The sequence below is a fragment of the Erythrolamprus reginae genome, chromosome 1 (genome assembly GCF_031021105.1).
Source record: "Erythrolamprus reginae isolate rEryReg1 chromosome 1, rEryReg1.hap1, whole genome shotgun sequence".
Taxonomy (NCBI): Eukaryota; Metazoa; Chordata; class Lepidosauria; order Squamata; family Dipsadidae; genus Erythrolamprus; species Erythrolamprus reginae.
In genome coordinates, this window is record NC_091950.1 from 384,538,041 (window position 1) to 384,610,129 (window position 72,089).

Below are 72,089 nucleotides of genomic sequence, written 5' to 3' on the forward strand. Positions count from 1 at the left end.
CCCCTGCCTGAGCAGGAATCCTAAAGCCCCCCAGCCAAATGGCAGTCCAATCTCCTCTTGAAAGTGTCCAGAGTTGCGGAGTTCACAACCTCCGCAGGTAGGTTGTTCCACTGGTTGATCGCTCTGACCGTCAGGAAGTTCTTCCTTACTTCTAGGTTGAATCTCTCCTTGGTCAGCTTCCAGATATTGTTCCTCGTCCGGCCCTCTGGTGCTCTGGAGAATAGAGTGGCTCCATCCTCTCTGTGGCAACCCCTCATATACCTGTATACAGCTATCATGCCCCCTCTGCCTTTGATATTATTGCAACACACTCTACATGGGGCTACCCCTGAAGAGTGTTGGGAGATCACAATTGCTCCAGAATGCAGCCGCATGAGTGGTTGTGGGTGCATCTAGGTACACTCACATTACACCAATCCTCTGCAAGCTGCACTGGCTCCCTATTGGTCTCTGGGCTCAAGGTGTTGGTTATAACTTGTAACTGGACAATCATTATTTTCATTTGTTTTATCCAAAATGGTTAAACAGCCTTACTGGTTGATTATGGGTTAGTGAGGGGATCACTTGGGCTGTGAGCTCAGTTGGTATCCCATGATCTTCCTCTGAGAGCAATTAATGAGAATGTTCTACAGATGACACCTTGAAGATTCAATGGCAGTCAGAGCAAAAAGAACTGAGCTTAAGAAGAAAAAATAGTCTGACCTGGTAACAGACAGTTTTCTATGTTCCTGTTTTAGAACATTTTCCAATTCCTCCTGCTTCAAATATGATTAACATGTCAACTTCTTTCAAACCAATTATTACACATCATCCACTGGATTTTACCTGTCAACCACCTTTGCTCTTCTTTAATTCTTTGCCTAGTTTTTATTCAACAATGTTACTGTATTTGGTTAGAGGGAAGCCCCCCCACCTATTGCCACCTCTCACCTTAGCGCTGTATGAGTGAAAAGAACATCCTAATATTAATATTTTCTCAACAAGGTGATAATGGACTGATTTTAGAATGAAGTCCAAATTGGCTGGAGAGATGAATAGATTTCCATTAGCAGAGGACAAGTAGATTCACTTTGACCCTCTAGCAAGGCCTTCAACCTGCATTTGGTAGGTGGGGGAAACTAACAATCTACTTTCTAGTACATACTTTGATGCTATGGAGATTTTTGAAGGCAACTTGTTTTAGCATTATAAATACACAACCAGTAATTAGCTATTGGGCTCCTTTTAAGATTCAGCTCAGTTATGGTAAAATTGCATTTTCTCCACAGATCCAAAGTATAATATGATGGGCTGGAGAAAGGTGATCCCATATTTTCAGTATTTCTTTGAAATCTTCAACTGGTGGACACATAGTGGCTGAATTTGCTTAGCAGTAATAATACCAAGCAAGAGCAACAGCAGTACTCTAATTATTTTATGATTCTGAGTCCCACTTTTTACACTTGCCATAAGTTTTTCAATATAGTATGCCTCTAGAGAATTTTTGGAAATTTAAGTAGCATCTTTCAGTTTATCAAAACCTTAAACAAATATGCTGTGAGACCAGAATACTAGGAACCAACAGTGATTTGATAGTACTATAGCATGGTGAAAAGCTTGGTGCTTTTCAGTATTAGTAGAAACTAATGTTGCAAGTACCATCAGTAATGGTTCTTAATTTAGTCCATTAAATATAGGATTTGAGTTAACCATTACATTAGTTGGTATTTATTTCAAATGAAACAGAAATAATGGTTGAACAATACTGCAATGAAAGGATTCGAACAAAGACCATCAAATGTCTTTGAGGAGTTATTTACAATAACTAACAAAGTGGCCTTGTGCTCCTTGATTTCTCAGTGGCTTTCAATACTGTTTGTCCATGGTTTCCTTTTGGATAAATTCTGAAGGTTGGGAGCTGGTGGCATGGTTTTACGATGATTTTCCTTCTTTGCGGAGCTGGTTCCAGTTGAAGTCACTCCCTTGGACTCTTTTATGGATTGCTACAGAACTCTACTCTCTCTTCCCTCTATTCAACATCTACATGAAAGCACTGGGTGAGGTTATTCACAGGGTTGGGATGTTGTATTGTCAATATACTGGTGATAAACGATTGTGTCTGTGGATGTTAGGCCGGTCAATTGAATCTACTGAAGTTCTGTTCCATTGACTGGAGGCTATGCAGGACAGCATGAGGAAAACTTACTCTCACTCATTCCTACTAAGAATAAGTGCCTGTGGATATGCGGGCCACCTGGAGGTGTGAAATACTCTTACCTTTAACCAATGTACCCTCTAAGGTGGGCGGCCGTGCGGCTGTGCACCCCCCCCCCACGCACCCTTTTCCAAGGCCGCACAAGGAACCGTGGCCGCCCCCACCCCCCCAACACCTCCACCCCCCTTGTGCCCCTGGATTCTCGCCGCTGCCCCCTGCCCAATCCACCCCTCTTTCTCCTCCTCTGCTTCCCGCCTTAGGGCATGGCTCCTCCTTAGGACACGGTGGTGGCGGCTGTGGCTTCTCGGCCTCCTGATCTGTCTGCTAGCTGCTCCGAAGACTTGGGGAATGCAGAGAGCGCTTTCATCCTGGCTGTCAGCAAAGGGGCTGCAGGAGAGGTGGGGCAGGCGTTCTTCTCACAGTGGTTAGTTTGAATGTTGGTTACTTTGAATGTCAGGTGCACGCGAGCATGTGCTCCCCATCCCCCTGCCAGCCCACCTGGAACATTCAAACTAAGAAAAACCTTCACCAGCCTCCGCAGAGAAGAAAGGAAGAGAGAGATAGAGAGAACAAGAGAGAGAGAGAAAGCAACAGACAGAGCAAGATAGAGGGAAAATGAGAAAGAGAGAGAAAGAAAGAAGGGGGAGAAAGAGAGATAGCAAGAGAGAGAACAAGAGAGAGAAACTGTGTGAGAGAGAGAAAGAAAGCAAGAGAGAGAGAGAAAGAAAATGAGAGAAAGAGTGAGAGAGAGAGAAAGCAAGAGAGAGAAAGAGAAAGAAAACCAGAGAGAGAAAGAGAACAAGAGAGAGAGAGAGAGCAACAGACAGAGCAAGATAGAAAGTGAGAAAAAGAGAGAGAGAGCAAGAGGGGGGAGAGAGAGAAGAGAGGAAGAAAGAGAGAGAGCAAGACAGAGAGAGAGAGGAGAGTGGAAGGAAGAGAGTGAGAGAAAGTGAGAGAGAGGAAGAAAGCAAGAGAGAGAAGAGTGGAAGGAAGAGAGAGAGAAATGATAGAAAAAAGGGAGAAAAAAAGAGAAATGATTGAGGCAGAGAATGACAGGAAAGAGAGAGAAACAGAGAGAGAAGTGACTCTTGATTTAAAGCATATGGTAAAAACACTTAAATAATAACAGAGAGAAAAAACCCAGCACTCACCTGTTTTTATTAATAGTTATGTTTTTGGTTTTGCTGGTTGTTTTAGTTTTAACAGTAATAGATTTTGGTTTTGTTTTATTATTAATTTCTTTTAATAAAAAAGAAGGGATTTATTTATTTATTCATTCATTCATACATACATACATACATACAAACAAACATACATACATACATACATACATACATACATACTTCTTTGCCGCCCAGTCCCAAGGGAACTGCTGCTCAGACACTATACTTTTCTGCCCACACCGAAAAAAAATTAGAGGGAACATTGCCTTTAACCTTGGATGGGGTTGCACTTTCCTGTTCAATAATGCTGTGCAATCTGGAATTGGAGGGGGTGTTCCTAGATTCACTACTCAATGAGTAGCTGTGGCCAGGAAGGTCTTTGCAGAATTCCATCTCGTTTAGCAACTGTGCCTTTTCCCTGGATCAGAAGCCCTCCAGACAGTCTCTCATGCCCTAATCATCTCATAATCTGACTACTACAATATAGTCTACCTGCTGGGAACATCAACTGGAATACACAACATGTGTGGTTATGGACATGACTTGAAATAACTATGAATCACCTCTGCTTTGCAAGCTCCACTGGTTACCAGTATGGTTCCAGGTGCAATTGAAGATGACCTACAAGGCTGTACATTGCATTGTAACTGATTATTTGAGGGACCACTTATCTTTCATGTGTCTGCAAGGCCGCCGATAGGCCGGTACTACTGGGAGTGGCATCAGGGGCCCGGCCAAATTGAAAAATGATGGGGGGCAGTTTTGCCGGCCGGCCTCCTGGCGCCTGCAGTAATTTGTGCCCAGTGAGCAGCTCCTCGCACATGCACAGTACTGGCCCTCTCTTGCCGGCTGCCTGCCTCACCAACAAAAAAGACGCACCCTCTGGCCCTCACGAGGCAGGACACGAAGCCCCGACGGAGCCTTTGGCAGCCCGGTCCTCCCGGTCCCAGAATAAAGCGTGCAGCGAGGGTAGGAGCCCCTTCAGGGTGGCGGCAACAGGGCGTTGGGGAACGAGGCTTGGGTGGCCGGGCGCTCGCCTCATCCGGGCCCGGACCGGCATGAGTAGTTTGCTTTTGCACCCAAATTCCTTTTACAAGCCAATCATCCCAGTCGCTCTAAAAAAAAAAAGCCGTTTGCAAACGTTAGTTGCACTTGTGTTAAATTTTGTTTCTTTCCTAAGCAGCTTTCTGTGTAAAAAAAATCCATTTGGGAACGAGGCTTGGGGGGCCGGGCACTCGCCTCATCCGGGCCGGCACATGAATATTGAGCGTCGGAGGCTGCTCACTCACCATATGCCGGGCTACTCCTGCTTGGGGGGGGTTTCTTTTCTCTCCATTATTAGCAATTAGCTTTCTCCCTTCCCCAAGTCAGCGGCAAGTATCCAAGAGACTCGGAGGCGCAGGAATTGGGGGGCTGTCTTGGAGGGAGGGGTGCGCCGTGTGCACAAGGACGTGCGCCAAGCATGCTGAATAGCTCCGGGAGCACAAAAGAAAAGCCCGGGGCCAGGCGTGGCTTTTTCAGAAGTGCCTCCAAACCGCATCAGCTGGGAAGCAGCAGCCGCCCTTGGAGTCCATGGGATGGGGGGAGGGAGAGGAGACAGGGGGAGGAGAGCAATAAAAGATGCAGTGCCCGTTTGGCCTCTCGACTTTTAACTTTTAAACTTCAGCTGCTAGAAAGTCTTCCCGATTGCAGGGGATGAAACCCCGCAGTGATTTCAAGGGATTGAGGGGTGTTGTGTTGGAGCGTCGCGAATGTCTGGCTCCCTGCAACTCCCAGATGATTTCAATGCGGGGATTTTGTTGTGTCTTTTTTTTTTTAGAGAAAGAAAGAGTGAGAGAAAGATAGAGGAAGAGAATGAGAGAAGGAGGAGGGAGAAAGACAAAAAGGGAAAGATATAGAGAGGGGGAGGAAGAGAGAGAAAGATAAACCTAAAGAGGAAGAGGGGGAGAGGGAAAGAAAGAGAGGGGGAGAGAATGAGAGGGGGGAGAGAGAAAGTAGAGAAAGATGGAGGAGAGAAGGGAGAGAGAGAAAGAAAAAGAGGGAGAGTGGGAGAGAAAGAGAGAAGGAGAGTGGGAGAGAGAAAGATAGAGGGAAGGAGAGAAGGAAGAGAGAGAAAGATAAGGAAAAAAGGAGAGAAGAGAAAGAGAGAGAAAGAAAGAAAGAGAGAGAGAGATGAGAGAGGAAGGAAGAGAGTGAGAGAGAGGAAGAAAGCAAGATAGAGAAAGAGAGAGAGAAAGGAAGAAAGAATGAAAGAAAGAGAGATGAGAGAGGAAGGAAGAGAGTGAGAGATAGGAAGAAAGCAAGATAGAGAAAGAGAGAGAGAAAGAAAGAAAGAAAGAGATGAGAGAGGAAGGAAGAGAGTGAGAGAGAGGAAGAAAGCAAGATAGAGAAAGAGAGAGAGAGAAAGAAAGAAAGAAAGAGATAAGAGAGGAAGGAAGAGAGTGAGAGGAAGAAAGAGAGAGGAGTGGAAGGAAGAGAGAGAAATGATAGAAAAAGGGGGAGAAAAAAAGAGAAATGAGAAAATAATTGAGGCAGAGAATGACAGGAAAGAGAGAGAAACAGAGAGAGAAATGACTCTTGATTTAAAGCATATGGTAAAAGCACTTAAATAATAACAGAGAAAAAAACCCAGCCCTCACTTGTTTTTATTAATAGTTTTGCTGGTTGTTTTAGTTTTAATAGTAATGGATTTTGGTTTTTTTAAATTGTTAATTTATTTTAATAAAAAAGAAGGGATTTATTTATTTGTTTGTTTGTTTGTTTGTTTATGTATGTATTTATGTATTTATGTATTTATGTATGTGTGTGTGTGTGTAGGTATGTATGTATTTATTTATTTATTTATTTATTTATTTACTTATTTATGTATTTATTTATTTATTTATTTATATGCCGCCCAGTCCCAAGTTTTTCCTTATTTCCAGATTGTATTTCTTCTTGTTGAGGTTCCGCCCATTGCTTCTTGTACTACCTTCAGGTGGCATGGAGAATAAATAGATGCCATCTGCTCTGTGGCAGCCCTTTAAGGATTGGGAAACTACTATTCTATTCCCCCTCAGTTTTCTATTTGTTGAACTAAACATACTCGTTCTCTTAGCCCTTGTTCATAGGATTTAGCCTCTAGGCCAGGGGTGTCAAACTCAATTTCATTGAGGGCCACATCAGAGCTGTGTTTGACCTCAGAGGGCCGGGGGAGGGCTTGCCCAAGGTGTGTGGCCATGGTGGCATGGCATGGGATTTGGGGGGCAGTAGTTTTAAAATGGCGGGGGGGGCAGACACTTAGGCTGTATGGGGCCCCAAAATTCCTAATGGCGGCCCTGTGTGTCTGTTCTGGGTTAAAGTACTCCAGGTCTTTTCAGTTGAATAATATAACCCTATAGAGATCCAGGAAGGCTACCTTTTATGTGTCACACCACCTGGCTTTTGGAAGATGTCCCCTAAAAGTTGTATGGTTCCAACACTGATAGTATTCCAGAAATACGCAGTGGAGGAGAGAGAGAGAGAGAGAGGTGTGTGTCAGTATGTATATGTTAAAAATATGGTCTTTTACCATTTTAGTGACTGACAGACCCACAGAAAATATTAAGCATGCCCCAGAAAGTTGTTCAGTTACCTTAAATAACAAGATACGTGTATAATTCTTACCTTCATAATCAGTCTTTTAGCGTTCACAGTTTTGATCAAAATTAATACCATTTTTATACTATTTAAAATAGTGCTTCATTTTTTAGAACAATGCTCTCCTTTTATAAGATTTTCCAAAGAAGGTGTCATACTTCCCCCACTCAAAATGGTGGGATAAAGAAAAAGGAAAAGGGAAAAAAAATCTTCCAAAATAAAGGTAGTTAAGAGGAAGAAAGTTGAACTACTCGAATAAATTAACTTGCTATCTATTTTTAAAAAATTTTTGCACATGCTCAAAACTCCCACATCCTTTTCTATCTGAAGTGCTTATATAAAAATTTGACAGCTCTTATAATTTTAAATTGCCTGGCACTGCATATGCCCAGAACTTTGATCACTTCCAAATTCAAGAGCTTATAAAAATTTGAGGCACTCCAATAATTCCAAATTGGAGTGCACTGTGTAGAATAATTCAAAATTATTGGACAGCTCCATTTTCTAAAAGAGAAAATTCTCTTCCATGTGCAAGTGAGTCAAGTTGCATTCTCATACAGCCATTTCAAACATACAACATGCAGCTAAAATTTTAACAGGGAAAAATAATGACAATATTTTTTAAAATTGGAAAAGTAAAATGGCTCTGGTTATGTGCCTTCATCTGGTCTATCATGAAGAATCTTTATTCGATTTGCCTTGATAGATTACAATATTCTGCTTCCAGAATATGTCCAGCCAAAAGAATAGCAGAAATTTGAATCAGCAAAACCTACTTGGACCAGATTACCTCCGGAACCGCCTGCTACAGCACGAATCCCAGGTGTAGTATACTTGCCTAGCAATACAGACCCAGTGAGGTGATTGGTGGTGCAAGGAGGCGGGAGAAACTGGAGCCTCCTATTGGCCAGCTATTGTGGGGGCCGGGTATATAAATATCCTGTCAGTTACCTGTTGTGTTGTTCTTGTATTCTGTGTTCCGACTAATAAACTGCACTTGTTATCTACTCCGACTCCTTCATAACAATTTGGCGACGAGGATTTCTTTTTTCTGTCCTTACCTAAGGACAGATTAATCGTGAGTAACATGTCTACTCAACTCACGTTCGCCCCATTTGACCCCCAAGCCGAAACTTGGGATTCCTACGTGGCAAGGTTTGACTGTTTTCTTATTTCGAACGGGTACACTGAAATTGGGGGCGACAGGAAGAGGGCATATTTTTTAAGCTTTTGCGGCACGGAAATGTTCGAGACTGCTCGGGCTATTTTTGCCCCAACCCTCATCCACGACGTGCCTTGGGATGTTTTTCTTACTACCCTCCAAGATCATTACGCCCCCGCCCCCTCCCGTTGCGCCCGCCGGTACAAATTTTTCCACCGGAACCAACTTGAGGGCGAGTCTGTGAACGATTTTGTAGCTGCTCTCCAGCGTGCCGCCCTTTACTGCGAATTTATTGATTTAGAGGACTACCTGCTAGACCGTTTGGTCTTTGGCGTGAGGGACGGGCGCCTGAAGCGCCGCCTTCTCGCCATCCAAGGTCTGTCTTTCAAAGTCGCCCTCGCTGAGGCGAGGGCTTTCGAAATGTCCTCACAGTCCCTGGCCGCTATGGATGTGGTGGTTAACGCTACTACCGCGGCCCCAGCTAAACAGCTCGCTCAATTACCGCAGGACTTGGAATCGGCTTTGACTCAAGAGGAGGAGGTTTGCCGCCTGTCGTCATCTAGGCCCCGTGACGCTCCTCCTGGCCGGCCCCGCCCGCCGCCCTCTCCATGTCGAGGCTGTGGCGGCGATCATTTCCGGGTCGCCTGTCCCTTTGCGGAAGTGACGTGTCGTCGTTGTGGAGGCCGTGGGCATATCGCCCGAGCTTGCCGGATTCGCCGCCCTTACTCCGCTTCGGCCAATTCCGCCAAGGATCAGTTCCCTTCAGGATCCAGGGCGCCTCCAAGGGACCAAACGTATAGACGGTATGATTGTAATGTCGTTTACTCCTCAGCTTCTTCGTCCTGCCGCAACCGTCCGTCGGGAGCTCCGAGTGAGATTGCCGCTACAGGCCCGTCGGGGGAGAAGATCTGTATGTCCGTCGTTGTGGGTCGGACCCCGTGTTCTTTCCAGGTGGACACGGGCTCGGCCCATTCATTGGTGCCATGGTCAACCATCAAGAGATGTTGTCCTCGCCTGGCAAAACGGTCCCTCTCTGCTTGCCCTGTAAATCTTCGGGATTACCAGGGATCCCAGATTCCGGTTGTTGGACAGGGCTCATTTCTTGTTCATTTCAAGGAATTTTCGGGTCGACTGCCGCTTATTATTGTGGATGGACCTTACTCTAACTTGCTGGGCCTGGACTGGTTTGGACCTTTGGGGTTGTCGGTCGCTGGTGTTAATCAGGTGTCCAGGGGGAAGGCGTTCTCTGAGTTAGCATCTCTTTTTCCAGATGTGTTTGATGATAATTTGGGGTGTTATAAGGGGTCCCCTATTTCTTTTGGCCTGGATCCATTGGTTCCCCCGGTCAGAATTAAGCCACGTAGGGTCCCCCTTGCATTACGCCCCAAGGTGGACGCCGAGCTAGACCGCCTCGTAGCCCAGGGCGTTCTCGAGCCAATTGACCAAGCCACCTGGGAGACCCCTATTGTGGTGGCTGTAAAAGCGGGGGGCGGAATACGGATTTGCGGTGACTATAAGTGTACCATCAATAGAGCATTGGGCCACCACTCTTACCCGGTGCCCGTGGTGCAACATCTGTTGCACTCTTTGGGGGAGGGTACGATTTTCGCTAAACTTGATCTCTCCCAGGCCTATCTACAACTCCCTGTGGACCCCTTAGCTGCTGACGCACAGGCAATTTCCACTCATAGGGGGGTATTCCGATGCAAACGATTGCAGTTCGGAGTGTCCACGGCCCCGGGAATTTTTCAAGCACTTATGGAGCGGTTGCTTTATGGCATCCCTGGCACGGTGCCATACTTCGATGATGTTTTGGTCTCCGCCCAGTCCGAGTCCGAACTTTTGACACGGGTCAAAATGGTCCTCTCGAAATTCCATGAAGCCGGTCTTAAACTCAAGGCGCACAAATGTAAGTTCGGTGTGCCGCAGGTGGAATTTTTGGGATTCATTATAGACAGGAAGGGAATCCATCCCACTCCCGAGAAGACCAGGGCTATTTGGGAGGCCCCTACCCCACAGTCCAAAGCGGAGCTCCAGGCCTTCCTAGGGTTAGTGAACTTCTACACGGTATTTATCCCCCATAAAGCATCTTTGGCCGAGCCCTTACATAGGCTGCTAGACAAGAATTGGAAATGGGAGTGGGCCCCCCGGGAGGCTGATGCTTTTAAGGCTGTAAAAGAAGTCCTCACGTCCAACACGGTTCTAGCGCAGTATTCCCCATACTTACCTTTATTATTAACCTGTGACGCGTCCCCTTACGGGGTCGGGGCCGTGCTCAGCCATAAGCTGGCTAACGGCTCCGAGGTACCATTGGCTTTCTTCTCAAGGACACTAGCCAAAGCCGAGAGGAATTTCGGTCATATCGATAGGGAAGCCCTGGCCATAATCGCCGGAGTTCGGCGCTTTCATGACTACTTGTACGGCCGACCGTTTGACATCATAACGGATCACCAGCCACTACTCGGCCTCTTGTCAGGCGACCGCCAGAGCCCCCTCATTTTGTCGCCTAGGATGTCCCGTTGGATCGTGTTCTTGGCCAACTACTCCTATCACCTGCGGTACCGGCCCGGTCGCAATATTGCCCATGCGGACGCCCTGAGCCGTTGTCCCTCGCCACAATTGCTGGAAGACCCAGCCCCAGCATCATCCGTGTTAGCCATCACGGATCAGCCCTTATCTTTGTCAGCTTCCGTCATTGCCGCTGAGTCCCTTCGGGATCCTTTGTTGTCCACTGTCCTACAGTGGGTTTTAAGGGGGTGGCCCCCAACTGCCCCCTCTGTTGAGTCTACCCCATTTTTTCGTTGTAGGGCTGAACTCACGGTCATCCAAGGGTGTCTGTTGCGGGGTTGCCGGGTGTGCATTCCCCCATGTTTGAAAGAAAGAGTACTTTCCCTGTTGCATAAAGGACATCCTGGAGTAGTGAGAATGAAGGCCTTGGCCAGGGGTTATGTTTGGTGGCCTGGCCTCGATCGGGACGTGGAGCAAAAGGTATCCCAGTGTTGGCCCTGTCAAGAACAGAGACCTTCCCCGGCCCGGGAAGCCCCGTTAGTTTGGGAACCGCCTGCAGGCCCCTGGGGAAGGGTTCATGTCGACCTAGCGGGACCCTTTATGGGCCAGATGTTCCTTGTCACTGTAGATGCGTACTCTCGCTGGCTAGAAGTCAACATATTGCATTCAACAACTTCCCAGGCAGTTATCCACGCTCTTAACACTTTGTTTGCGACTCACGGCTTCCCGGACTTGGTGGTCTCCGACAACGGCCCTCAATTTACTTCGGCCCAATTTGAGGGGTTCTTGGCTAGGGGGGGAATCCGTCACGCCCTCGTAGCTCCTTGGCACCCCGCCTCCAACGGGCAAGCTGAGCGCATGGTGCGCACCACGAAGGAGGCCCTGAAGAAGATGACCCGGGGCACTTGGCAAGAAAAGCTTGCAGAGTTCCTTTTCGCCCAACATACCACCCCAACTGCTCCTACAAACAAGTCACCAGCCGAGATGCTTATGGGGCGTAAGTTAAGAATCGCCTTGGATAGGTTAAACCCCACTTACTCTAGGGAGCCCCCGTGGCCAGCTCCGGGGAGGTCACTCGGCATTAATGCACCCGTTTTTGCTCGGTCTTACAGTGGTGAGGCCCCCTGGGTGGCAGGTAAGGTCACGAGAATCAAGGGACCCAGGTCTTACGAGGTAGAACTCCCCGATGGGAGAGTGTGGCATCGCCATATTGATCAATTAAGGAATCGCTCAGGTACACCTCCCACCAATGGCCCTACCTGTGACCTGGGGCAGAATATAGGGGAGGAGAACGTCCCCGTGCTTCCTCATGCTAGTGAACCGGCCCCCTCAGAGGAGTCCGTACAACAAGATTTCTTGAGCCCCGGTATCCGAAACGAGGGCCCGGAGGGCGGGCATCCCTCAGCTGAAGTTCCACTACCCCGCCGCTCGGGGCGGGTGAGGCGTACCCCCAGTTACTTACAAGATTACGTGGTCTCCAACATAAGGGGGAAGGGGTGTAGTATACTTGCCTAGCAATACAGACCCAGTGAGGTGATTGGTGGTGCAAGGAGGCGGGAGAAACTGGAGCCTCCTATTGGCCAGCTATTGTGGGGGCCGGGTATATAAATATCCTGTCAGTTACCTGTTGTGTTGTTCTTGTATTCTGTGTTCCGACTAATAAACTGCACTTGTTATCTACTCCGACTCCTTCATAACACCAGCGACCGATAAGGTCCCACGTGTTGGCCTTCTCCGGGTCCCGTCGACTAAACAATGTCGTTTGGCGGGCCCCAGAGGAAGAGCCTTCTTTGTGGGGGGCTCGGCCCTCTGGAACCAATTCCCCCTGGAGATTAGAACTGCCCCCCACCCTCCCTGTCTTTTGTAAACTACTCAAGACTCATTTATACCGCCAGGCATGGGGGAGTTGAGATAGCTCTTCCCCCTAGGCCATTACAAGTTATGCATGGTATGTTTGTGTGTATGTTTGGTTTTATAATAGGAGTTTTTAGTTGTTTTTTATTATTGGATTGTACATGTTGTGTTTATTATTGTTGTTAGCTGCCCCGAGTCTGCGGAGAGGGGCAGCATACAAATCCAATAAATTTATTATTATTATTATTATTATTATTATTATTATTATTATTATTATTATTACTTATTACTTATTACTTATTAATGTAAAATATGGGCAAAATGTCACACCATTCAAAATCTTAAAATTTGTGTGTCTCTTTGTATATTTATTTGATTTTGAAGCTCCTTGACACTCATATTCTCTCTCTCTCTCTCTCTCTCTCTCTCTCTCTCTCCCTCCCTCCCTCCCTCCCTCTCTCTCTCTCTCCCTCCCTCTCTCCCTCTCTTCCTCACCCTCCTTCTGGGGGATGTCATTCGTTTTTTAAAAAATATGTACATGCACTATGAAAATCATTTGCAACAGTAGAAAAGCTAATTAAATACAAAAATATTTTACTATGTGAAATATCGTATGAAAAATATTTCTAAGTGAAGTAGGAAAAATAGGAATTCCAAACAGATTCATAAGTTGATCCAAAAATGAATGAATAAGAAAGTGATCAAAATGTAAACAGACAGACTTAGCAACCTTTAGGAGGCTCCCAGTCTCAGCAAGCAGCATGCCTTCATGCTGTTGTCCCACAATTAAGAAATCCAAAACAAAATAATATAAAATCTGGATAATACAAACAAATCTGGAAAGATAAAACAGAGCAAGAATATATACATTAGTAAGACATTATCAGATGTTGGTTTGTTTCCCAAATAAGTAATTTTTTCCCTAGAGAAGCTCTTGTTTTACTGTCATTTTCTCAAAATCAATGTATATATTTAATGAACTTTGTATTTATGCTTTATACATAAAGAAAATACACTTGGGTTTTTCTTTGGAGACAACGACTAGCTGACTATCCAACAGGTCAGCTGGGATATGACCAGGGGTGGGCTAATGCCCAGATTGGGGGGAACACAGTGGGATACCAAAAATGTAGCTACAGCCCCGAGCACCCAATTTTCGCTGAAAAATGTTGAAAGAAAATGCAGGGCATCTTGCATAAGATGGTAGTAAAAATTTTGGTAGCCCTTCACTGGATGTGACAGAGATTGTTGTGCAAGGTCTCAGAAGTCTACTTGCAAAATAATTCATTGTGGGCTGCTGTTACATCTCTAGTCAGTAACAAATGTCTGATGGCTTCATAAGGTAGCTTGAACAAAACTACCAGTTCAAATGGAAGTAGATAAACCTTGAAACACTCGGTGTTGCCTGGATTTGAATTCAAAAATATATTGCATTCATATATGGAGAGAGACATTAGATTTTCATGATTAATACTTCCCAATCTCCTCTGTAAGGACTGAAAAACCTGAATTTTCAGCTTGATATACACTGCCTCCAATTGGAGTGACATCTTACTTCCAGGTTCTTTCTCCTCCATCCACAGATTTAAAATGAAATCGTAGAGCTGAATTAAAGTTTTAGAAAAATAAATTGAGCATTAAATGAACACCACTCACTTTTAACATTTGGCAAGATCCAAACGGTATTGCAAAACAGAACAGTAAAACTATTTTTAAAAGATTCTGTATACCTTTTCCTTACTTAGATTTTGGGCACTTTGAAATTTCTAGATCCTGAATGAATGAAAGATGCCATATTTGAAAAAGCTAACTCTTTGCCCATGTTTTGATACATACTATGCATAGTTTCAGAAAGATATAGAGCCAACTATATACAAAATGCAACATTATTTTAGACAGAAATTATTGGCACCATGGGATTCAAAACAGACAACCAAATGGATGTAAGAGCATTTTCCATGCAATTTTGATAATATCTCTCTAATGCAAAAAAAAAAAAAAGTGGACTAGGGAATATTTTGCTCATTTTATTCTCACAGTCAAACATAATCTTTCATTCACTCTAAAAAAATCAGTGTACTTTTCTTTATGTATAAAAGAAGCATTGTTTTTTAGGTACACTATAGTCACTTCTACTAACTTTCTACTACAGTATTAATAAACTTATTGCCATTGATGTTATCACTATCACTGCATTTTAGAGGCTGTTAGTTCAACTTCTAACATACAATTATTGCTGATTCTCATGCTACTTCATTACTTATGATGCTTTGCTACTACTATTTTTTAAATTATTTGTTTAAAAATAATTTTTATGTTGTGATCAAAGCTAGCCACTTTGTGACTATTGGAGAAGTTTGTCCTATAAAGCATGCTATCTCCTGATGTTTTCTGGAGCACAAAAACATGTGTTTTTTGCATGAAAATGGATGGGTGACTGGGTGGTTGGATTCATGGATGAACAGATGGACAGATGGATGGATTTCTACTGGGATTCCTCAGAATTGGTGAGTGCACCAACTGGAAAATATATTATTATGAAAAACATGCATAACTGTTATCCCTGGAATATCATAAACATCTTGATTGCCTGCTATTTGTGTTTTTTATACTTATCTAAGGGAACCAAAATGCCAAATGATCATCTCACTCTGGTACCTCAAACAACAGGACCACAACCCTTTGCTGCCAGGAAGAAATGAGAGGAGCAACTTACTCAGGCTGATAACCACCACACCATTGTGAAATGTTTGCTGCCTTTACTTCAGCTACTTTTCTAATGTACCAGATTTAAATATATAGCAGCCTATTGCTATACAGCTGAGGTGGCGCAGCAGGTAGTGTGCAGTACTGCAGGCCACTAAAGCTGACTGTAGAGCTGCAGGTCAGCGGTTCAAATCTCATCACCGGCTCAAGGTTGACTCAGCCTTCCATCCTTCTGAGGTGGGTAAAATGAAGAGCCAAATTGTGGGGGCAATATGCTGACTCTATTAAAAAGTGCTATTGCTAACATGTTGTAAGCCACCCTGAGTTTAAGGAGAAGGGCAGCATAAAACATTGAATGAATGAATGAATGAATGAACGAACAAACAAACAAACAAACAAACAAACAACAAACAAACAAACAAACAAACAAACAAACAAATACTGTATACTATGAAAAAAGTATCCTGTTATTTATTCCTTAATGTGGTCAAATGAAAACGTTATTGCTTTTGAACAGAATTAATAAAAGCACACTCAAAGTCCCAAAGTATTAATAAGTGACCATTTTCAAAAGCAACAATGATGAGTCTAGCAAAAACGTGGGTTGTGATGTATAGAACAAAGTAGAAAAGCTTAACATAAAGAAAGGGGGGAATCTGGAAGCATTTATTACCTGGTGTGCAAGATTTCCAACCTGCTCCCCTTTTCTCAGTACAGTGGTTACAGCTTCACACTGGCCATAAATGGCCTTCAGAGAAATGAGAAGCTAAACACTATTACAAATTTCATGGATCTTCTAAGCCAGGGTTGTTAAACTCACAGCCCATGGGGCAGATGTGTCATGCACTGGCTATGCCTACTCCCCATTTAGTGAAGGGAAAAAACTCATGTTATATCATCTAATGATATGAGCATCATGAGTTTGACACCCAAGTTCTATGCTGTTCCACAGAGCGGTTCCAACTATAAGTAAAGCAACCTTTTTGCTGTTTGGAGTTGCACTTCTACCTTGCTTTTTAATGGCTAAGGCATAATGTGATAACATTATAACATTACTGATTGTTGGATATTTTTTTCCTTTTGATCTTTCTGGGAAAGTCAAATTGTCAAAGACTTTATTTGCCTCAAAAAGTACCTGAAAAATCATGCTGCTTTACTTTGAGAATTGCTGCTAAATTTGGTGCCTTGATCTTGGGTGATCCTGTAGCAGATACAGAAGATCAGAGATTCATATGTGAAACGTTCAAGTAACCTTCTTTTGTAGAGAGTGTATGCTATTGAATTCATGCAACATGTTGGGAAACTATGATAGAAATAATCTATTGCCTTCAAGCCTTGCTTATTGACTTTCCAATACTACATAGTTTAGAGGACTACTTCTACATAAACTGTGCAATACATTGTATAGGACCATGCTTTGAAAATGCCTTAAAGACTCCAAGTGGTTTAAAATACGAGAGCCCAAATTTTGGTTCAGATGATCTTTTGGAAATATATCAAACTGCTTCTTAAAGAGCTTCATTGGTTGTTGATTGGTTCGGAAGCAAAATATTTAGCTGTAGTTCAAATGTCAAATGCAGAATGGATCACACATCAGTTCAGAGAGCAGAAATGAAACAAAGAACAGTGTTCCAAGAAGCATAATGTCAGAGGCTCTCTAAAAGCAAAGAGAAGAAGGTGGGCAATTAGAAAGCTGAAATCAATTTTGTTCTACTGCTGGCTTGCTTTCAAGTTTGGGTTATTATGCGCCAGCCTCCAAATATCCATCCAACACCACTTATTGCTTTTTATCATGTGTTAATAGGAAGGGTGATCCTCAGAGATAGAACCATCACTCTAGCTAGACTTATTAATAACAGGAAGAGTCATACTCCAGTTAAGTTTTAAATACTAATTTTATTTTTATTTACTTTTTTAACAGATTTGAATGGCTATCTATCTTATGCATGTCAAATGTGAGTGGCTATCAAAACCATAATTAAAGCATAATAAAATAGTAATACCAATATACCGAAATAAACATTAATACTACAAATCCGAAGAATGAAGGTGACCCAACCTTCATTCTTCAACCAATTCACAATTGTAGCCATAGACCTCCAGCCTCATCTTATCTCAGCATCTCAAGAAAAGGTCAGATTTTTGAGGGCTTTCTAGAAGACTAGGAGGGTGAGGACTTGCTAGGGGAAGCTGCCCCACAAATCTGGCTACTATGAAAAAGGCACACTGTGGCAAGTTTTATTATTATTATTTATTAGATTTGTATGCCGCCCTTCTCTGAAAACTCGGGGCGACTCACAGAGTAAATATAAAAACACAGCGTACAGTACAAATCTAATTCATTAAAAAAAACATATAGCTAAAAACCCTATGTATTACTCAATCAAACAGGAAGAGATCTGGAGTATATTCATTCTATCCAACCTGATGGAACAGATAAATATCCTCAGAAAGAGGGGTCCCACTAAGAACCTGTCCCTGAATCATACAAGGCTTTAAAGATGGTAATCAGCTTTTTGAATTGTATCTGGAGACAAACTGGAACCCAGTGCAGTTAATACATCAATAATATAATATGAGCAAACTGAGAGGTGCCCAAAACTGTGTACTGTATGTTGCTGGACCAGCTGTAATTTCCAGACTGTCTTCAGAGGTGACCCCATCTAGAATGTATTGCAGCAATTTGGTTAGGAAGTAACCAATATTTAGGTGACTGCAAGCAAAACATCCTAGATCAGTGATGATGATTTTTTTTCCTCGGGTGCCAAAAGTATTATTTTTTATTTATTGTTAGAGTTGGAAGGGACCATGCGGGTCATCAAGTCCAACCCCCTGCCTAAGCAGGAACCCTATAGCATCCTAGCCAAATGGCAGTCCAATTTCCTCTTGAAAATGTCCCGGGTATTGGAGTTCACAACGTCTGTTCGTAGGTTGTTCCACTGGTTGATCGTTCTGACCATCAGGAAGTTCTTCCTTATTTCCAGGTTGAATCTCTCCTTGGTCAGCTTCCAGCCATTGATCCTCGTCTGGCCATCCAGTGAATAAAGTGATCCCCTCCTATCTGTGGCAACCCCTTGTATACCTGTAGGCTGTTATCATGTCCGCTCTGGCCCTCCTTTTCTCTAGGCTATCCATGCCCAGTTCCCGCAGTGTCTCTTCGTAAACCCATCCATAATACAATGCCCCCCACATGCACGCACAGCAAACACACACCCCTCACATGTGCCCAGGCGTCATTGAAGCCTCCGGACTTCCGGTAGGCCCATTGAGTCCTCTTTTTTTGCCATTCACAGGCTCTGGAGGCTTTCTGAAAGCCTGGGGAAGTCAAAAACAGCCTCTACCACCTTCTAGAACCCTGAAAATCAACTGGCCAGTGCACATGTGCACACTGGAGCTGGACATAGGACAATACCTCTTGTGCCTTCAGATATGGCTATATGTGCCATCTGTGGCACCCATGCCATAGGTTCGCCATCATGGTCCTAGATCAACGATGGGCACAACAGACACACAGTCTTTGGAGAGGGGCAGCATACAAATCTAATGAATAATAAAATGATAATAACAAGATAAATCTCTATAAAATTGACTGGAGGAAGGAGGAAAATCAGGGTGAAACCGTGGCTCCCACTCCCAACCTCCAAGTCATTCCAGAAAGATACCTTGGTCAGCTAGCGACTAGTTTGAACAGCAGACTAAGCAGAACTTGTAATCCTCCCAGCAATGAGATATGTACTGTTTATTTAAATTAATAATTTCTAACTTTATATCCATGTATTTGAATTGTGTATATATATTATGCAATCTAGGCCACCTGTTGCCTTCCTTCTCCCATCAACACCACTGCTACAGAGGTGTTTAGGGGATCAACTCTATCTAACAGAATTTCCAGGTAAGAACATCAGTGCAAAGATGTTTATCATTAGGCAAACAACATATAATGTTTATATATCTAGGTTTGGTATACCAATTTGAGCAATCATAATTTCTTTCAAACAAGTTCTATAGTGATTCAGTGAAGACTTCATTTCCATTTACTGCAGAATTACCAAATTGACACAAACAGTTTCCACTTTATGATATGCATGATTGATGGTTTTATTATTGTGCCAGCATTCTATGTATTGTTTAATAGACAGCTTTTGATACTCAGGTTTAATCCAGAATCATTAATGCATAAATAGTTGTCTTATACCATTAGGCTATTGGTCCATTTAGCTCTGTACTCTCTATTCTAGCAATGAGGCACCCATATCCTTCAAAGTGTTTCTCTACAGTTTTTCATGGATCCCTGCCTGCCCCAATTCGCATCCATTGTCAATTCACTATCTGCTTTCCCATTTTGCAGGTTAACCTTGCATGAATTTGAATGCTGACTCCAAAGAAAATGGACAGATTTCCCTGTGGTATAAGTTTTGTGACCTGTAGACTGGGTCTTGGACTTCTTGGGTGGTAAAGACTTTTAGGGAACTGACAAGGTGTTAGGTCAGGATGAACACATCCTTGTGAGGGGTATATTGCCACCCACCTTTAAGGGGATGATGGTGTATCCTTTAATAAATTCACTGTAAAGAAAATCCCTATAAAATGCTTTACAGGAGGCAAAGACCACTGGCAAGACTTGTAAAAATATTACGTAATCTGTCCTCCAAGTGCTGGAAATGCAGTTAGACCCCAGGTACTTACTGTCATATGTGATGGACTTGTATGAAAGCAAGAATATATTGGAAGAAAATACACATCTGGATGGAAAAGTTAATTAAACAAAGTATAGATTTGAAACCAGAAGTATTTTTGTTGGGCATAATGCCAGAGGGTTATGATAATTATTAATCAATCTCCAATCTTCCCTTCCATGAGAAGGTAGCAGTGTTGCACATACATGTTATTTTAAGATTAACAACATTTTAAGAAGCATTCAGTGGATTAATGATGCTGGACATGGTCTCTGCTCCAGTAGTTTACGTTGTAGCACTGTATGGTGGGGTGAGTTCTCCGATTCTTTCCACCCAACAGTTTCTCGCTTCAGATTCTGTCCACCTAATAGTTTGAAAGCATGTTCTATGTGAGTAAATAAATCAAATACCACTTTGGTAGGGAGACAAGTTGGTGCTTTGTGCAGGCAGTCTGATTCCTGCTGACTCTGAACATTTCCAGTTGTGGCACCCATTTACGAAATGGCTCCAGGAATGAAGGGAGCCTAGGATGACATTGTAGGAAGAGCTCATCTCTCTTTCTGGTGCAATGCCAGCTCACCTTCCTGTGGCACACCTTGGGAAGCACACAGGCATGTCCTACCATAGAGCTGATAAATTGGCAGACAAACTACTATTCTACAATAGCATTGTGGTCTCCTAGCTAATGTAACAAAGTCAGATTTAAACTTAATATTAACCGCTCCAAACTTGACTGTAAACAATATGATTTCAGTAACCGAGTTGTCGAAGCGTGGAACTCATTACCGGACTCCATAGTGTCATCCCCAAACCCCCAACACTTTACCCTTAGATTATCCATAGTTGACCTATCCAGATTATCCATAGTTGACCTATCCAGATTCCTAAAAGGTCAGTAAGGGCTGAGTACAAGTGCACTAGAGTGCCTTCCGTCCTTTGTCCTATTGCTCTCCTATATCTCCTATACCTTTCTTCTATTCCTATATCTCTTCTTCTATTCTTTCATTGATACGTTTTATTTCTATATCTTCTCTTCTATTCTTTCTTAGATATATTTTACTATGAGTATATCCTCTATAACCTTCATCATGTATTCTACTATGTGTATACCCACTAAAACCTTCATTGTGTATTGGACAAAATCAATCAATCAATCAATCAATGAATAAATAAATATATGCTATCAACAATAACAACAACAACAACAACAACAACAACATGTTTTTCTTTTCTTCTATGCTATTTTTAATTCAACTTTTAGATTATGTAATGTGTGTTCAGAACTATTAATCATTGGAGAGATAAATAAGCTCATTAAAATAATAAACAAACAAACAAATCTGTTTTTTCAATGGCTGCCTCACTGCCACACCCAGAAAGTCTATCACCTGGCTCCATCTATCTACTGCTTGGATAATAATTTCAAGCATAGGATAAGCAAGTTGTTAAAGCTAAGAAGAGAGATGATTAAAATATACTTTGCTTAGGGAAGAAAAAAATCTACCACAGTTTTAGTCACATGGCAAGGGAGATGTCACCATTTAATAAACTGACAAAATCTATCTATCACCTATGCATGAACACCAAACGGTTATAGAAAGGTTAACAGGAATTGATGGCATCCAGGCATTCATTTTGCACTGAATCTGAGTCTTTGGTGATTGAAATAGACAAAGATGAATAGGGTTATCTTGTTGAAGAGGCTTTGTTAATTACTGGCACTTGTCATTTCTCCGTAGCTTTATCTAAGTCATGGAAGGCTAACTAGCTCTTTTTCCCCAGTGAACATTGTTTCTTCGGTGAATACAGCACTGGGGTGGCATCTTTTATTTTATTTATTTATTATACTAGATTTTTTTTTCCTTTTTCCTTCCAGAAATGCATCTCATTAAGAACAAGTTCATAAATGAATGACTCCTAATATTTTTCTCTGTTATTTAAAGCATTATTAACACCAATCCTTTAATCAAAAAGAGTTCCAAAGCAGCACGTGTAAGTTAGATTTTAAAAAAAATGTCCAAGACACAAAAAAGAAAACAGTAAAGGATAATCAGTGATTGAGGCACCTTCCTGAATGTTCCTGGTTTGTTAAGTGATATCTCTAACTTACAGGTGACCTTAACCTTTTAATAAAAATATAGTGTTGTAGATTAAAAAAAGAAAGTAGAATCAGAAACCAAGATGACTTCAAGTTGTAGATTAAAACAGTCTTATGAGTAAACTCCCTAACAACTCCTCACATAGATTTGATTCCTGGCCTAACGACCACAATGTGGCAAGGTCCCACATCTCACTGCTTTTCAATTATCTATCCTGACAATTCATGAATGCCCAAACTTCTCACCTCCCCAGCATCATGCATTCCAATGGAAGTAGTACACTCAACTGGATACCCACTATCTGTTAAACAAAACACACCAACACCCACTGCTCTTTGTTTACTAGTTGGAACAAATTCTCCGGGAGGAGGATTACCAGGTATCTGAATAGGCAAGACATGGGGAATTGAAAAAGAAGCTAGGGCAAGGAGGACACACCAACATTTAACTTTCTTGGCATCTACAAATAAAATTACAGCAAAAATAAAAAAATCTCCACAAAGTTAGACATATTTCTATAAGAAATTACTTTGTCTAGCACCAGAAAGACTGCTTTTTAATCAAAATAGTTTTCCAACTAATCTTTATTTTCAAGAACACACCTAGAGATAATATAGAATCATTGAGAATGCACTTTTCAAATTTCACCCTGGAAAGATATGATGAACCATATAATCTCTAGATTACAGTGATCATATATTTTGAAGGGGATGAATTGAAGCCAATTGCTGGAGTCAGGAAATAAATCAAATAATGTAAATCTAAGCTTTTGAGAGTGTCCATGGACAGGGAAAAGGAAGAAGCCTACATTTTATAAGGTCACAATATATAAAAATCTGAATGGCCATGTTACCAAAATAGTTCTGAAACCCTCTTTAAGATACTCTAAAAGCCAGACAATATTTGATCTTAAAGTTAGGAAGACAAAAAGGACAATTCTTCCTTTTGTCAAATATCTGATAATCTTATTCCTGAGGTTACAAACTCATGAAGAACGTTTCTTTGGACTTAAGTTGCTCTACCATTTTCCTTTACCTTCTTTCATCGTGTTATGATCTTGGTTCCCAAATCCAGGAAGGTTGCAAATTCTAGAGTAGCTCTTATAACTATATATTGCATCATTTTCTATTTGAAGTGGATCCATGCTGAAATATTTTCAGGCATACTGAAGGCATTTTTCTATACAAATGGCTTGCCTATGATCAAGTTTGCTTAAAATAACTCAGTTTATGCCTCTGTATAGATGCCACAATTTCAGGTCACTTACACCTACCACCCACATATGCTGTCAAACACTTCACAATCCTTTCCCATTCCAGAGGCTACCTATTTTCTACAAGGATTTCAAGACATTCAACATTTCCTTAAGGGTCAGCTGGCTCAGTGTGAGGGTGAAAAGGAAGTGCAAACAAGAGATTAACAAAGAAATTCAACTGAAGAAAGGGAAGAAGAAAAGGAGAGAGGAATGGTCAAGAAAAATATTGCCTGCTAACTGACAGCAACTGCTGTAGACTTGTTCTGAGTGCAGTTGATGATGTCTCCCATGAGATCTTAGTAGAAAAAAAACACAAAATGGAATCTGAACTACATTATCATTAAAATTAATACTGAATTGATTGAGTAATAGCACACAGTGAGAATCTGTGGCTTCACATTAAGGTGGAAGAAGTATCAAGTGGCACACCCAGGGTTGTGTTCTAGGTACTATTATGGTCAACATATTTATAACATGTTTCAGAACACAAGACAGGCAACAAATGGTTTAAATTTCAAGGAAGAAGATTTAGGCTGGGCATTAATGGCAAGAGCTGTTTAACAGTAGAACAGATTTGCTTGGAGAGTGATGAAGTCATCTTTTGCTGAAGGGATTTAAGCAGAGGCAGAATGGCCTCTGTGAAGGATGCTGTTACAGTGGGTTCCTATAATGGATGAAGGATTGGATCTACAAGGAAGGCAAAATTTGCATCATCATATTATGGTTACTATGACCCAAGTTTTATTGTCTTTTGCTGCTCTCCCAAGTACCCTGTTTTGGGGAATTGAACAGTTCATCCACTGCAGATGTTTGCACTCAGACAATTCAGAGAAAAGAATAAACATGAAGTTATAGTGGACAAAGCAAAGCCAAGAAACATCAAGCTTCTTTATTCCCCAGTGTCCTTGTACTCTCGCATGGGAAATAAAAAGTAAATAGCTCTTTTATTAGGGTATACTTATAGCAATTTTAATTACACTAAAATATTTCTTGTAAAATAGCAGAAATTCAAGGGTGGCAACTAATTGCCAGAAGCAAAAAGGAAGATTTCAACAGATCTTTTTGAATATATCCAATACGGGAGATACATTTTATGCAGACAGGCTATATTAGCACTGTACAAGAAGATGATCTTTAATGTACTTATCTTAGCAATATGGGTAATAGGAACTTTCAGGAACACTTTACTTTAAGTGTCCTCTGAGAAATGCTAATTTGCAATGAAACACCTATGGAGCTTCATATGACACCAACATGAATACCTGATGAATTCATTTTGATCAATTCTATTATGGCATACACGATGGGAATTTGCAGTGATCGTTCTCTTAAAATATTATTAATTTTCCTATTAATACTACATATGGTAGGAGAAAGCTTAGCAGCAGTTAACAAAACTGGGCTAAGTGATCTTCCTCATTACAATGTGAACTAGTTCAGCACTTGTAGAAGTTTATTTGATGTTTGACTGATTAACTACAGACTTGACACAAACATAGGAAGTGGAGAACACCAGCATGAGAAATTATTACTGTATGGCTTTTATACCACCTGATCTCTCATGGTTTCTTTGAAGAGGATAGACTATGTACTTTCTCGGATTATATAACATGCTGGGACATAAATCAAGCACATAGAGTCACTACCCTTCAAGGTTCTGATTCCCACAAATTAATGGGCCCTCACATTTATGGGGGGAAACAGTCAAAAGAGTCAAGATGGATGCTGCAGCTGCAGAAAATCCTACTCTACAAAAATAAAAATTAGAATGAAAACAGTATAATCAATCTCTGAGAACACTGAATTTGTATATGAAATGTACATCCTGGATCTAGCAGAAGTGCATGTAAATGCATTAACCCAAGTTCTCCATTTCTTGTGCCCTTCTCTTATCAACAAATATTGGTGAATTTGTTTGAATTATTCTTGCTCTACAGTAAATCCTGCCAAAGACACCACAAGATTAAAGCTACTTGGGCAGAAAGACCTTAGGAGATTTTTATCAAAACAAAGACCTTCCATTTCTCAACAGCAGACATCTAATATTAATAATTTTAATAATAATAATTTATTAGATTTGTATGCCGCCCCTCTCCGTGGACTCGGAGCGGCTCACAACAAATAATCCAATATAACAAATCTAATATTAAAATCATCACGTCTAAAACCCCACATTAAAACCATACAACACAATCATTCCATGCATTAACTATATATACCTGGGGGTATCTTAGTTCCCCCATGCCTGGTGAAATAGGTGGGGCTTTAGCAACTTACGAAAGGCAAGGAGCATGGGGGCAGTTGTAATCTATGGGGGAAGTTGATTCCAAAGGGCCGGAGCCACCACAAAGGGCCCCTGGGGCCCACCAGCCAACATTGTTTAGTTGACGAGACGCGGAGGAGGCCAACTCTATGGGACCTAATCAGTCGCTGGGATTCATGCGGCAGAAGACAGTTCCAGAGGTAATCTGGTCCGATGCCATGTAGGGCTTTATAGGTCATTACCAACACTTTGAATTGTGACCAGAAATTAATCAGCAGCCAATGTAGGCTGCAGAGTGTTGGAGAGATGTGGGCAAATCTAGGTAGCCCTACTATAGCTCTCGCGGCTGCATTCTGCACGATCTGAAGTTTCCGAACACTCTTCAGAGATAGCCCGATGTAGAGAGTGTTACAGTAGTCGAACCTCGAGGTGATGAGGGCATGAGCAACTATGAGCAATGACTCCCTGTCCAGATAGTGTTGCAACTGCTGCACCAGGTGAACCTGTGCAAATGCCCTTCTCGCCACAGCTGAAAGATGATGTTCCAATGTTAACTGTGGATCGAGGAGGATGCCCAAGTTGCGGACCCTCTCTGAGGGGGTCAATAATGCCCCCCCAGGTTGATGGACGGACAGATGGAATTGTCCTTGGGAGGCAAAACCCACAGCCACTCCATCTTGTCAGGGTTGAGTTTGAACCTGTTGACACCCATCCAGACCCTAATAGCCTCCAGGCACCAGCACATCACTTCCACTGCTTCCTGACTGGACATGGGGTGGAGATATACAACTAGATATTATCAGCGTATTGATGATACCTCACCTCATGCCCTTGGATGATCTCACCCAGCAGTTTCATGTAGATATTGAATAGCAGGGGGGAGAGGACCGACCCCTGAGGCACCCCACAAGGGAGAGACCTAGAGGTTGACCTCTGAAACCCCCCCCCCCACTAACACCAACTGCGACTGACTGGAGAGGTAGGAGGAGAACCACTGCAGAACAGTGCCTCCCACTCCCAGCCCCTCCAGCCGGCACAGAAGGATACCATGGTCAATGGTATCAAAAACCGCTAAGAGGTCAAGAGGCACCAGGACAGAGTACAAGCCCCTGTCCCAGGCCCATCGGATATCATCCATCAGCATGACAAAAGCAGTTTCTGTGCTGTAACTGGGCCTGAATCCCAACTGTTGAGGGCCTAGATAATCAGATTCTTCCAAGGACCGCTGGAGGTGGAGAGACAACACCTTCTCGACAACCTTCCCCATGAGGGGAAGGTTGGAGACTGGATGATAGTTATTAAGTATGGCTGGGTCCAGAGGAGGGGGCGCACAAGTGCCTCCTTGTAGGGAGCCAGGAAGGACCCCCTCCCCAAAGAAGCATTGACAATCTCCTGGACCCAGCTCCGTGTCACATCTCTGCTGGCCAACCAAGAGGGACACGGATCCAGTAAACAGGTGGCCGAACTCAGAGCTCCAATGGCCTTGTCCACTTCATCAGGTGTCACCAAGTCAAACTCCTCCTAGACCAGGTGGACAAGGATGGGCCCCAGTCACCTCGACTGACTCATTGTCAGCCAACTCTGCTATCCAATCAGAGTCAAAATCCATCCAGATCTGAGTGATTTTATCAGCAAAAAATGTGTTAAAATCCTCAGAACTACTCTGCAAGGGCTCCCTAACTCCCCCCTGGTTAAGAAGGGAGCAAGTCACCTTCAACATGCCTTCCAGTGTCTCCATTGGTATTGGAGGATATCTCCAGATACACAACCTCCACAAGGTTTTCATACCACCAGATTACAGCCCTCCAGTCTCTTTGATGTTTCTCTCAGCCTCCTACCTCACTACAATGGCCGATCAGTCCTCTAGACCCTCCAACACCAAGCGCGCCCACCATGAAGCTACTCAGCGTCCTGGGTCCATCCGGTTGGTTGGAGTTTTGGGCGTCGATCTTTTTTCACCTTTCAATCTTCTTTCACCCCTTTCCTTCCTTCAGACCTGTGCAATTTGGCTCGCTCAGCTCATTCGCTCTCAGCCCGTCTTAACTTGTCTGCTCGGCTGGGTTTCCCGTTTCTTCTTCTTTCTGTCAGCGTGAGTCAGCGCTAAATGGCAGCCGCCATTTTCCGCACTTCAGCTGATTACATATCGAGCACTCAAGCAGCTAGCACAGTTCGATCCGCTTGCAATCAGTGTGTCGGCCTTTAAGGTAGATACAGCCAGTAAAAAGGAGTCACTGGAAATCTTGAAAAATACTTTTATGTAATAGAATCCTGAAAGGTTGTCAATGCCCCATCTACTTTAACTTATACCTATCAAGGCAGAATTGTTCCTTACACTTTTTAATTTCTCTAGATTGAAATATTTTCTTTATAATGTCTCCATAGTCATCTGACATTCTACCATAGGGCATAGTCAAATAACTCATATTTTAAGTCATCCTACAGAAGCAACTAATTAATTTAAGCAGCCTTACTCAAACAAGTCATGAGAGAATCATATTGTTGCAAATTCTGGTTCTTTACTTTCCAGTCAGTCATAGCATTCACCGATTATGCACAATAGATGCACCAATTATGCACATCTTACTCATATGTGATGCCATTACAATCCTTCTTCATGCAAGAGAGTTTTGGGCACATACATCATACATTCATCCACAGCACACCAATGTGCAGCCACGGAAGAGTTGGATTAGGGTTCCCAGTACTTGCAATAAGTAAAGTTGTACAGCATGGACATGTTGCTGTTAAAGCTAAACTACAGGCAGAAAACATAGAGCCAATATCATTTGTTTTACTGAGCATGTTAACTTGTGAGACAGGAATATGCTCTTTTATACCTGTTGTGGTTAGCTCTGGCCCAGCTCCTGCCCCAAGGACTGTTGATGTGGGAGAGACATCCACATGCTGCAGGCCTGTTTTGCCCCTGGTGGAATCTGCTGATGAAGCTCCTCTGACCAAGAAGACATGAGTGACAGGGAGGAGGAGAGTGTGGCAGACAGCTCAGAAGGAGATCAATTATCTAGCTCCTCCTTGGATTCAGAACAAGAGTTAATGATACAGCCACGCATGCGGAGAGCAATGGATAGGCAACAACAACTGAGAGATTATTATCAAAGAAAATGAGGCCACCTGTGGTTGGGTGGGGCTATGGTAATTAGTGAGTGTGGGTTTGGCCATTGTGGAGAATTATCTGATCATTGTGTTTTGTTACTGCTTTACTGACTTTGACCTTTTGTGTGCTGATTTTTCCCCGCTTTGAAACTAAACCAGAGCAAAGTGTGTTTCACTTTGTGAAAGAAGAAGGACTGTGAATTGCCTCATAGCTGCAAGCTAAGTATCACAGAACTGATAAGGGACTTGTACAAATTACCAGTTTGTTTGGAGACGAGTGCTCTTTGCTATACCAAAGGAGGGCTTAGTTTAAGTGACTATTCATTATAAAGAACATTGTTTTGAATTTTCAAACGTGTGTGTGTCTGAAATTTGTACCTGTGAATTTTGGGGAGAAGTCTACCAGAGAGCCCGACAGAACACATATATTTATTTTATTGGCACTTCCAACAAAATTGGTGTTGAAACGTTAAAAAAATGTTGTGCAGCAACAACTAATCAACACGATAAACATTTGAACAATGCACGAGACTTGCAGTTAGCCATACAGTTGCTTTATTTATATGATACAGGGTGCATTGAAGGGTTAACAAGCACAGATTGGTATGGGGCCCCTATGCTTGTGGGGCCGATGGGCAAGTGCCAGTCAGGCCCATGTATTAAGACAGCCCTACACAGAGGAAGCAATGAGAGTTGCTAATAACTTTTTCTTTTCTTTTTTTAAGTGCAAGAGATTTTGAATGCCATGCCTTTTCCATTTTTTGGTAGGAGGGCATGAAATGAGTGGTCTAGGTGAAAAATTTGGGATGCTACAAATCACAGAGGTTTCCACTGATGAAATGTGCATTCCTTTGCAATGGCTACTGTTGCCTTCAGCTGTCCTTCCAAACATCTAGCCTTGATATTTTGAATTGTTTGGAACAAGAAAAAAAGCTTCTATTTTAAATCTTCTAGCTTTTAGCCTTTTAAATACTGTGACTCCAAATTAATTCACTTTTGGCTAATGTCTGGGAGTAAAATTAGATGAATTCCCAACCCTTAAATTGACAAACCATCACTAATGCAAAATTACTCTTTCACATGACCCAAACTGGTACTTTTATTTTGTCTGTAGTACTCCCTCCCTCCTTCCTTCCTTCCTTCCTTCCTTCCTTCCTTCCTTCCTTCCTTCCTTCCTTCCTCCCTCCCTCCCTCCCTCCCTCCCTTCCCATAAACTAATATGTAGATCTTGCATATATAATGCAGCCCCCCCCTGTCACTGGTAAATGTAGAGTGGACTACGCACTTGTAATTGGGAAGTAAGTAAATCTTATGGCACAGAGAGTGTGAAGAGGAGATTTGCTTAGTTACTGAGTTAAAATGAATAATTCCCCACTAATTTATATGCCAATGGAACCGGCCTTTTGGCAAGGCCACAATTAATGTGAATGCCAAGTGGGATTGCAGCTTTGTTTCATCTAGGGAGACACTCAGTCGAACAGAACTGCCCCCCCCCCAGCTGAAAATGCGTATGCCTGTTTTTCAACTTCCAAGGAGTCGTTGGCACTTCTGGGCCGCCATTCACTCTATCATTATGATGCATTATACTGTGTAATGATGTAATACGCTGGAAGGCTGAGAGCGAAAGCTTCTTGCCAAAAATAATAACACCGAAAGCGCACAATTATTTTCATCTGTGAAAGCCTCTTGCGCTATCATCTCATACCACTGTGGCCCAAAGAGAAAGCTGCTATAATGGCAAGGCTCTTTATGTTTGTGAAGATCAAGAGGAGGAGGAAGAGCAGGATGCCAGCTAGCAAGTCAAACTGAGCTACAACTTTCTTAGAAAGATAGAGAGAGAGAGAGAGAGAGAGAGAGAGAGAGAGACAGACAGACAGACAGACAGACAGACAGACAGACAGACAGACAGACAGACAGACAATCTTCTTTTAACACAACAAACTGGAATGTTTTGCCATTGCAAACATTATTGTGAAACACCGACAACAATGAAGTCTGCAAACAAATATTGTAGCATGGTGTTTTTCTCTTCCTCTCCTCCTCTTCCATAGACCATGTTCTTCCACAGGCCCTAAATGTCTAATGTTATCTAGAGTACCACCTAATCACAAAAAGGATCTTAATGAGGAAGAACAAGGTGGAAAATCCAACCTGGATTTTATGTAAATCTAAAGGAGGGTGTACTTTCACAGAGAGAGGTTTCCCAGTTGGGGAGTGATTTTAGACCCACAGTTGCACATTGACACAATTGCAAATACTTTATGAGCTATGACATGTCTTATGTATAGCTAGTGATGGGCGAACCCAACGGTGTTCGGGTTCGGTGAGTTCGGACGAACTTCACGCAAAGTTCGGCCGAACCCGAAACTGAATGGTCTGTGGCATCAAAGCTCCGCCCCTGGACTCCAATCATTTTTATTTTATTTTTACAGATTTTTTATTTTTATTTTTACAAAAAAGGGTGCCTCAGCAGCGGCGCAAGCAAGCAGAGGTCCTTTCACGTAAAAATAAAAAAAATATTTTTACATGAAAAGACCTCCCTTTGCTTGCGGTGCCGCAAGCAAAAGGAGCTGGGGAATCCCACAAAGAGATTCCGGGGGCAGCGCTTTGACATCACATATATCGGCAGGTTGCTAAGCACATCAAGGTGATCACTTCCTGGATTCCGGGGGCGGCACTAGAATAATGGAGGGAGGATGGAATCCAGGAAGTGATCACCTTGGCATGCTTAGCAACCTGCCGGTATATGTGACATCAAAGCTCCGCCCCCAGAATCCCATCGTTTTTTATTTTTATGGATTTTTTTTTATGTGAAAGGATGCCACAGCGGCACCGCAAGCAAAGGGAGGTCCTTTCACGTAAAAATAAAAGCTTTGACATCACATATACCGGCAGTTTGCTAAGCATGCCAAGATGATCACTTCCTGGATTCCATCCTCCCTCCATTATTCTAGTGCCGTCCCCGGAATCCAGGAAGTGATCACCTTGTTGTGCTTAGCAACCTGCTGGTATACGTTACATCAAAAGTCCACCCCCAGAATCCCTTTGTGGGATTCCCCAACTCCTTTTGTGCCTCCCTCCCAGCCTCCCGACCGGCCGACAGCTCCCCGGTCACTTTTCTTGCCTTCCTTCGCTGCCACCAGCACCCAGCTCCTCCGCCTCTTCTCAGCAGATGACAGCCGGGCGGTGGCACTTCGCGGTGCTCGGCACGAAGGCCGAACCGGAACACGAATTTTTTTAAAAAAAAACGGGTTTGGGTTCGGCATGCCGAACACCACAAAATTTGGTACGCACCCGAATTGTGCAGGTTCGGTTCACCCAAAACTATGTATAGCCTATTTCAGTTGGTACACTTTATCTAGGGCTATCCTTGAAAACTTTGGTGCAAAAAGGGGCAGGCACAGTTATCATGGCTGTACTAACAGAATTGCACTGACTCATAGTTGTTTACCTGACATAAATTAAAGATGCTGGTATTGACCATGGAAGCCTTAAATAACCTGCAGCCTTTGTCAGCTGACTTTCCATGTTCTACTAGGGTTCCATTAGAAGTCAGGATTTAAAAAAAACCATTTTTATAATATTTGGCATGTCACACAATACTAACGTTCACTGTAGAGGAAATTTGGGGGCATGGTAGTCCTACAGTTTAGCTACTAGCCTGCCATTTTACTTTGCCTGTAAAATATGGATTGTGCAGGTTAAAAATGAAATCTATTGTAAAGTGTTTGCATTTTTGCCATTTTTAATTAGGGTTTCCCTGAGACCTGAATATTATTTTAAAGATTCCTTCCAAAGACTAGCTTGCGAAGTACTTATCTGGAAGACAGACTTGCCGAATTATTTCAATCAGCAGGAAAAGTCATTTTGAAGATGCTTTCATAGTTTGATTATCAAGTATGAGGAATGGGAGTTTTTCTCTGACTGATTCCTACACTAGGAGATACATTGGGCTGCACTTTGTTCTGTCTAGGAATTAAAAACCAGGCATCTAGTATTCAAAATGAGCACAATTGTGTGAGTAAAGATAGGTCGGTGGTAGGTTGCTGCCGGTTGAGACAGGTTCTTCAGAGCTGTTAGCGGAAATTCACTACCGCTTGCCGAACCGGCAATTATAACCAGTGGTCCATGGTCCTGAACTGGTCCTCCAGTCACTGCAGATTTTTTCTTTTTTAATATTTTTATTACTTTTCCACTTTTAAAAAAGAAAACATAATAGTAAGTACAGAAGAAAACAAAAAAAAGTAAATTAATAGTAGTATATATAGATATTAGCATTATATTAGCATTAAAGTCACTATATTTATATTATATTAATTATACACCAGACTATAATTTATCTCTTTTTCCAATTAACAAATTAATTTCATATAGATTTCAATGATTTAGAATCCAGGCTATGTTGCCCTCCCCCCCAAAAAAATAAATTGTAAAGTCTAGATTTTATTTATTTTATTTATTTATTACATTTGTATGCCGCCCCTCTCTGAAGACAAATATTTATTACATACTTTACTTTTGTTTATTACATACTTTAATATTTTTAAAAGTAAATAAATAGAAAGTAAAAATGATAAACAAACTGCAGATTTTTAAAAACACCCTCTGCTCATGCTCAAAGGCTTCTGCACAGTTTCATTTCCGAGAAGGAATGCACACAAAACATACACTTGCGTCACGATTCAAACATTTTGATCTTCCTGTAGATTCTTCTCATTGCATGCATGCACAGAGCTGCCAAAAGGCAAGAGTGGTTTCAGAACAGAAGGTCTACTCGGGAGTAAGGCTTAGGGCTAATTGGTCACTCCCATAGCCTATTGAAGTGCTGAAAATGAAGGATGAAATTGCAGGAAGCAACTTCGTATATTTCGAGTCCTTGTCTTTGAATTTGATGCTCTGTGTTGCTCCTGTTTGAAATTGTCAAGTTTGCTTGCCAAGTGTTCCTGGGCCATTTGGCAACAAACATCAAGATTTGTGTGGGTTATCTGCAGTTATCTGAAAGACTCTCCATCAGACCTGTGTTCTTTTGCTTGAATTTTTGCAGACTGTTAAAGAGACTAATTAACAGCCATTGCACAGAAAAGATTTGTTTATCTTTTATTTTGAACTTAGGAGGACTGCTTAAGTAAGACAATTAGCAGCTGTTAAAAAGAAGTTTGTAAGGATGCTGTTTGTGCTGTGGTCTGTTATCAGAAGGCTGGGTCAGAACATTTACAACTCCTGATGAATTCCTCCTTTCCAAAGTCATTTCATTTTGCAATGACCTGCTTTGCATTTTACCAACTCCAGAATAACAGAAGAATGTGAGGGCCATCTAATGTATGCTGCCTTGCATTAAGAAAACATTGCTTCCTTCAGAGATTATTTGATTCACCAATCTAGTCTATAGGCTGGGATTTCCTAGTACCCCCCCCACCCCACCATCCCATTATTAACACTTTAACACCATCCCATTATTAACACTTTAGGTTTTTCCATATTGGCCAACAAAAAAAATATATATAATTAAATTATTAAACTGCAAAGGGAAATGTCTCTGTCTGTAAGCAATTTGTAGTTGAAATCAGTGTTTGGCAACTTTAAGATAGGTGGCATTTAGTTCAGGGGTTAAATGGTCCCAGTTCAGGCATGCTTGCCAGTGGTCACAAAATTGGTAGCAATGGTAGCGCTAGGCTTTGCCCACCTGCCCAGACACCGCCATTTGGATTGTTTATACTCTCTGTGCATGCACAGAGGGCAAAATAACCCAAATAGCAGCATCTGGGTGGGTGGACAAAGCCTTACACTGCCATCGCTAACGTATCTCTGACCACCAGCAGACATGCCCAAACTGGAGCATTTCATCCTTGGTTCAGTTCCCAGAATTCTGATTGGGGGATTCTAGAAGTTGAAATCCACATTTCTTAGTAGTTGCCAGATTTGAGAAACACTGTTTTAAATGAATAATGAAGAATCTGAATGTAACAGAGAGAGATAACTAAGAGCCGGGGTGGCGCAGCAGGTAGAGTGCTGTACTGCAGGCCACTAAAGCTGACTGTAGATCTGTAGGTCAGTGGTTCAGATCTCATCACCAGCTCAAGGTTGACTCAGCCTTCCATCCTTCCGAGGTGGGTAAAATGAGGACCTGGATTGTGGGGGTAATATGCTGGCTCTGTTAAAAAGTGCTATTGCTAACATGTTGTAAACCACCCCGAGTCTAAGGAGAAGGGAGGCATAAAAATCAAATAAATAAACAAAAGTTGACGCAGTTATGTGCATTAAAAATGAAAAAAAAACTTCAGAAGGGAGAATGGTTTCCTTCACCTCTCATATAATATTGAAACGTACACTCATATAATCAGGCAGATTGAATGGAGAATCTAACCACTTTTTTTCTTAACCTAAAGTTTTTTTAACTTATGAAAATCTTCTTGGTTAAGAAGAACATTTGAAATTCATAGGAGGAAGAGGCTTCTGAGCAGTTATGTGCTAAACTAAACGAATCCTTCATGTTCCATATGCATCAATACAAGTAGCTATGACTGTACTAAACTGCCATATTTGTGTCTCATTTATCAGCGTAAGGTTGGCTACTGTGGGAAAGAAGGAGTTCAACCTGAGCTATACAGACCAAACAAGCCTTAACAACTTATTTTGCTAGACTGGAAATTGTAAATTGGCCAGAAAAGTCTTAGTTTTGCTGAACATGGCTTATTAAGCTGATATAAATAGGTTTTAAAAACAGGTTAAGATTTTGAGGGTTATTGTTTCCTTTGTAATTTGCCTTTTTGTTTGCGCAGTTGGGAAAGCCACATACTAGGTTGCCTGAACAGAAGCAGTCCTACCATTTGCTGGTTCAAAGATTATAAACAGACCTGTAGTAATAAAAGGTTGAACCCTTTGACTTTATGGAGAGTTAAATCTTGCCAAAAGGCTCAAAGTTGAGACCTAAGGGGGAATATTTAAAATGCTTCCAGCTCTATTTTTATCCAAATTGATTATGATTACTTTACCAAACCTAATACTCTAGTTTATTTACTTATTCATATATTCTTAATTTGCTTCCATGTTAGGGAAGATTGATTTTTCAGTAAAGCTGTAAGTGATTTTTATAAATTTTAGTTTGCTGTCAGTGTTCAAGACTATATTCAATTGAACTACATTGATGCATTCAGAAAGTAATGGGATGAAAAGACCTCTGCATGTGCTCTTGGATCTCTACTTAGATTTGTTTCTTTCTTTCCAATAGCATCTGAGGATCCTATGCTCACCTCCTCAGCAGCCTCCCCTTCGGTCGTGGATTTGCAGGTACCGGTCTACTTTTGGTCATCTTTGTCCTCATGGGCTTCGGGAACTTCTGTTGCCCAATCGGTCTCACTTTGGGTCTGATGGATAGACCCAGAGTTGTGGTCTGTTGTGATAGTTGTGGTCTTCCACACATCTGCAGTAGATGCGTTGGAAACCTCTGCTGCTTTTGTCGCCTCCACAACATCTTGGAAGGTTGCTCCCTTGTTTATCAGGAACTTCTTTTGCAGGTCATGATCCCACATTCCCAGGATGGTCCAGTCTTTGATCATGTCCTCTGGGTCTTTAAATTTGCACTTTATTGCTTTCTCTCTCAGACTGGCAATGGAATCATTGATTGATTTGCACTCTCTCTGCCGCCGGTGGTAGAATTCATTCCTACTCAACACTGCCATGCGCAGAAGCAAAAAATAGGCAAAAACAGATGAAATCTCACTCTCGCAAGCGTCATCGTGTAAGATTTGGCTTGCTGTGCATGCGCAGAAACCAAATCTCATGCGGGAGCATATCGGAGCATGCAGCTACACAAGCATAAGGGATTTTCTTTCTTTCTTTCTTTATTTATTTATTCATTCATTCATTCATTCATTCATTCATTCATTTATTTATTTATTTATTTATTAGATTTGTTTGCCACCCCTCTCCGTAGACTCGGGGCGGCTAACAACAATAATAAAAACAGCATATAACAAATCTAATATTTTAAATAACTAAAAACCCTTATTAAAAACCAAACATACACACAAACATACCATACATAAATTGTATAGGCCTAGGGGGAAGGAACATCTCAATTCCCCCATGCCTGACGACAGAGGTGGGTTTTAAGGAGCTTACGAAAGGCGAGGAGGGTGGGGGCAATTCTGATCTCTGGGGCCTCAGCAAGAGACTCTGCCGAGCTGTGGATGAGTGAATCTGGTAAAACCCCAAGCACCCTCTGAAAGCCCTCTGGGTCCATCAGGCGTCTGGGGTAGAACCACCTAGTCGATTCCACCTCCCTGTGGGGAAGGATTGGAGCCAGGAAGTCAAGCCGCAATAGAAAATGGTCTGACCATGACAAAGGCAACACTTCTAAGCCCCTTAGTCTCAGACCACTACTCTATTGCTCAGAGAGGAATACTATGTTGGGTGCGTGCCCCCCCTCGTGAGTCAGACCCTGTACTACTTGAGTCAGGTCCATGGCTGTCATGGTGGCCATGAACTCCTGTACTAGCCCAGAGGTTTCACCGAGCGATGGTAGGTTAAAGTCCCCCAAGACAATAAGTCTGGGGAACCCCACCGCCAGCCCGGCTACCTCCTCGAGCAGCACAGGCAAGGCTGTTGACACGCAGCTGGGAGGCAGGTACATGAGTAAAAAGCCCACCTGAACCCCTAAGTCCAACTTCACCAGGAGGGACTCACAACCCGCAATCTCTGGAGCAAGGCAAAGGCTCTCCCTGGCTATAATAGCCACTCCTCCCCCCCTTCCCTGGGGTCGAGGCTGATACCAAATCTGAAACCCGGCTGGGCAAATTTCAGAGAGAGGAACTCCTCCCTCCGGGCCCAGCCAGGTTTCAGTCACACATGCCAGGTCATCCTCCTCATTCAGGATCAAATCCTGGATGAGGAGAGCTTTATTTACCACTGACCTGGCATTGAGTAGCAGTAGCTACATATATAAATACATAATGACAATACAAAAATGATACAAACACATAGAATTAAAAACATAATAGAAGCGAGCGAGTGTGCAACAGGTCTGTTGGTGGTATAAACTATATACATTCTCTAAAGCCCATTATAGATAACTTAATCATCTGAAATGGTTATTAATTAACAAAAATACAAGAAAAAAAGGCAAAAAAAAAGAAAAACTAAATAATAGTCTTAATTATTACACATAACTTTATCTTTTATATAAGACTTGCACCAGGTAGGTTTCTTTTGCATGGTTAAAGGTTTAAGGTTTGTTGGGCGGGTATGTTCTTTTTTCAAGCCAATGGTAAAATAGATCCCAGCAATTATAGAATTGATATTCCTCATTGTTTCTTAATTCTAATGTCAATTTAACCATTTCTGCACACTGTGTAATTTTCTCCAGTATTAGCTCTTTCTGTGGTATTTCTTAGTTTTTCCACATTTGAGGAAAAGCTATTCTAGCTGCAGTTGTGATATGAATTATCAAATATATGTGATTTTTATTGAGGTGTTGCCTAAGAGAAAACATTCTGGGATTTTAATTCAAATTAACATCTAAGATTTCATCGAGCCAGTTTCCTATTCTTTTCCAGTAGGTTTGAGATTTTTCGCATTCCCACCATAAGTGGTAATACGTTCCGTATTCTTTTTTTACATTTCCAGCAATTTGATGATAGCTTTTTATCGCATTATCGCTTTATCGCATCCGGGACTTTCCTACCCTAGAAGCACCGGCTCTTTCCCATCAGTGTTCTGGTGCTGTTCTTTTCAAGTATGTATTTTTATTTATTTATTTATTTATTTATTTATTTATTTATTTATTTATTTATTTATTTATTTATTTATTTATTTATTTATTTATTTATTTATTTATTTATTTATTTATTTATTTATTTATTTATTTATTTATTTATTTATTTATTTATTTATTTATTTATTTATTTATTTATTTATTTATTATATTTGTATGCCGCCCCTCTCCGTAGACTCGGGGTGGCTCACAACAGTAATAGAAAAAACAATGTAGAATACAAATCTAATAATTAAAACTAAAAACCCATAATTTTAAAAAACATGCACACAACATACCATACATAAACAATATAGGCCTGGGGAAGTTATATCAGTTCCCCCATGCCTGACGACAGAGGTGGGTTTTAAGGAGTTTATGAAAGGCAAGGATGGTGGGGGCAGTTCTAATCTCAGGGGGGAGCTGGTTCCAGAGGGTCAGGGCTGCCACAAAAAGGCTCTTCCCTTGGGACCTGCCAAACGACATTGTTTAGTTCAGTGTTTCCCAACCTTGGCAACTTGAAGATATTTGGACGTCAATTCCCAGAATTCCCCAGCCAGCAAATGCTGGCTGGGGAATTCTGGGAGTTGAAGTCCAGATATCTTCAAGTTGCCAAGGTTGGGAAACACTGGTTTAGTCGACGGGACCCGGAGAAGGCCAACTCTGTGGGACCTAATCGGTCGCTGGGATTCGTGCAGCAGAAGGCGGTCCCGGAGATATTTGTGTGTATATGTTTCTCTGTGTGTGTGTGTGTGTGTAGCAAGGAGAACAAAGAGAAAGGGATGGAGGGGTTATAAGGAGGAGGCCTATATGCCCAATCCGAGGGAAAGTAGATAATTCCTCCCTTGCCTTGCCCATGAACTGGATAGATTCACCTTTAAGAACCATAGCTATTGTTTGGATCTCCCACCATACATTTTATTTGTTGTGGGTGAAACAGTGAACATCACGAATAAACCTTTTGCCAGAAATGATGTGCACTGTGCACTCTATAGACAGACTGTTGCAACAACATTTATACATGCAAGATACAGAAAAGATTCTCTCTGCTTATGCTACAGGAGTACATTGCACAATAAGGTGTTATCTCTGATTAGAAGCGAAAAGATGGATCCTCCTGCTAAGGCAGGCTAACCCTAAAAGCATGTTAACATGAAATACTAAATAAAATGCTACTCATCTATAATAAATCTTATTATGCATTTTGGCAATTTTACCCTGGCGTGAGTGTGAAGGGTTTTCTTTCTTTTTTTTTTCTTTTCCCGAGCAATGTTTGAAAATAGAAATCTTAAATTGAATCATTGTTGCATGAATATATGCAAAATATTCATTTCTAGCAGTGTGAGGGTTGAGTGCTTTTAAATTGGAGAAATCAGTCATGACTTCACCTTTTCATGCAAGATAAAGCTGTATGTGGTAACATCATTACAGTGTCATGAAAGGAGTGGAAATCATGCCAGAGTCTTGCCTTAAGCTAATATTAAAAAAGAGAGCGAGTAGGGGGACTTCCATATTTTTCCATATTGTTCAATATTTAAAGGCACATTGCATAGCTTCCTATATAGAAATAGAAAGGGGGGAAGTGAAAGAGCATTAGATTTGGGGCAGGGCAGAGAGGCCTTCCTGAACGCAGAGATTAATACAAATCAGAGTAGAGATCTGTTTAATATTTCAAAGAATGCATGTCTTGAATATAAGAAGAGATAGAATTAAGTATCCTAATAAAAAGCCAGCACCTTATAGAAAAATGCTGCTGATGGTCTGTCTTAACCAGGCAGAGGAAAGGAAAAGAGAAAGAGAAAAGAAAAGGATTTTCATTTTTTAATGTTAAACTGGCTGGTGTTTAACAAGCTGAAACTTAATTCAACGAAGATGATGGAGCTATTAATCAAGAAAACTAGCCGTCTATAGGGAGTGTTGATACCTGTTCTGAATGGGGTTTCTGTTCCTTTGGCGGAACAGGCATTTAGCTTGAAGGAAACCCTTAATTCACCTCTTTCCCTGGATAGTCAGGTGAGAACAGTTACTTCTGAAATGAGTTCAGAATCCTGCTACTAGTTTCGGAAGTAGCCATGTATCGTGCTAATTGGGGATTCTGGGAGTCCAGCGCTTCCCACTTTGGCAAAGACTGCTTCACACTGGCTTCTAACATAAACTTGCCCTAGAATAAAAATCAACACCAGGGACTTTGCTCTAAGAGCCATCTTGACAGGCTAAGGAAGTGAATCTGAGAGATGGAGCCTTTACAGTTTAATTAATCTTTTCCATGTGAAGTGGGTTCATCTTTAATCAAAAACATCCTTTCTAAGATAACTGAGAGGGTTGAGGGTAAGGGTTGATCCATTTCTTACTTTACTTTTACTGATCAGCCTGTGTTTTTGTTTTCCTCTAAGTCAACATCGGCAACTTTAAGACAGGTGGACTTCCACTCCCAGAATTCTCCAGACAGTTATTTTATTTTATTTTATTTATTTATTTTGTCCAATACACAATGAGGGTTTTAGTGGGTTTTAGTCTATATACACATATTAAAATACACGATGAAGGTTATAGAGGAGAAACTCATAGTAAAATATATCTAAGAAATAATAGAAAAGAAGGTATAGTGATAGAACATATCAATGAAAGAATAGAAGAAGAGAAATAGGAATAGAAGAAATGTATAGGAGATATAGGAGAGCAATAGGACAGGGAACGGAAGGCAGTGTAGTGTGTTTATGTACGCCCCTTACTGACCTCTTAGGGATCTGGAGAGGTCAACCGTGGATAGTCTAAGGGTAAAGTGTTGGGGGTTTGGGGATGACACTATAGAGTCCGGTAATGAGTTCCACGCTTCGACAACTCGGTTACTGAAGTCATAGTTTTTACAGTCAAGTTTGGAGCGGTTAATATTAAGTTTAAATCTGTTGTGTGCTCTTGTGTTGTTGTGGTTGAAGCTGAAGTAGTCGCCGACGGGCAGGACATTGCAGCATATGATCTTGTGGGCAATACTTAGATCTTGTTTAAGGCGTCTTAGTTCTAAACTTTCTAGGCCCAGGATTGAAAGTCTAGTCTCGTAGGGTATTCTATTTCAAGTGGAGGAGTGAAGGGCTCTTCTGGTGAAGTATCTTTGGACATTTTCAAGGGTGTTAATGTCTAAGATGTGATATGGGTTCCAAACAGATGAGCTGTATTCGAGGATGGGTCTGGCAGTATAGGCACATTTTTTTATGGGCAGATCTCCTGGGCTTTGATGTGACTTCCACAGAGTTTGTGTAAACCTTACCTTTGCCAGAAGAGATAAGGAGATAAATGGAAAAGATTCTTTTGAGAGTTTCCTCTCTCTTGTTGGTTTTATTACTGAAGAACCTTGACCAACATCCAAAGGATTTAAAATATCCTTGCTTCCTATGGCCATCTCCATAAATATAAAATAAAATAATCTGAATGGCATCATCAGAAGTTGAACTTTCAGTCAAGAAACCCCTATAGATTCCCTATATCCAAAAAAGTAATAAAACCAAAAATAATTAACAATGTTCTGATTTCTTCTATTTTATGATTACTAGACCAGAGGAATGCTCTGGATATAATCTACTTCAACTTCAGTAAGTCATTTGATAAAGTAGACCATAATCTACTACTTGATAAAATAGAAAAATGTGGATTAAACTATGACCACCAGATGGATTTATAACTGGCTGACCAACTGCACTCAGTTTGTAGTCCTCAATGGAACTGCATTTTCATGGAGAGAAGTATGCAGTGGGGTAAACCAAAGCTCTGTATTAGACCCAATCCTCTTCAACATCTTCATCAATAATTTGGTTATGGGTATAGATGAGAAGTTTATCAAATTTGCAGATGACACCAAGCTGGTAGGAATATCCAATACTCCAGGAGATAGGCTTAAGACACAGAAAGATCTTGACATACTTGAACATTGGGCAGGAGAGAAGAGAAGCAAGCTAGAACTAAGAAGAGGTTTTCTGACAATTGGTAGAACAATTAATCAGTAGAACAGCTTGCATCCAGAAGTTGTAAATGCTCCCAACACTGGAAGTTTTTAAGAAGAGATTGGGCAATCATTTGTCTGTAGTGGTATAGGGTGTCTAAGCAGAGGGTTGGACTTGAAGACCTCCAAGGTCCCTTCCAACCCTGTTTTATTCTATATTTCCAATATATGAATTATTCCAAAACAGTTTATCAGGAATTTTAAAATTAAGGGAGACTAGGATGGTCCCATTTCGGCCTGTATATATATATAGTATAGACATACAGAGATTGATTAAAGTGCAATGTCTCTTTAATGGTTCAGAATTCTGCTGCTAATGGATTTAAATGCGCCTTCTGCCGCATGAATCCCAGCGACCAGTTAGGTCCTACAGAGTCGGCCTTCTCCAGGTCCATCAACTAGACAAAGTTGCTTGGCAGGGCCTAGGGGAAGAGCCATTTCTGTGGGGGCTCTGGCCCTCTGGAATCAGCTCCCCACAGAGATTTGTACTGACCCCCTCCTCCTTGTCTTCCACAAGAGTCTGAAGACCCACTTGTGCTTGGGGACATGAGACATCAGCCCCTGCTGATAAATGGAATGCATATTCGGTCTGGCAAAATGAGAGTGACTGATTTTTTAATAAAATGGGTTTTAGATTGTTAGTTTTTAGTTTAAAATAATTGGATTTAGGTAATTTTGTATTCTTTCTTTTATATGTTGTAAGCCACCCGGAGTCCCAGAGAGGGGCAGCATATAAATCCAACAAACAAACAAACAAACAAATGGTATGGTTTTGGTTTTCTTTTGTTTTTGGTGTTTCCTAATTCTATCTGAAATACTTACAACTGGAAATACAGCTGTGAAATGGGACAACACTCAGAAGGTCAGGACAAATTTTACCAACCTAAGAGGACTTTTTTTCACAGCAGTAGAAAAGTGTATGCTGGAATTTTAACTTTCCCATACCATCTGTCAATGGTTAAGTTTTTTGTTTGTTATCCCATAGAATTTTCTACTTAATCTTCCACTTCATCAGGTTTTTTTCACTTCCATTTTCCTCTTTATCCTCTTTTCCCTGATTTATGTTTTCAGCAGCAAAATTCTTGCATATTAGTGAAAACACTTCACAAAAATACACTTTAGCAATGTATAGCATATTATAAATCTTAATATATTTTTCTCATTTTCAGTATAAAATGGGGTTACCTTAATTTTGAGGGATGGGTGGATGGAGAGATGGATGGAAAGAAGATAGAGGATAGATAGATGATAGATAGATAGATAGATAGATAGATAGATAGATAGATAGATAGATAGATAGATAGATAGATGTAGGTAGGTAGGTAGATAGATAGATAGATAGATAGATAGATAGATAGATAGATAGATAGATAGATAGATGATCTATAGAATTAGCTTTTTATATTGGAAAGCAACCTAGAAAATATTACATCCATCTGTCAAAAGATGAAATACTTTTCATTTGATTGGTTGTTGCTAGGATACTGAGAAATGAAATAGACCATAGCCATTGATGAATTAACTGAGTTTGGTTGACAGTAATCTTTGTCTCTTGATGTGGTAACTGTCATAGACCTGTCATTTTAAGCTTACCATGTTAACAGACATTCCCAAAAAGTAAAACAGTATAAAGGCAAGACAGCTTTAAGAAGGATAAACTTTGACAGTCTGTATGTCTTTATTTTATAGATAGATTCACTAAAAGCTATTCCATAGCAAGGATGGGCTCCAATTTAACGTCGAAGTAAGTAAGATGATATATTAAATCTGAGTATGCATGTAAACTAGGCTGTGAAAATCTGGATGGCCTCTAGATGTCAGGATGTAGTTAAGAGTTCTTTGTATCACTTTTTTAAAAAATCACCTAGAAGTTACCTGGTCTTTTGCAGCCATGATAGTCCTAATTCAATTTACTCATGTAGTGGGAAGAAAGAATGACCTTGAAGGAGAGGAAGAAGAGCTGGTATAAGGGCAATGGTCAGGTAAAAGGCCTGAGCCCAAGCCAAGAATGTATAATGTGTAAACCTTAAATAAGGTTCAGGAGGGAGGTGTTTTTAATAGGAAAGTGAACACAAGAACAAGGGGACACAATCTGTGGTTAGTTGGGGGAAAGATCAGAAGCAACATGGGAAAATATTATTTTACCAAAAGAGTAGTAGATGTAGCAGTAGTAGATGCTTGGAACAAACTTCCAGCAGACGTGGTTGGTAAATCCACAGTAACTGAATTTAAACCTGCCTGGGATAAGCATATATCCATCCTAAGATAAAATACACAAAATAGTATAAGGGCAGACTAGATGGACCATGAGGTCTTTTTCTGCCATCAATCTTCTATGTTTCCATGTTTGTATGTTTCTATGTTTCTCAAACAAGCCCCTCCCTGTTTTTTTTTAAAGCACGAGGAAGTGCATTCATCCTTGCAAGGTTCTGTTACTATAGTTTTACTCCCCCCTTCAAAAAAAAACCCCAAACCCTAGTACTACAGCTTCCTAGTCTGGTCTATCATGAATTGCTGACACCTGCTTTGTTCATGAGCTCCCTTGATGTTTTTTGTATTAGACTAGGTGGATCTTTGTCTTTTATCAAAACACAATTAGGCTGACCAGTAAGCTCTACTTGAATCACACTTGCTAGATGATGTCTGCCATGGCCTCCTACACGGGATATTTTTAATAGGTTGAACCTGGCAGTTCTAATTAGGCATCTTACCTACCTCGCTGTCCTTTGTGGCAGCAGCTTCTGAACAGTGTCTCCGATAAAAAGAGGGAGGGGGAAGTACGTTTAGACTTACAAGATTCTGTTACTCTAGCTGTTACAATAAAACTAGTATTGACCTACATTTCATTTGATTCTTAGTCAGGTCTATCTTGTAGAGATGTCACCCTTTTTGTTCTTGTTCCATAAGTAGAAAGAGGAATATCCATTAAATAGATTTTTTTTAAAATACTCACATTGAAGTTAAGGATTGTTACCATTATTACCAATGCTTCCATTTGAACTGTGAAAGAAATCGGCATTGGTGATGGTATACCCTGTTTCCCCGAAAATAAGACATACCCCGAAAGTAAGGCATGTCACAGGTTTTGCAGAATTTGCTAATATAAGGCACCCCCCGAAAATAAGGCGTAGTCAAGTTTACATACGGTACGGTGGAAAAACATATGGTACCATTCAAAGCTGTTCATAGTGGTACCGTTATAATGTGGCGTCCCCTGCTGGCCCCTTCCATCGCTTTGTACCGCCCAGTACAGCAGACACAGTCTGCTGCTGTCTCACCGCCATTACAGTCTCCACTACAGTGCATAGACTGTAGTTCCTCTGGTGACCAGAAGCTGCAATAGCGGGAGTATACTGTTGTACCATATAAGTGCCGTCGTTTGTGTGGGGGGTGCCATACTGACAGGTACCATCCCGTAATCAGTGTACCGTACGGTACACTTTCTTTGGCGGTGTCAGCTTTTCTGCCTGTGAATTTGTCTTATTTGAGAAATATAAGGCACCCCCCGAAAATAAGACGTAGCACAACTTTTGGAGCAAAAATTAATATAAGACAGTGTCTTATTTTCGGGGAAACACGATACCACCTAAACAGATAACTATTGTCTAGAAGGGACCAACAGGATTTCCCTCCAGTTTCCCATTGTGTCTGTTTTAAATCGATTTCATTTCCTTTTTACATACCTGATTTTTCTACATAGGTCAAACTCACTTATCGAGCATAGTTCTACAACTTCAGGGTAGTAGTTGTCAGGATACACTTGACTCCTTTTGAGTAGGTGTCAGAAAAAATTGTCTACTATAAAGTACATCAAAAATCCGTTTTTCAGAAATGTCTAGGATTCATCTGAACTTTTTTATAAATACGCCATATTTCCTACTCATCAGCAGAATCTGATACACCATAGTGCTATCCGGCCAGCTCTCTCAGTTCGTGTCTAGATACACTATTATCTTTATTACTGCATTTTTGGAAATGACTCTGGTGTATTGAATAATGGAATTAATTAGAAATGCCTTCATCTGTCAAATGCTGTTATTTGGGTCATGGGCTAAATGTATCTATGTATCATCTGACTTGCTTTGATTTTTGGTACACACTACTGCTAATAGCTGAACGATCATCTATGAACTAATCCAGTTCCTGGTAATGTTTTTAAAATGGTTTTTGTTTGCATTTTTCCAATACAATTTTTCATATGTTTTATAATGTCTGCAATATTTGGCAGTATTTCAAATATAGAGATATATTTCTGTAATATAGCACTGTCTTCTACTTTTTCCTATTGCATGCATTTTATCTATCTTCATTGAATTTTTTTTCAGCAGGGAACTTCAGTGCAAAATTTATTGAATGCCCAAGGATAAATGTATTGTAATTGTATTTCAGGTGTTGATTACAGCAATGGACAATTAGGCCAAGTTTATTTTAGAATATTACATGAATATCTGCTATCATGTACCAGCTGCATCTAGTATCTAGCAGTTACCTTAGCCTAGCAAAAAAATTGATCTGATGTGGAAGAAATATCATACATGGTCAGGCCACCAAGAATGGCAAATTGAGGGATCCAATCGGGGTTAGTCACCAGGACTAGAGATTTAACCTTATTTATTTTGTTTTATTTTTTATTTTATCAAACATGTACAAGATAACAAGTAGCCAGGTTGTACTTGAATACTCTCTTCCAGATAGAGGTAAAGTATGGATATGCATGTGTCTTGAAATATACATCTTTTCAGCAAATTGTGTTGTTAACTTCATTCATTCATTCATTCATTCATTCATTCATTCATTCATTCATTCATTTACAATAATTCTGCCTCAAAGCAGTTTAAAAAACATAAAAAATGAAAAGAGACTTCTTTTAAAACTCACATTTTAATTGTCTTCACAAATAAAACATTTTAGCATGTTTTAAATACAAAGCCAAGAAGCAATATTAAATCGGCTTCTAATCAGATTAAAAACAGTCTAAAATAACAGTTTTCTCACTTGGCACCTCAAAGTTGAGCTAGTAGATACCAATAAATAAAGTGCCATGGAATCAAAACAGAGGTTCAATATGAAGAACATGGAATCAAAGAATAGAATAGAATAGAATTCTTTATTGGCAAGTATGATTGAACACACAAGGAGTTTGTCTTTCGTGCATATGCTCTCAGTATATATAAAATAAAATATACATTTGTCAAAAATCATGACGTAAAACACTTAATGATTGTCATAGGGGTCAAATAAGCATAATAAGGATAGTAATATTTTTTTTTGAAAATGCGCTGAGAAAAGCTAAGGAGTTACTAAAACCTACTGAATTCCCAATAGGAAAAAAGTTTTGGAGCCACCCTAAGAAAAAAAATGCCATTGATTATGAACACGTTAATGTCCATGATTGAAGGTCCCTGGAATATAGCTTTCCTACTGGTGTGCTGTAGAGATTTGAGGAAAGGATCCATTGTATACTGCTCAAAAAAATAAAGGGAACACTTAAAAAACAGACTAATTCCAAGTAAATCAAATGTCTGTAAATCTTCTGTGAAATCAAACTGTCCACTTAGGAAGCAACACTGATTGACAATCTATTTCATTTTGTTGTCAGTACATTCAACTTTGTACAGAACAAAGTATTCAATGAGAATATTTCATTCATTCAGATCTAGGATGTGTTATTTGCGTTTCCCTTTATTTTTTTGAGCAGTGTATTACCTGAGGAATGGGCCTATTGCAAAATCCAGTTTTCCTTAAGTATCTTCTCCAAAATCCCATGGCATGCTTTCCTGCCATTAGAAGTATAAAACACTTTAAAACTGCAGGATATATTCTAAAATAATCTTAGCGTAATAAATACACACAAACACATACATCCTCAAAGTTTTCCATGAGGAAAGAAAGCAAACAAGTAGAAACAGAAAATGCCAAACCTGCCCTGGGCATGATGTTGGTCTGCCCATTTTGTGTTATTGCCCTGTCACAGTGCAGTTCATGCCTTATTTCCAAGTGTTGCTCCTGACCTCCAAAAGGCTAGCTGTCCAGCCCTGTACTAATTCCTGGCTGATAGCTCAGTTACTCAGTTATAGCAAATATAAATCAGTTTTATGACACTTTAAAACTGTTTGATTTATTGTGGCATAAGCTTTGGTGGCCCAGAGCCCTATTTGTCAAATGCATTAAGTGGCCACCTAAATAACTCAAATGCATGTGGAAGAGAGAAGGAGAGAAGGCATTCGTTCCTGAACAAATTTTTGAAAGAAAATTGCACATACCAAGGAGGTGTCTAAATAAAGAACCAAGTTCTGGTGCTTGTTACATTTACTTTGAAAAGCAAGTCATCCAGTACATGATGCAGCAACATGAATAAACAGTGGCCCTCTTAATTCAAGCAAATAAATTAAAGGGATATTTAAGCCAATCATGAGGATATTTCATTAGACAACTCAAACTGATCAGGCCCAAATCTGCCCTATATAAATTAAACAAAATTTGGATCCCCTCATCACAGTGATGTTCTCACTGTTGCAGATTCTAATAGCACACCATGGTCTATTTAAAATGAATTTCTGAAGATCCTCATAACAGATCATTGAATCTATTGTATATGTCTAAACCAGGAGTGTCAATCTCACATCACCACGGTGGTGTCACGTAATGTATCAGGACTTTCCCCTCCTTTACTAAACCAGGCATGGGCATGGCCAGCACATTACGACCTGTGGACCAGGGGTTTGACAGGCCTGGTCTAAAAAAAGCTCCATAAATTCAGTCCAAGATTAAGTTCGGAAATTGAGATAAAATGGGGCCATAGTCAAGCATGGATGTGGTGATTACATGGATTAAGCATGCTTTTCTGACCTCAACATCTGAACAACTTGCCGTCATTGAAGAAAGCATAAATCCATTCTTTAGATGCTGCAGCAGAATATCAGCAGAATTCAATCTAACAATTGAAACTAAGACACAGGTAGGGCAAGCAGTAAGAGAATAAGCCCAAACAAATAAGAAAATCTACAAGAGAATGGATTTTTAAAAAAGAACAAATTTATTTTGTGAACTAAATCAGACTTTACTGATTTGACATGCATTAATGACAATTAATGATATTCTTTATTGATTAATCACAAGAAGCATTTAGTTGCTTTTACTGCAGATAGATACAACTAGTTACTCAATCCAATAGAACAATTACTTTTTCACATTGTTACATTGCATTTTAGATAACTTTGAATTAACAATTAATTACTATAATGAAATAAGCACTAACCACTCGTATTTCTTTGTTCAACTTTTGTTAGGGCCCATGTGAAGCTCAGAAGCAAAGATATGAAAACATTTCAGAAAATCCTGAAGAGAGAAAAGACATTTTCTCAGAATTGTAATGTGTAGAGACAGCCGGGGGTACATTGTTTCTCTCTTCATAGTGTGGCATAAAAATCAAGCCTACAAGCCTAACTCATCACAAATGAAAACAAGATCCAGCTAAACAACCTACAATTTCAAGTTAGGACAGATGTGAATAATTCTAGACTAATGGGTACCAATGAAGAACAACATATAGTAACTAAATGAACACTGTAATGTACATTAAAAATAAGAAGTTGATTGTGCTTTTACAGATACTATGGATGGCCATGAAATTTGCATTCTGTTTCACTGTGACTCTCTTTGCCTCGACATTAATATGCTCATGAAATATGAGTCATCAATCTGAATGAATAAAATTGCACTTCATATACATACATCTGTAAAAGTTGGTGTAGTATAGCAGTTGGGAAACCTGGTATGATTCTGGAAAGTTTGCCATAGATTCACAGTGGTTTCAGATAAGCAACTCTCAGCCATTTTCAATATTACCCATCTGTGATAATGATTTATTTTATCAGTTACTATACTAATTTTATCAGATGGTTGTAAGGATTAGGTCATGGTTATAGATGCAAAGTGGGCCATCAGATCCACTCTCTGCTCAGTGCAGGTACCCAAATTAACAAATGGCTGTCTAATCCCTGCTTGAAAACACCCAGTGAAAAGCAATTCACTCTTCCTCAGGAAACTGTTTGTATTCACCTTCAGGGAGTGATGGGGGGGGGGTTTGGGGGGGGGGTTGCAACAGGCCTTCAAAATGTTGTCTTCAAGTAGCAACTCAGTCCTTTTGGATTGCTGAGACATATACATTTCTGCTACATCATTTCCTAACTAGGAACCCAAAAGCCAAAATTTAAGCAAAGGCAACAAGCTCCCTATGGAGAAGCTGGTACACCTTGATATACCTTCTGGGTATTTTACTAAATAATTTTGATAAAGAAGAGACATATTTAATTATACATATAATTACAGCGGCTAGGATTGTATATGCACAAAGTTGGAAGTTGAATAGAATACCAACAGAAAGGAAAGTTTTGAGAAAAATTATGGATTGTACAGAGATGAGTAGATGGACTTTGAAATTTAAAGAAAAACAAGACTTGATTATAAAATTTGGGGGAAGTTTTATGATTGGATAGGAAATTAAGAAATATGTATGTATTAATAATTGGTTAATTTTGGGAAAAATTGAAATATGAGAATTTGATTTAAATTTTGGAAACCAGATGGCGAAGATGAGAAATGGTGGTAGCACTATATAATGATATAATACAAAATTTGTTTAGACTTTAAAAATATAGAATTTTAATTTATGAAGTAGATGATATATTATGAACAGTTTCTTTTATTAAATATATATATATATATATATATATATATATATATATATATATATATAATTTTATTAGCTATATGATAAAATATTAAAATTTAGATAAAAGAGATTTTATTAATGTTTGCATTGATGTACTGTAACTTTTTATGATAAGATGGGGAAGAAGAATTTTTATTTAGATTTTTAAGAATTGATAATTTTGTATAAAATTAATAGATTTCTTTAGATGAGGAGAGATAAGAGCCTCCATTGAGTGAGTAATAAGAAAATAAAAGCTTATATATGATTGATTTTAAGCATTGTTGTTGTCTTTATAACTATATATTGTTTTATTTTGTGGTGGAGAAAATAAAAAAAATTATACTTGGAGAATCTGGTGATATTGTGTGATACTGCCCTCTCTGCTCTTTTGTACACTTATCATCAGGGATGCCTGAAATTACGCAAATGTCTGTATCTATGTGAAGTTGAGGGTGGGGGATGAAGAAAAACATAATAGGGTTCTGCCTTATATAATTTCCTGATATGATGTCTGTCAGGAAAAAAATGAAATGAAATTATATGATGTCAAAAACTCATGTTTCAAAATGATTGACAACTTTGGAGTGTTTTGCATGGTGAAACAAGGTAAAAATTTTAATTGCACGGTGGGAGGACATAATATTTATTACACTCTTGTAACCTTTGATCAGAAGCACAAGTTCCAGAATTGTATATTTTACATTAATATAGCAGGCAAAATCTTAAATGTGAATATAAAATTCTCTATCCAAATTCATTTCTCTTTCTGTTGCATGATTAAGTTTTCACTCTCTGATAAGTCAAATAGTGTCAAAATGAATGACACATCATCATAATGATAAAGAGATACTCAGATACACATTACTGTTCTGATGTGAGCAGTCTGCAAAGGAAGCTTTCCTAGGTCAAAAGAAGATCAATAGAGGATGTTACTAAATATTCCAGTTAAAGTGAAACATTTGTGGACTATGCAAGGCTGCCAAATGAAAGCAGTTTTGGGTGATGAAATCTTCCATAGGACTGTAATCTCCTGACTGCAGATATTTAGACAACTTCTAGATGTCAGCAAAGAGCTAGAGTTTTTTTGTATCTGGGTATCTTGCAGTGCTCCAGATGTTTCAGCCTTGATCTGATAAACTTTCAGAATCTCTGGAATTTCAGATTCATCTATCACTAATTCAAATTTAAGGACTATTGCTTCTGTCATTTATACAGAACATATAACACATTCAGAGGTGGGTTCTAACTTACCTCACTGCCGGTTCGTTTCCTCAAGATGGCGACAGCATGCACAGTGTCGGAAACTTGGCTTCTGCACATGCTCAGAAGAAAAATAAAATTAAAAATATTTTTTTAAAAAAATAAATAAATAAAAGAAAAAAAACCAAAAGCAAGATGGCAACTGCATGCACAATGCCGGAAACATGGCTTCTGCACATGCTTGGAAAAAAAATAAAATTTAAAATAATTTTTAAAAAAAGAATAAAAAAGAAAATGAAAGCTGAAAATAAGATGGCGAGTGCCTGAAAATCGACTTCTGCACATGCTCAGAAAAAAAAATAAAAAAAAATAAAAAATTAAAAAAAATTAAAAAGAAAGCTGAAAACAAGACGGCGACCACATGCAGAGTGCCAGAAACTCGACTTCTAAACATGCTCAGAAGAAAAGTAAAATAAAAAATAAAAGTTTTTTAAAATAAATTTTAAAAATTTTAAAAAGGTAAAGAAAACTAAAAACAAGATGGCCATTGCCAGAAACCTGACTTCTGCACATGCTCAGAAGAAAAAATAAATAATAATAAATTTTTTTGTAGCCTTTCACTGGCCTCTGAGTCATTGCTGCTGCTGTTGCTGCTGCTCCCTCCTCCACCACCTCCAGACCCCTCTGTGTCAGTGGAAGGAGAGGCCATGCCCACCACCATGCTTTTCTCAGTGTCCAGCATGGGAGATTTGGGGGGGAGGCTGCACAGCCTTTCTCGCTTGCCTCACACATGCTGCTCAGAGAGGCCTCAGCTGAAAAAGGAGCGAGGGTGTGTGTGCACACTTGCATGCTTGGGAGATGCACCCCCCCACCCTGGCCAGGTCATGTGTGCGAGAGCGCCCCCTCTGCATTTAACGCCAAATTGCAAAGCGTTTATCGCCCCTTTTTATTAATCTCATCACATTTCTGTTTTTTCTTGCGCTTTTGAGCAGCAGATTTTTGAGATGACATTTCATAGCCATTCATAAACTAAAAGGAAATTAAAAATATACTCATAAATGGAGAAACTGTGGGGTTTTTTTAATTGCCTTTGTATTTTTTTAAAAATTCTCTTTCATGCCCCTGGAACAATGTACCAGGTGCACCGTCCCTTCTCCTCAGGCCGGGATGTGTTCCTGTCTTTTCTGGTTCTAGCCCAAACTGTTATACTGCTGATTTTCTAAGACTGAAGTTACGGAGCCATTTCAAACAGCCCCCCTGGCATTGGAGATCAGTCATTGTGCCAACCAGAATATATGTCATGTGAGTGGAGAGAGGCTCGTAACAAAGTCTAATGCTGGATCTAGCTGTAGACGAATTTAGATAATGCAAACAAATTGTATCCCTCTCCAGTTTCTTCTTCTTTATTATAAGCACATACAGGTGAAACTCAAAAGTTCATTTATTTCAGTAATGCAACAAGGTGAAACTAATATATGAGAGAGAGAGATTCATTGCATGCAAAGCAAGATAGTTCAAGCCGTGATTTGTCATAATTGTGATGATTATGGAGTACAGTTCATGAAAACTCCAAACCCACAATCTCAGAAAATTAGAATATTGTAAAAAGGGAAATAAATGAACTTTTGCACGATATTCTAATTTTTCAAGTTTCACCTGTACTGGTCATACCACACACAGGAAGAAGGAAATCTAATGAATTTAGATCCCACCTTCTTTCACCTTTGATTTTTTTTAAAAAACTCCATTAACTCCAATAAAAGGCCTTGTTTTTTTTACAGATCTCTCCCTATGCAGAGAGGATGATCTATAATATTGTAAAAAAAATAAATGGATGAACTAGGAAGAAAAGGCTTGTCGGGTCTTCCTGTGCATTCAATTAAACAAATAAATCCAAAAGCTGGAGTAAGTTAATATGCAATTAGCTTTTGGTCTATTTTGATCTTAAGCTGTCTATTGGTATATCAGCAACTGGGAAGATTTTCTTCTTCTTCTTCTTCTTCTTCTTCTTCTTCTTCTTCTTCTTCTTCTTCTTCTTCTTCCTTTTTGAAGAGCTACATCTGGGTACTTCATTGCTACCGTGTTTCCCCGAAAGTAAGACAGTGTCTTACTTTCTTTTTATCCCCAAAAGCCCCACTATGTCTTACTTTCGGGGTATGTCTTATATTGGAAAAAAATTGTCGAATTTTTTATTTTAACCATAAAATTAACATTTATTAACAACCTGAACAGTATTGTATTCACCACAAAACAGCAGATGATACCCCAGTATGCCAGTGTGTATGTTTTACTGATGTATGATTAATACTGTGTGCATTACCGTATTTTAAGCAGGAGGCGGCAGTGACAAGTGCAGGGGACGGCGCAGTGACGTATGGAGAGGGGGGCGGCGCGGAAGTGGGCAGGAGGCGGCGCTCATTTGGATCAGACGGAGGCGGCAGACGCGGTGACGTATGGAGGGGGGCGGTGCGGAAGTGGGCAGGAGGCGGCGCTCATTAAGATCAGAGGGAGGTGGCAGACGCGGCGACGTATGGAGAGGGGGACGGTGCGGACGTGGGCAGGAGGCGGCGCGCAGCTAGATGAGAGGGAGGTGGCAATACCCCGTGTTTCCCCGAAAGTAAGACATATGTCTTACTTTCGGGGTACGGCTTATATTAGCCGACCCCCCTGGAACCCCGATAGTCTTACAATCGGGGGTGTCTTACTATCGGGGAAACAGGGTATATGAGAACTATAAATGAAACAACATGGAAAATAGACAAAAGTAATCAAACCCAAAATCAGTTAACACCATTTCTGCTATTTTAGATAGCCATGTGCAAACCCTGTAATCCCTGACGTAATGTCTATCTGTCTTCTGTACATGAATAAAATTGAAGCTGAGAAGATAGGTGATTTCCACAGCTTCAAGTTCCAAACATTGCATGGAAGTATATTAAAAATCTAAAGTTCTGAGTTTAAAAGTGTTCAGTTAGTTACTTTGAATAAAACTGAGTGGGAATAGAATTTAGTTTGGATGAAAACCTGTAGCATGGCCAATCTTATTTGTTTGTTTGTTTGTTTGTTTGTTTGTTTGTTTGTTTGTTTGTTTTAATTTTAAAATATTTTAATTGGATTTTTTTTTAAAAGAAAAGCAACAAAACAACAAAAAGAAAATCAATGTGTAACAAAAACATCAAATGTAAAATACATATTTACAATTACATTTCCATATCTCCGTTTTCTCTATTTTTCTTTAAATTTACAGACATTCTATTTCCTTTTTTTCTATCAATCCAATTATTTTTATTTATTTATTAGATTTGTATGTCGCCCTTCTCCGAAGACCCAGGGCTGCGGTGTGGGAGGTATCATATGTATTTACAGGGCTGTGGAAATATTTTGTAGCAATAACAAGTTGTCCTCAACTGAAAAGTGTATGGGGGTAATTGAGAATGAAAAAAATTAGTTGATGATACTTGTGTCTATTGAGGATAAGGTAAACACCGTAGTTATGAATGAAGTAGTGATTTAATGAATTTTGTCTCTTTGTTCCCCTTGTGAAATATAAATAAGTGGGTTGTGATTTGTTTAACATTTGGCACTTCTGTTAAAAGTTTTTTGTGAATGGACATGGGAGAAGAGAAACACCAAGATATAAATGTTGGAAAGGCTAGGATTTACAACTGAGGATGACAAACATCGAAACATAGAAGACTGATGGCAGAAAAAGACCTCATGGTCCATCTAGTCTGCCCTTATATTATTTCCTGTATTTTATCTTACAATGGATATATGTTTATCCCAGGCATGTTTAAATTCAGTTACTGTGGATTTACCAACCATGTCTGCTGGAAGTTTGTTCCAAGCATCTACTACTCTTTCAGTAAAATAATGTTTTCTCATGTTGCTTTTGATCTTTCCCTCAATTAACTTCAGATTGTGTCCCCTTGTTCTTGTGTTCACTTTCCTATTAAAAACACTTTCCTCCTGGACCTTATTTAACCCTTTGACATATTTAAATATTTCGATCATGTCTCCCCTTTCCCTTCTGTCCTCCAGACTATACAGATTGAGTTCATTAAGTCTTTCCTGATACGTTTTATGCTTAAGACCTTCCACCATTCTTGTAGCCCGTCTTTGTACCCGTTCAATTTTGTCAATATCTTTTTGCAGGTGAGGTCTCCAGAACTGAACACAGTATTCCAAACGTGGTCTCACCAGCACTCTATATAGCGGGATCATAATCTCCCTCTTCCTGCTTGTTATACCTCTAGCTATGCAGCCAAGCATCCTACTTGCTTTCCCTACCGCCTGAGTCCAGTCAGAGCTGAAGAAGCTTCTTGGATGAGAAATGTCTTCAAAGAAAAACAAGTAAGTCTGGTTGCCTCTTGAAAAAGCACCTTTGGGACAACCATGACCTGGATGACTGAGAATCTCCATAGACATATCCTCAGGGAATTGAGAGGCCGGGTGCTCTTCAGCCCTGAGATGAAATATTTTGTAGCAATAACAAGTTGTCCTCAACTGAAAAGTGTATGGGGGTAATTTGAGAATGAAAAAAATTAGTTGATGATACTCGTGTCTATTGAGGATAAGGTAAACACCGTAGTTATGAATGAAGTACTGATTTAATGAATTTTGTCTCTTTGTTCCCCTTGTAAAATATAAATAAGTGGTTTGTGATTTGTTTAACATTTGGCACTTCTCTAAAAAGTTTTTGGTGAGTGGACATGGGAGAAGAGAAACACCAATATATAAATGTTGGAAAGGCTAGGATTTACAACTGAGGATGACAAACATCAATTTTAATCCTCCACTAAAGAGCAACTGCAACAGACCCAGGGACAAAATTGCTTCTATTAGTTTTCCATATAATTATGATTCTGCTCAGATGCTTACAAGTCCAAATATATTCTGGAAACTCTTGTTGTAGAGGTGTGAGTAAAGGCGTCTCACTGGGGAAAAAATGCATGAAGGGCTTGATTAGAATGCATGCTTGGCAATCATATTGATTGCACATGTTGATGACTTCTGGAATATCCAGGATAGAGATGATATTGGTTCTCCTGGGTCACTCACTGGCTTGCAATAGTATTATTATTATTATTATTATTATTATTATTATTATTATTATTATTATTATTATTATTATTATTAATTAGATTTGTATGGCGCCCCTCTCCGAAGACTCGGAGCTGCTCACAACATGGTATCAAACATGGTATCCATGGTATCCTTTTGGACTGGCTTCATGGGCTTGGAAGTGGGAAGCACTGTGTGATTCTCCTCCTTTCTCCCTGGCCAGTTGATATTGGTAGGGCAAAAGGTAGAGCCCTAGGTCCCCTACAATATGGAGTATCTCAGGATTCAAGCATTTTGTTTCTCCTTTTTAATACTACAGTACATGAAACCATTAAGGGACATCATCCATCAGTATAGGCTTCAGTATCATCAGTATATCTCCACCTTAACCAGACAAATGATGCTGTAGTTTTGCTACCGGTTTGGAGTTGATTGTTTGTAAGTTACAAGGCTCTGGATAGGGATAGATGGGTTTTGACTCAACCCTGGAAAGATGGAGTGGCTACGGACTTTTGGCTTCCACAGCCCGAGATGATACTTCACCTTTGATTCTGGGTAGAGTGGCACTTCCCAAGACTGAGATGGTGCGCAATTTGGGGGTTGTATTGGACTTGAAGCTCCTACTTGAGAAGCAGCTGGCAGCTGAAACTAGAGCTGAATTGATTTATCATGAAAGGCCAGTTGCAACCTTTCCTGGACTGGGAACTGGGGTGGTTTCGACTTGGTTCAGGTGAACTGGTAGCAGTGGTGGTGCTACCAGTCCCATCCACTCACCCGGACATCCGTACGTCATCACGGATGGTCTGTGCATGCACAGAAGTGGCATATATGCATACACACAACTCCAAAATGCTAGCAAAGGTAAGTGAAATCTATCTATCTATCTATCTATCTATCTATCTATCTATCTATCTATCTATCTATCTATCTATCTATCTATTGGTTGATTGGATTTGATTTGATTTGATTTGATTTGATTTGATTTGATTTCTATACCAGCCAATCCCAAAGGACTCAGGGTGGCTTACAACAATATAAAAATAAAATTTACAATAAAAGATGTCAAATATAAACATTAAAATAATTACCCCAGTTAAAAAACTCACAATTCAAATGATCCAATCAACACATGCGTACCATTCAATAAAATTTGGCCATGGAAGATGTAAAATTTATGGGCCCCAGGCCTGCTGGCAAAGCCAGGTCTTTGTAGCCTTTCGGAAGGTCAGCAGGGTGGGAGCAGTATGGACATCAGTAAGGACATCATGGTGGGGGAGCAGTATGGACATCAGGGTGGGAGTAGTATGGACATCAGTGGGGGGGAGTTGGTTCTATAGAACTGGGGCAGCCACTGAGAAGGCTCTCCCTTGCAGCCCTGCCAACCTGCATTGCTTAGTCAACAGGACCCAGAGACGGCCAGCCCTGTGCAATCTTATTGGTCTCTGGGAGGTATGCGGCAGGAGACGGTCCTATGATTACTAACTAGGAGACCTTGCTCACAGACCTTGGTAACTTTCCATTTGAATTACTGCAATGCACTCTACATGGGGCTGCCCTTGAAGTCCACAAAGTTATTACAACTGATCTAGAATGCAACATCATACATAGTATGATTGTCCCAAGGACAATTCCATCTGTCCGTCCATCACCCTGGGGGGGGGGATTACTGATCCCACAACTTGGGTGTCCTCCTCGATCCACAGCTTACATTAGAGCACCATCTTTCAGCTGTGGCGAGGGTGGGCGTTTGCGCAGGTTCGCCTGGTGCACCAGTTGTGGCCCTCTTTGGACAGGGGGCCACTACTCACAGTCATCCATGCCCTCATCACCTCGAGGTTCGAATACTGCAACGCTCTCTACATGAGGCTACCTTTGAAAAATGTTCGGAAACTTCAAATCGTGCAGAATGCGGCTGCGAGAGCAATAATAAGCTTTCCCGGATATGCCCAGGTTTCATCAACACTCCACAGCCTGCACTGGTTGCCGATCAGTTTCCAGTCACAATTCAAAGTGTTGGTTATGACCTATAAAGCCCTTCATGACATCGGAACAGAATACCTCTGGGACTGCCTGCTGCCACACAAATCCCAGCGTCCGAGTAGGTCACACAGAGTTGGCCTTCTCTAGGTCCCGTTGACAAAACAATATCGTCTGGCAGGACCCAGGGTAAGAGACTTCTCTGTGGTGGCCCTGCTCCTCTGGAATCAACTCCCCCCTAGATTAGGACTGCCCCCACCCTCCTTGCCTTTCGTAAACTCTTGAAAACCCACCTATGTGGCCAGGCATGGGGAAATTAATATACCCTATCTATTTCAGTTTATGCATGGTTTCCTTGGGTTGTATGATTGTTTTTTATTAAGGGTTTTTAAAACTGTTTTAATATTGGATTTGTATATGATGTTTTGCTTGTTGTGAGCCATTCTGAGTCCTCAGAGCGGGGCGGCATACAAATCTAATAAATTATTAATTATTATTGTAGTAATGAAACCCGTAAGTTTGCTCAGATAACTCCTTTGTTGTGTGGTTTTTTTGTGTGTGTACAATTAAAGATGCTGGTCACTACTTTTAAAGCCATATGTGACAGAGGGCTAGGTTATCTGCCTTTTCTGTGACAGTGTGCTACCCCACTCACTCACACTCACATGCCATTGTGGCTTATGGAGGGTTTTATTTGTCTTCCCTCAGCAATTCTCTTCACCCAGATTCAGAACTGTCCCAACTGAAGCCAGCTGTGAGCTAGCCCAGATTAATTCCCCAGGCAATGGCTAATTAGTCCATAACATAATTAGCAAGATGCTCAAACAATAAGTCCAATAAATGAACATAAAGCCCCCAGGCAAAACTTAACGCACATCCATATTAGCTCATGGGTTATAGAAATTCAGAGTTTCAGGAAACATGAACAAGCATGCAGCATTGGCCCACACACTTTGCTTCCCACAATGCCTCCCTCTGCCTGCCATGCTAAATAGCTCTCGATACAGCCTACCAAGAGAGGCGGCGCCTTTTCCTGACAATCTGGCAGACTTTTGTCTCTCTATCGTAAATACTATGGCAGAAAGCTCCTCCCCCTCTTCTTCACTGGCCTGGAAGCTGTCCCCAGCCAAAGCCTATTCTGTAGATCAGTGTTTCCCAACTTTGGGAACTTGAAGAGGTCTGGACTTCCACTCCCAGAATCTCCCAGTCAGTGTTTGCTGGCTGGGGAATTCTGGAAGTTGAAGTCCAGATCTCTTCAAGTCGCCAAGGTTGGGAAACACTGTTGTAGATAGTCAGGTTAGTAATTCCTGATGTGCCGGAAATGATCTCATTCTTCCTTGATCTGGCCTCTGAAGAAATGTCAGAGTTTTCCAAAGGAGACATCATAGGTAGCCTGAGCTCTTTGAAACAAACACTCTTGTCCTTTGAGATTTGGCAAGATTAATAATAAGTACAGTGGAACCCCGACATAAGAGCTGCTCTACTTAAGAGCAACTCGAGATAAGAGCTGGGAGGGGAGAGATATTTTTGTTCTACTTACAAGCCCAAATTCGAGATACAAGCGCCAAGGAGCTGTCTCCTGAAGCCAAACGCTAACTTCCGCGTTCGGCTTCAGGAGACAGCTGCGAAGCGGCGCACGTGTTTTAAAAGGTTGCAGCCGGCCTGGGGGGCTCGGGGGGGTGCTTGCAGCTTTCTTTCTTGCTCTTTTTCTTTCTCTCTTTTACCTTCCCTTCCTCTATTTCTTCTTTTCTTTCTCCTTCCCACCTTCTTCCCTCCCTCCCTCCCTTCACTCATTCCTCTCTTACTCTCCCCTTTCATAAGTTTCCTTGCTTCCTTCCTCTGTTCCTGTCCCTTCCCCCTTTCTTTCTTTCTTTCTTTCTTTCTTTCTTTCTCTTTTTCTTTCTCTCTTTTACCTTCCCTTCCTCTATTTCTTCTTTTCTTTCTCCTTCCCACCTTCTTCCCTCCCTCCCTCCCTTCACTCATTCCTCTCTTACTCTCCCCTTTCATAAGTTTCCTTGCTTCCTTCCTCTGTTCCTGTCCCTTCCCTCTTTCCTTCCTTCCTTCCCACCCTCCGTCCATTCATTCACCCATTCCTCTCTTGATCGCTTAAAGCCGGTCCCTGGTGCAAAAAGGGTTGGGGACCTCTGTCCTACAGGATTGGGTGGCAGAGAAGTTGAACATATGTAAATTTAAAAGTTTAAGAAAGTTTACAAGTTAAGTGAAAGAAACTTCATTATTCATTTATATGTACATGTACATTTCTTCATTAAAAACATGTCTTTCTGCATAATTTAGACTAACTTTGTGAGTTTTTTGAGGGCTGGAACCAATTAAAATTATTTACATTAATTCCTATGGGGAAAAGTCGTTCGAGATAAGAGCTGCTCGACTTAAGAGCCCAGGTCCGGAACGAATTAAACTCGTATCTCGAGGTACCACTGTATAGATATTTTGGTTTAAATCTTTCTTTTCTTTTTATTGAGATTAATATTAGATTTAGTTTATATACATAGAATTGACAAGATTGTTTGACCTTATATTAGTTATAACTATTTTTCTTTTTTATAATATCACTTTTTCCTTACTGGATATTTTTGTATTAGTAGTATTGAATTACGCATTTAACCATGTATTCCTTTTTCTGTATCTGCATTTATACTTTTGAGAAAAGCGGGGATGATACATCCCCACATTCTATGTTGAATGTTTGTAAGTCTGTATGTTATTTTAAGAAAATTTATAATAGAGCACAAAAACAGAAGAATAAAATATTTTCAGAGACCTAAAAAAAAAAAGAGAGAGAGAGAGAGAGATTTGGCATGCCTCCCCCCTCCCAACTTTTCATAAAGTATTGAAGACCTTGCTTTCTCTCCAAACACTGGGATAAGATAGCTAACTGTATATCAATAGTTAGACTGATTATTTAGGAGAAGATAGATGTCCTTTGGATAGATGTCCTTTGGAAAAAAATCTTTATCTGTCCTACCAGGTCTTATTTATTTATTTATTTATTTATTTATTTATTTATTTATTTATTTATTTATTCATTCATTCATTCATTCATTCATTCATTCATTCATTCATTCATTAGATTTGTATGCCGCCCCTCTCCGCAGACTGGGGAGGCTCACAACAACAATAAAACAGTATATAATAAACAAATCTAATATTTAAAATATATCTTTAAAAAACCCATTATCTTAAAAACATACAACACAAGCATACCATACATAACACTATATAAGCCTGGGGGAGATGTCTCAATTCCCCCATGCCTGACGGCAGAGGTGGGTTTTAAGAAGTTTGCGAAAGGCAAGGAGGGTGGGGGCAATCCTAATCTCCGGGGGGAGCTGGTTCCAGAGAGTCGGGGCTACCACAGAGAAGGTTCTTCCCCTGGGTCCCGCCATATGACATTGTTTAGTCGACGGGACCCGGAGAAGGCCAACTCTTTGGGACCTAACCAGTCACTGGGAACGTGCGACAGAAGGCAGTCTCGGAAATATTCTGGCCCGATGCCATGAAGGGCTTTATAGGTCATAACCAACACTTTGAATTGTGACTGGAAACTGATTGGCAACCAATGCAGAGTGTGGAGTGTTGGTGTTACATGGGCATACCTAGGGAAGCCCATGATTGCTCTCACAGCTGCATATAGGTTGGGCATGCTCTAAATATTACCATCTGATGGGGACTAGGAAGTGTGCCGGATCCATAGCAGACTGACTGCTATGACTGCACATCAGAAGTCTGACTTGGCAGACTACATAAATATTTTAAATAAGTAAATGCCTGTTAGCTTTGAGAACCCCTCATCAATGGTAGCTACAGTATCTGAACAGAAGCTGAAACATTTGACTTATTTTTTTCCCTCTCCCTTTTATTGACTTGACATCATACCACTGTTTGGCTTCTCCTCGGAGTTCTCGGAGAGGGCAGCATACAAATCTATATTATTATTATTATTATTATTGTTGTTGTTGTTGTTGTTGCTGCTGCTGCTGCTGCTGTTGTTATTATTATTATTATTATTATTATTATTATTATTATTATTATTATTATCCTCTTTTGCCAACAAAAACAAAAGAAAAATGGAAAATTGCACCACTAAATTTTGACTACAAAAATTGGATTGAAGGAGGGGGGCAAGACAGTTCCCTACCTGCAGCCTGACAACCCTAATTTGCTAAATCCAAAATTCAGTGAATATTTTCAAGTCAGCCACAATAGAAATTTGTCATTCCAACGTCGAAGCTTCTCCCTTTTCTCTCTGTAATATATAACCCATTCAATTTCTTCTTATTAATGAAAACATTGTTTTTAATAAGGAGACACTGAGCCATAAACCATCTGTGAGCTTCTGCACAGAGAAGGCTGTCACAATAAAGTGAAGGAAATATGTTGGGATTCCTCAAACTGCGAGCCACCAAAGACCAATCTTCCTTTTTCCACCTGCATGCACCATTCATTACAGGTTGGTCAGAGTGGAATTCAGCCTCTTAGAAAAAGGCAACAAAAGAACACAGCAGAGCACAGCAAAGTAATTATGACTTTATGACATCATCTTAATATTACAAAGGAGAGAGTGAGAAACCCAAGAGAAAGTCTAGATCTCCCTTCTGGGAAAGCATTAATGGAGAATTACAATCTGTTTTCTTTTGTTTGGATGTTATAACCAATAATGCAGTTTTATGACAATAAAGACTAAAGTTAAATAAATCCAATGGGCTTTTGAGCCTATATTTTATCTTGATTCCTATGCCTGCCTTAAGATTTATGAGTCATTCACTGAGAATAAGTTGAAGCTGCAAGTTTCCAAGGCTAGAATTATTCAAAATGATGATTAGTTCGGGAAATGATTATGCATACACACCTGATCAAGTGGCACCTGGGCCTTTGGGACAAATAGGAGGAAATGTGTTGCCATTTTTGGCAACCAAGCTTTGTATCCAGAGAAGAAAAAGACAAAATAAAATCTGCCGCAGGAGGGGGAAACATAATTTGGTTCTGTTCTCCAGATGAGAATTAACCAAAAATTGCAGAATTCGTCACAAACAGTAATGAAATAAGAGGTGAGTTTTTTAAAAAAATAAATAAAGCGTAGCAGAATTTTTAAATTATAGACAGATGCAAAGCAAGCAGGTGTACTACAGCCTCCTACATCTAAAAATAAATAAATTTGGCTAGTGTGAACTGGTCAGTATTTCATTTAGTTTGGTTTTTTTAAACTCCCCAAACCTTGCAAATTTCCTAACAATTAATATGCAGTACTAAACTGATAAACTAGGCCTTACAATTTACGCATGGTATGTTTGTATGTATGTTTGGTTTTATAATAAGGGTTTTTTTAGTTGTTTAGTATTGGATTGTTACATGCTGTTTTTTATCACTGTTGTTAGCTGCTCTGAGTCTGCGCAGACGGGCGGCATATAAATCCAATAAATAAATAAATAAAATAATTTTTTTAAAAAAAAATCTGCATGGAAAAATAAAAATGGACAGATTTCTGCCTTCCTTTTGATGTAGTCTGTGCATGTTCACCTAGCATGGTTTATGGGTTCCACCGATTTCAGATCCTTGATAATTGCTGCGGCAATGATTCATCTTGCCAGTTCTAATACTCAGTTGAGTGCTTTTAGGAGCATTATCTTCTGACCAAATTAAGCTGCATAACAGTGACAGTATAAACCCATTTACAGAAGAATCCATGACCGATTGAGATTCACCAAGAAACCATTCCATCTGCTTTCAAGGATTTCCAAGTCCGATTCATTAAGACATTGGTGCTCTGGAAAACTCTTTAATATTGGAATGGAAATATAAGGACTGGTTTCTGCATAAATCTGCCAGTCCTTTCAGATCATCTGAGATTAAGGGGCTTGTAATCTAGCTTTCTCTGTAATATAACATAATAACAGAGTTGGAAGGGGCCTTGGAGGTCTTCTATTTATTTTATTTGTTTGTTTGTTTTGTCAAGTAGGGATTAATGATATACAAAGATATAATAATATTTATATACATGATACTAGTAAAAGAGAAACATTGGATGGAAGGCAGTATGGTGCACTTATGCATGCTCCTTACTGACCTCTTAGGAATCGGGAGAGGTCAACAGTGGATAGTCTAAGGGTAAAGTTTTGGGTGTTAGGTGATGATACTACAGAGTCTGGTAGTGAGTTCCATGCATCAACTTCTCAGTTACTGAAGTCATATTTCCTGCCCAAGCAAAGAAAACCTATACTATTTCAGAAACATTAGTAGTATGTTTTAGTAGTAGAATGACCTCTCCAAATTTATATATCTGGCACTGAGTTTTCTAGCTTTTAGGCGCCATATAAAAATGCTTCTTTTTATTCAGAATCATTGATCCAGTGGTAAGATAAAGAGTAAAACAAACTAACCTTTAAAATAGAAGTTCTAGTCCAGTGATGGCAAATCTTTTGGGCACTGATTGCCCAAATCGGAACACACACATATATATGCACATGCACGTTTGTGCTGGAAACCCAAAGACCTGCTGGCCAGTGCGCATGCTATTGCCCATTCTGGTGGGCATGCCAGTGAACATGCCAGTGTCCACAGAGGTGCTGTATGTGCCACCTCTGGCATGTGTGCCATAGGTTCGCCATTATGGTTCTAGTCAGTCCAAAGTTTCAAGAAGCAAAAAACCAGGAAAGCTCAAGAACAGAAGTCAGGAAGGAAGGCTGAAACATGACAAAGGTTAAGAAGATGTTAAGACTTGTTCACCTTTGTTTCCATCATTTCATTTGAATGATGAATTCAAGTTCAAAAAAATAAACTCCTCTGCTGCTACTTGATCGAAGTGTATAAAATCATGCATGGGATAGAAAAGGTGGATAGAGAACAATACTTTTCTCTATCACACAATACTAGGACAAAGGGGCACTCCCTAAAGCTCATAGGTAAGTAAGTGAGGACAAATAAAGGGAAATATTTCTTCACCCAGAGGGTCATTGCTTTATGGAATTCACTTCCAGAAGAGGTCGTGACAGTTGTCAGTTGTCGCATGGATGCCAAGTGTATCGGTGGTTATTGAAAGGGATGTCGATGTGCCGCCTATATGCTTGTTGAGGCAGGCAGGATTCCCTTGAGTAAGGGACATTTGTTGGGGGTCAAGGGAAAGGGAGGGTTTTGCCTTCTCTTTCTACTCAAGATCCCCATGGACAATTGGTGGGCCTCTGTGTGACACAGAATGCTGGACTCTGTGGGCTTTGGTCTGATTCAGCATGGCTCGTCTTATGTTCTTATGTTCTTAAACTCCCATTTTTTTAAAAAAAATAATAATCAACATTAGTAGCAATTTGCTAGTGGAATGGATTACCTAGAAAAGTGGTGGGCTCCACTTGTGGAGGGGATCTGTGCAAGCAGAAGGTAAGCAACCATATGTTGGGGCACTTAATTTTGGATTCCTTCATTCTTCAGGGATGGACTTGGTGGCAACGCTTCTTATTTAAGAGCCATGATGGCTGAGTGGTTAGAATGCAATATTGCAGGCTAACTCACTACTCACTCCAGGAGTTTGATTCTAAGAGGTTCAAGGTTGATTCAGCTTTCTAGCCTTTTGAGATTGGTAAAATGAGGATGCAGATTGTGAGGGGAAATATGCTAACTCTGTAAAGCACTAAGAGAGGGATGTAAAGTACTATGAAGCAGTATATAAGTCTAAATGCAATTGCTACTGATGTCCCATGATTCTAACAATAGAAGGAAGCTACTCAATATTTTATGATTGTGTTTCAATTAAATTGAATTGAATTGAATTGAATTGAGTTAAGTTAAGTTAAGTCAAGTCACGTCACGTCACGTCAAATCAAATCAAATCAAATCAAATCAAATCAAATCAAATCAAATTAAATTAAATTAAATTAAATTCTACCCTGACAACATGTTAGCAATAGCACTTTTTAACAGAGCCAGCATACAATCCAGTTCCTCATTTTACCCACCTCGGAAAGATGGAAGGCTGAGTCAACCTTGAGCCAGTGATGAGATTTGAACCGCTGACCTGCAGATCTAGCAATCGGCTTTAGTGGCCTGCAGTACTGCACTCTAGCCACTGTGCCACCTAGACTCATTGAATATAAATATGAATATAAATAAGGGAGGGTTAAGTGGCTCCTCCTTCATTTTATCTCTTTTTTCTAGAACTCTTCTGCTTCTCTTCTGTTGCTGGCATTCTTGTAAGGAACTGCAAGGGATGGAGCATTATATTATTGGAATAACTAAGATTTCTTCCCTTTTTTGACCAGACCAAGCAGCTCACTATAGTCTAATCTTAGTTATCCATGATGTTCCTGAGCTCTTGGTCTCTTTCACCCAAGGATGTCTGATGACACTGGCTAATCATAGTAGAGCACAATGTATTAGATCAGCCATGTCAACGCATAGCCTGTCTTAAGTACTGGAGTGGGATGCCTTCAGGGATGTCTACAGAGAACAGTTTAGAAAGTCAAATATAAGTAATGTTCTGCCGGCGTGTTTCAACCACCAGTAATTACAATGTAATTAGTCCAGGAAGAAACACACCACACAATAAAAGGAAAACCCAAAAGTTTTTATAAACAGAAAAACAGAAACAGCTCCCTTTTTAAATGTCAAAGGGATTTTCTGGTACACACAAGGCACAGGTTAAATGCAATCCAATTGCTCACCCAATAACTGGGAAATTGAGTCCAATTCTAAAGTCCAGAGAGTCCACACACAATATTGAACAGCACACAAACCACGATCTTGATGAAACAATGAATCAGATAAACAAGGCTCAACCAGCACACTGTTCTTTTTATCTGTAGCACTAATTACAGCAGCCCCACCCAACCACAGGTGGCCTCATTTTCTCTTGTAATAATCCTTCAGTTGTTGTCTCCTATGCATCACTCCACGCATGCGTGGATGTGTCATTAATTCTTGTTCAGAATCCAAGGATAATACAGATGATTGATCTCCTCCCGGGCTGTCTGCCAAACTCCCCTCTTCCCTGTCACTCATGCTTCCTTGGTCAGAGGAGGCTTCGTCGGCAGATTCCATCGGGAGCAAAACAGGCCTGTGGCATGTGGATGTTTCCCCCACATACACCTGCACATTCCTTGGGGCAGGAGCTGGGCCAGAGCTAACCACAACAAATAATAGTTGGCATGGTCCAGATTTTAAAGGGAAGTTATCATGAAATGCACAGTGGAGGACTTACTCATTTCTGCCTCATTCACATAGCAAACAATCAGGGTTACTAAAATTAGCATAATTTTAACATACTCAAGAGACCCCAGTTTTCAATGTGCATTCTTCTCCATGGATTAAGATCTATGAAGCCATATGCTATAGCAATGATCCAGGCAATTTGATTTTTTTAAAAAAAAAAAAATCATTTCTAGTAAGTTCTGACTCTGATTAAAAAAACAATCTTTATGAAATAGAAGCTAATAAAATTGCTTCCCTAATTACCCTGAGCTAGTTCATTTCCCAGCAAATATAATAAAACAGAGTTACTTGGCTCTGATTCACAAAATCTGAAACCAAGCTCATTATTAAGGCATTTAGTGATGGGAAAAAATAACAAAAGGAGGGGGGAGAGACAGACGGAAAAAGGTGTTTGTATATGTGCATGCATTTATAAATTGCCATCCCACAAAGCAGAATATAAGACAATCTTTGTAGTTAGACCTTTGAAGTTTGGAGCTATTACAATGGGCTTTTTCATAACAATGACAGCAGCAACTGCAAAAGGTAGAATTCATTGGAATTTTCCCTCTCATTCAGACAAATAGAATAGGACACCTATTACACTATAATATTCAGAAGAGATTTGGGACTTAATGTTAGTGATGTTTAATTTGAAAGAAATATTTAGTCTTAATGCACTGTGATTCCTAATCTTTGGGACTATTACAAAGCTGTGATACATGTGCATAATACAGTAGGCCATCGACCCTCCCAAGGCTATCATTCCAATGCCTTGTACCACTCTGAAATCTCTTTGATGTGAGGAACCTGGGATTCTGGTTATTATAAATGTATGAAGAAGTCTTAGTTTGGGGGGTTTCTGAGTATGTTTTATTTATTTTTGTTAATGCGGGTTGGTTTTGCTCTCTCTTGCATACACATAATAAAACATGGCGTGTTTGGTCTTTTTGCTACTTTTAAGGAGGGTGATTTTTTTTATTTTATTTAGAAGTTAACAGAAAATTGTTCACAATATTATAGAACAGTAGTTCTCAACCTTTGAGGGTCAAATGACCATTTCACAGGGGTCACTAACACCATGGGAAAAGACAAAATTTCCATGGTGTTAGGATCTAAGGCTTCTATTCTGGTGCCTTGGAACATATTTTTACAATCCAACCAATCAGACGTTTACAGTGGGGGTGTCCCTTTGACCTTCCTGCCAATCAGCATAAAGCTCTGTTGAGAGAATTGGCGCTAGACTTATGGTTGGAGGTCACCACAACATGAGGAACTGTATTAAGTATTAGAAAGGTTGAATGATTTGTTTGGTTCAGATTTTTGTTGCTTTCAACAAAACTGTTGTTTGTTTGCAAAGGGCTTTCCTAGACACCTTTCGGCCCACTGAGGAATCCCAAATTGGTTCATGAAAAAGACAAAATGGTATTTCTTAAGGACGTTATTGTCAGCATTAACTGCAGAAAAGCAGACATATGAAGTACCTTTTGATTTGGGAATGGATCAGTTAGGTTTGGGAGAGTTTGAGGTGGCTGGGAAAAAATGGATTGGCAAAGTTATTTGGTTTATTAGAGATAGAGATGGTAGGAGGTGAGGAATGGTTTACACTTGGAGAAGGTGTACTTCACATTTAGCATCAAGGTTGCCTTCCAGCCCCCTATGTTGTGCCCTATGCCTGTAATCAGGCCTCCAGAGACCCTGGTTCCTGGCTGCTACTACTTATTTAATGCTTGGTCAGGTCAGATAATGCTTGGGGATTGGAGGTTATTCAACAGGATGCAGTTCAGTAGTGAGAAAAGAAGGTTCTGCACTTAGGCAGGAAAAACCAAATGTGTGAGTATAGAATAGGAGGTACTTTATTCAGCAGTAATAGCAGTGAGAAGGACCTAGGTGTCCTAGTGGATCAGCACTTAAGTATGAGTCAGCCAGTGATGGTCCCCACCCAGTATGGATGGGATCAGCAATCCATTAGCGCTTTTTAAAATGTGTGTGCACTCCTGCGTGTGAGATTTCGCTTCTGTACATGTGCCGAAAGCGAAATCTTACACGTGGATGCTTGCACAGGTGAGATTTCAACAATTTTGCCTTCTCTCGCATGGAGGTGTACATTCATGTGTTGGCTGCGCGCATGTCCACGGCGGCTTCAGGATCCCGTACCGGTAGGAAAAAATAAGTGGAGCCCTTCAACTGGGGTCACCAGTGTTTGTTTGTTTGTTTGTTTATTAGATTTGTATGCCGCCCCTCTCCAAGGACTTGGAATGGCTTCCAACAAAACAAAACAGTCTACAAATCTAATATTAAAACAGAACACATTAAGAAACCCTTATTAAAAACAATCACACAACTCAACAAACCATGCATAAAACGGAACAGCGGGGAGAATCAATTTCCCTATGCCTGGCGACATGAGTGGGTTTTTAAGAAGGCAAGGAGAGTGGGGGCAGTCCTAATCTCCCAGGGGAGCTGATTCCAGAGGGCCGGGGCCGCCACAGAGAAGGCTCTTCCCCTGGGTTCCGCCAAATGACATTGTTTTGTCGACGGAACCCAGAGAAGGCCGACTCTGTGGGACTTAATAGGTCTCTGGGATTCGTGCTGCAGAAGGCAGTCTGCTGCAGCTGTCAAAAAGCCGACACGGCTCCAGTATCAGCAGAGGAATAACATCAAGATCACGGAAAGCACTGTTTTATACTGCGCTGCAGGGGTAGGCAAAGTTGGCTCTTTTATGACATATGGACTTCAATTCCCAGAATTCCAGAGCTGGCATGATTGGTTCAAGAATTCTGGGTGTTGAAGTCCACAAATCATAGGAGACCCATCTTTGCCTACCCCTGCTACACTGGTTGAGACTACACTAGGAATATTGCATCCAGTTTGTCATAATTCAAAAAAAGATGCTGGGGCCCTAAAAGGAATGCCAAGGCTAGCAACAAAGTTGATAAAAGCTGGGAGGCTAAATCATGCATGGCTGAGGAAACTAGATATATTTAGCTTAATGAAGAGAAGGCTCAGGGGAGACATTATAGCAGTCTTCCAATACTTGAAGGGCTGCCACAGGGAAGAAGGTATTGATTTATTCTCCATAGTACTAAAAGCAGGACCAGAAGCAATGGGTGAAAGCTTGTCATAGAGAGATTCAACCTGGAAATAAGCAGGAATTTCCTGAGAGTAAGAACAATTCATCAGTGGAACAGCTTGCCTCCTGGAGAGGTGGGTCTCCATTGTTGGAAGTTTTCAAGAAAGGTTTGGACAGCCATTTGTCCACAGTGGATGGGTAAACTGCCTAGGGAATAGGGTTAGTGTAGAAGACCACACTTTGAGCCCCATGATTTTATGTTACAGTTTTCGTGCATTTAGAAACATAGAAACATAGAAGATTGACAGCAGAAAAAGACCTAATGGTGCATCTAGTCTGCCCTTATACTATTTACTGTATTTTATCTTAGGATGGATATATGTTTATCCCAGGCATGTTTAAATTCAGTTACTGTGGATTTACCAACCATGTCTTCTAGAAGTTTGTTCCAAGCATCTACTACTCTTTCAGTAAAATAATATTTTCCCATGTTGCTTCTGATCTTTCCCC